The sequence below is a fragment of the Capra hircus genome, chromosome 3 (genome assembly GCF_001704415.2).
Source record: "Capra hircus breed San Clemente chromosome 3, ASM170441v1, whole genome shotgun sequence".
In the NCBI taxonomy this organism is placed as follows: domain Eukaryota; kingdom Metazoa; phylum Chordata; class Mammalia; order Artiodactyla; family Bovidae; genus Capra; species Capra hircus.
This window is the reverse complement of record NC_030810.1, coordinates 52,028,089-52,089,408: the sequence shown is the minus strand read 5'-3', so window position 1 is coordinate 52,089,408 and position 61,320 is coordinate 52,028,089. Positions and strand designations below refer to the sequence as shown.

Here is a 61,320-nt window from a genome sequence, read left to right as displayed (position 1 = left end):
TGCATTTCCTCCTCTGTAATAAACCAGTAAGTGTGTTTTATCTGAGTTCTGTGAGTCATTCTCACAAATTATCAAACCTGAGGGCAGGGACATGAAATACCCAAATTTGTAACCAAAGCGGACAGAAGTGTGGGTAGCCTGGGGATCCAAGATTTATAAGTGGTGTTGAAAGTGAGCTACCACTTCAGGCAGAGTGGGCCAGAGTTCTTAAACCTGTGGAGTCTGATGCTAACTATTCTGCATTATTGTCAGAATAAGATTGAACTGTGGATGCCCAGTTGGTATCAGAATTGGAAAATAAGTGACATAAGAAATATCATCTGGTATAACATATTTTAGCAGTATTCAACATTTAGAATTACAAACAAATAGTAATTTGTAATAGTAACAGTAATTCACATTTGGTCCTTTCATTATTCCATCTTGATATTTTCTGTGGTATCTAATAATGCAATCTAATTAAAATATGGACAGCTAACTTTATGCAGTTCAAAATCAAAACATGAATTCTTTTCCCATCATAGTAAATAAGTCAAGTATACACTATTACATGAAATAATAATACTTTTTGAAAAGAATATAAACACATACACAAATTGAACAGATATATAACACAGAACAAATTTAAGTTTATTTTTCGAATGTATGTGCATGAAATCAGATTGTACACAACACACCAAAGGTTAACCATAGACCAACAGAGTCATATAAAAATAATTTAAGGGAAACTGTATTGATTTTTTAAAAATAAGGCAAGTGAAATGTGGGCTCAGAATAATGTGGGTTCAAAATTAAAAACTTCTATGTAACTTCTGGTCACTGTTTAAAGGGAGAATATGAACATCAAATTTTTGACTATTACTATACAAAAGAGAAACCAAATGCTTTCCAAATTGCAGTAAAATTAATTCCTCTAATATAAGACCATTAAGTCTACAAAGTCACTGACAAGTTATTTAAATCCTAGAATATTTTCTCAATGTAAATTTTGGAACATTCTGAATACTTTATAAACGTTCTTTTCTGTCTTTGGAAAACCACTGAAATTCCAAGAAATTTCTGTTGCTCTAATTTTCAGAGGTTCAAACAACAAACTAAATGTATTTTTCTAGGTTAATGTAATTCAGGTACAATGGAACTAAAGGAAAACACATAACTTTAATAAAATCAAATGCATTATAGAAAGGGCAAGTCATAAAGTTAAACAAAAGTAGAAAACTTGGGTTGGCCCAAAAGTTCATTCAGGTTTTTTCATAACATTACAGAAAAACCCAAACAAACTTTTTGGCCAACTGAATACTATTAGAATCAGTTATACAGGTTTAGTACAAGAGAATTTATGTTAAAATTTTCACTGGAAAAAAAACCTTAAAGCCCTTCCTCTTTCCTGGAGTTTAAATAGTAGATCATATTCTAATTACTCAAGAATTATTAACATGGTGATCTGGTTACTTTTTATACCTGCCAATGTGTTCACGAGCTATAATAAGCCTTTGCATTTGTGCTGTACCTTCATAAATCTGGAAGAAAAAAAAAGTAGGTTAAATATAGTTCATATGTAAGTCCTCAGAATTTTAGACAGTACTCTAAACTCCATTCCAATACTAAACTGAATCAAACCACACATATGGTCTATAATCTACAGTGATTCTGAAATCTGATTTTCTGAAAACCATGAAAATACATAACTCTCTAAAGATTAGTTAAAATTGTTATAAGAACTCTACCAAAATTTTGGAGGACAGTCTTAAAAGGATATTGACTTTCAAAAAGTATTTGGGAAATCTAATGTTTAATGTTGCTGAAATATTTAACCAACTTTTTTGAGCTGTTTTAGCTAGTTGTCACCTTCAGTCATTTTCTATTCTTACTCTCAAACCTGAGTTTTACTTTTTGTTCCTAAGGAACTGAGTTGCTAATGAAAAAAGATCCTGGAAGGATTTGTTTTGTTCAGTTAAGTATTCCTAGAAGACAGCCCTCACTTCCAGTTTAAACTTCTAACTATTTGTTCAGATGCCAGAGAAAAGTAAAAAGGTAATAATTATAGGCTCCAGGGAAGGGAGAGCATTATCAAATAAACTTGGAACTTTAGATAAGGCACAAATTATGGTCCTCAGTTTTTTCAAATCTAAATTGAGGGGCTGTATTGCCCAAATTTCTTTCTTTAACATTCTATGATTCTACCTCTGGATTTTAAATGACTAGATTTGTCAAATAATTTCCTAGGGGTTGAGGGAAGTAATGGAGGAGATATTGAGAAGCATGGCTTATAAATACTTAAGGTACATGTGGCATGAGCATTTATATCTTATTTACTAAATCATCACTATCTCTTCACTACTATCACTAAGTTTTCTTAACCATCAATTTAATTTAGAAGACAGAGTCATATCACATTCTCCTCATGTTTTTTTACCTCCCAAATATGACATCAAGAGTTGTCAGGTAAGATTCAAAATAAAATAATTTAATTAGTTTATGTGATATGTAAACTTTTAGGAGAGCAAAGAGTGTTACAACTAGCTAGGATGTTAAGAATCAAAGAAGGATTATTCAGATAAATCTACATGTCTACACTGTTTGCTTTGTTATCTTGCTCACTCAAGGCATTTACCTCAAAGTAACATTCTTCTTTGTGTTAATTAGTTCTAAAAATTTAGGCTCACAGCCACTTATTATGATAATTTATTACTACCTGTGACATAAAATCTTTAAATAATCAGAGATCTACTGTATGATTTATGAATATTATGTTTCTTAAAAATCAACCATAATCATTTTTAACATTACCTGATAGATCTTGGCATCCCTCATTAATTTTTCTACAGGATATTTGGTATTAAATCCATTGCCTCCAAAAATCCGAACAGCATCAGAAGCTAACTGATTTGCGATATCGCCAGCATATGCCTTTGCAATAGAGGCATAATAGGTATTTCGGTGACCAGAATCAACTTCCCAAGTTGCTCTCTGGTAACTCAATCTAGCTAGTTCAACTTTCATTGCCATTTCAGCCAGCAAAAATGATATTCCTTGGTGCTAGAATTGAACAGAAAAAAGTTTAAGGTATTTTATTGAATAATTTAAAATTATTTCCCTGAAACTTTTTTTAACTTTAAAAACTAATTTTAGGCTTAAAAAGTTACACTCTGCTTCCTCCAGTGGTAACATATTACAAAACCATAGTATAATTAACATTGGTAAAATATTATCAGCTAAACTATATACCCTTATGGCAGAAAATGAAGAGGAACTAAAAAGCCTCTGGATGAAAGTGAAAGAGGAGAGTGAAAAAGTTGGCTTAAAGCTCAACATTCAGAAAACGAAGATCATGGCATCTGGTCCCATCATTTCATGAGAAATAGATGGGGAAACAGTGGAAACAGACGTTATTTCTTTGGGCTCCAAAATCAGTGCAGATGGTGACTGCAGCTGTGAAATTAAAAGACGCTTACTCCTTGGATGAAAAGTTATGACCACCCTAGATAGCATATTCAAAAGCAGAGACATTACTTTGCCGACTAAGGTCCGTCTAGTCAAGGCTATGGTTTTTCGTGTGGTCATGTATGGATGTGAGAGTTGGACTGTGAAGAAGGGTGAGCGCCGAAGAATTGATGCTTTTGAACTGTGGTGTTGGACAAGATTCTTGAGAGTCCCTTGGACTGCAAGGGGATCCAACCAGTCCATTCTGAAGGAGATCAACCCTGGGATTTCTTTGGAAGGAGTGATGCTGAAGCTGAAACTCCAGTACTTTGACCACCTCATGTGAAGAATTGACTCATTGGAAAAGACTCTGATGCTGGGAGGGATTGGGGGCAGGAGGAGAAGGGGACGGCAAAGGATGACATGGCTGGATGGCATCACTGACTCGATGGACATGAGTCTGAGTGAACTCCGGGAGTTGGTGATGAACAGGGAGGCCTGGCGTGCTGCGATTCATGGGGTCACAAAGAGTCGGACATGAGTGAGTGACTGAACTGAACTGAACTGAACTGAAACTAATACTTAATAATAAACATACATTTCACTAATCTGTATACATATAGCTCTGGTGACATAAATGAGCTAATATAAACTCTCTTTTTGTCCATAAATACAAAGAAATGTTTGACTTAAAAACAAAACAAGGGGGCTTCCCTTGTAGCTCAGTGGTAAAGAATCTGCCTGCTAATGCAGGAGACATAGGTTTAATCCCTGGTCCAGGTAGATTCCACATGCCATGGAACAACTAAGCAAGTGTGCCACAAATATTGGGCCTGTGCTCTCGAGCCCAGGAGCTGCAACTACTGAGCCCACGTGCCAACTGTTGAAACCTCTCCATTCCAGAACCTGTGCCACGCAACAAGAGAAGTCACTCCAATGAGAAGCCCGCTCACCACAACTAAGAGAGTTGCTCACTGCAACTAGAGAAATGCTTGCAAGTATAGCAACAAAGACCTAACACAGTCAAAAATAAAGTTATTTAAAAAATAAAAGCAAAATAAAGCAACTCAAAGGAAAGAAATTAATCTCCAAGGGCCTCCAAAAATTTAATCCTGATTGAGAAGCAATGACATGGGGAAGGAAAAATAATCAGATGAGATTTGAGTCTAATGTGATAGAAGTTGGAGTTTTAATGAACACAGAACAGGAGACATGTGAGAACGAAAAAGATGAGGGGCTGAAATTGAGACTCTCTGCCTATAAGAACTTCTCTTTCCTAAGGAAGAACTAAAAGTCTCAGCTCATCAAGGCAAGAAGGCCATAAGGAAGCTTATTTCTTGCCCAAGATTCTGTCTGGGAGATTTAAAAAAGGAATCTCTTTTAAGCATGTAGTCAATGTATGCAGCTGTGGTATAGGATTTCACAAGTGGAGAAATTCATGTGAAAAAAACAGCTCTAACAATGCTGAAACCTCTGGGCTACCTGATAAAAAGTATAAAAAAGTACGAAAACTGGTCTCTTGAATACTTCCACAATGCATTGAAGGAAACTAATGAATGCTGCTGCAGATAAGCTTATAAGCAAAAATCAAGACAGGAAAAAACTGGTCATAACAGAGAGATCAGATGCAGCAGGCCAAAATATTAGCCACCCTAAGAACTTGAAATAACAGAGAAAAAAATCAGAAAGTGACTATAACTGAAGTTTTATATAATTAAAGAGATAAAAAAGGAGAAAGAAAAGCTATGTTTAAAAACCAGGCCACCATAAAAGAAAGGGTAGAAATGAAAAAGAACCAAACATAAATTCTATAAATGAAAAAAGTCATTAAATGGATTGAAGAGGAGATTAGATGTAGGGTTAAAAAAAAACTGAAAAGCAAATCTGAGAAAGTTATCTAGATTATAGCAAAAATAAATTACATAATTGAGGTTGAGATACAGAAGTATACCAATCCGAGTTTCATCTATAGACCACAAATTGTTACTGGACTGGTTCATGATACACAAAGTGAGAGTAAGCATTTGTAACAATTTGATAGTGTTGTGACATTCTTATATTTTATAAAAATAATGGTACACAGTTGACTGGAAATTAAAACCTATCTTCTACCAGATAGTTTGAGAACCACTGACACACAGGGATAGAAATAGGGACTGTCCACTGTGCAATCAATAGTTACAGGAGTTATAGAAGAGAATACAGACAATGGGGAAGCATAAATGTTTGAAAAGGTAAGATTAAAAAGTTCTTGAGAACTGCCTGACAATCCAGTGGTTAGGACTCTTGAGTTTTCATTGCTCCAAGGGCCCAGGTTCAATCCCTGGCTGGGGAATTTAGAGCCCACAATACATGCTGCGTGGCCAAAACACAAACAACAATAACAAATAGTACTAAAATTGTTTGATTATTTGATAAACAAGAAGACATGAGAAGTAACACGGATTAAGAGCATGAAGCAGAACCCTGGATCTATGATTTCTAAATTGTGTGTTCTTGGACAAATTATTTATTCTAAGCTGCAGCTTCCTGGTCTTTAATTGAAATTGTATAAAATATGGTGGCTCAGAGGGTAAAAACGTCTGCCTGCAGTGCGGGAGACCCGGGTTCAATCCGTGGGTCGGGAAGATCCCCTGGAGAAGGAAATGGCAACCCACTTCGGTACTCTTGCCTGGAAAATTCCATGGACGGAGGAGTCTGGTAGGATACAGTCCATGGGGTCGCAAAGAGTCACACATGACTGAATGATTTCACCAATGGAAACTGTAGTACAAACAAAAAAGAGGGTACTGGTGGAATTAGATAATACAGGCACTTAAATATTAGGTGTTCTTTTTCTTCTTAATTAACATAAATCCCAAAGCAGACAACAAATATTAATAGTAGCAGAGTCTACAGAAGATCTACTCTTGGGACTTCCCTGGTGGTCCAGTGGCTAAGACTCCGCGTTCCCAGTGCAAGGGGCTGGAGTTCAATCCCTGGTCAGATAATTAGATCCTACATGCTGCAACTAAGACCTAGTGCAGCCAAATAAATTTTTATACACACACACACACACACACACATATATATATACATATGCAAATCTATTCTTAAAACCCACCCTGACACTTCCACTTCACATTATCTTCTTGTTACCAAAGCAGAAATAAACTATTTTTTATTTAAAAGATAGTTTTCAAATATTAAGTGAAAATGAATGGTTTTACATATGAACAAAACAAGTATAGTATTATAATTACCTCTATAAGCAGCTTTCCAAAAGTTTTTCTGCCCAGGGCATACTTGGTAGCTTCATCCAAAGCTCTCTGTGCTAGTCCCACAGCAGCAGCTGCAACCTAGCATTACATTTTACAAAGCAGAAGTTCATGTTGTCTTTAAAACACACATATAATGGCTACTTACCTAAAATCTAAGTTAAAGTTTGCACAAAGAGAAGCTGACCTATACCTTAAGGCAATAAAGGGTGGGGGAAATGACAAGCATTTTAATTTCTATTTTATGTGAATTAAAGGTTAATGGAAGGTATTTGTAAGGCACAGGATCATAGCCTAGAGATAAATCATTCTTTCTGTTTAACAGGGGAAAGCTTCTCAGGGGAAATATTCCTAAAGAGTGAGGCAAGAGGAATGAGTTCTCATCAGCAGGAATGATTAAATTAAATGTGAAATGCTTCTTTGTAAATCTAACAACTATAGTAATTTTGCTTTTACTAAAATAATTTCTGTAACAGCAAGAATGTGGAAGAATTCTTAGAAAAAAAAATCCCTCCATCTTTAATAAAAGCAGATATTTAAAAAGAAATACAGACCAAGCAACAATGTTAAAACAAAACTATTCAACATAATAAATGAAAACTCCTATAAAGGTTATTAAGTCATCTCACTTACTGGTGGTCTGGTTTTATCAAATGTTTCCATTGCAATTTTGAAACCAGCTCCCTCACCAATTAAAACATTTTCCTTAGGCACTCTCACATCTTCAAAGACAATTCCTCTTGTATCTGAACATTGCTGGCCCATATTTAATTCCTAATAAGGAAAACAATATGTAGCATGAAACATATTTTGAGCTAGCATGAATTCTTGCTTTAAGCACTGTTAAAGACTTTGAGATTTTCTGCAATTGCCTATTTATATGGAGGTGGACAAACTATGGTCTGCAATGCCTATTTTCTAAATATAGCTTTACAGGACTACAGTCACACCTATTCATTTACATATTCTCTGTGGCTACTTTCTTGCTCCAATGGTAGAATGAGTATTTGTGACAGAGACCAATTGGCCCTCAAAATCTAAAATACTTGTGTATACCATATCTTTGAAAAAAAAGTTTGTGAAACTCTCATCTAAAACAATGTTTCACAAACTCTGAAACTGTTGACTACAAATTGTCACTTACCTGTCAATGACAAATGGCACTTGCTGAGAGCATCTGCCAGTGACTGAACAAGGGCAGTCGCCATTTGCCTCTGCAGAGATTGAACCCTGTGGGGCTGCAGCTGCTGACTTTACCTCCCCAGGGAGTTCAGGGTGGAATGAGGCACTCTGTGCTCCAGGGAATCTGGCAGAACGGGTCTTTAGATGTGTGCTGTGTGCTAAGTTACTCAGTCATGTCTGACTCTTTACGACCCCATGGACTGGACTATAGCCCACCAGGCTCCTCTGCCCATGGGGACTCTCCAGGCAAGAATACAGGATTGGGTAGCCTATCCCTTCACCAGGGTATCTTCCTGACCCAGGAATTGAACCCGGGTCTCCTGAACTGCAGGTGGATTCTTTACCAGCTGAGCTACCAGGAAAACTCTCGTAAAGACCTACCAGTTCTTTTGATAGTTGGATATTTTCAGGAACTGAATTCATGATCCCACAGAGTCTCCTGGGAAACTTAACAGTCCTCTTAAGACACTCCTCCTTCCCATTTCCCTCTGGTGGCTCAGACATTGAAGAATCTGCCTACAATACAGGAGACCTGGGTTTAATCCCTGAGTCAAGATCTCATGGAGAAGGGAATGGCTAGAAAAATCACTAAATCCCTTCACGGTGACATTAGCTCCTTGGGACTAGCAGAAAACCTCTATAAAGTAAGCACTTGATTGCACTGAACTCCCCTTTACCAAGATCTTATATATTGACGTTCCCTGACTGCCTCTTTGGAGCTGTCTCTCAGAACTATCTGAAGTCCTGTCTCACAGGCTGCAGTCCTCGTTTTGCCCCAAATAAAACTTAACTCACAGCTCTCAAGTCGTTCATCCTTTTTCGTCAACAAAACCAACAGTAGTCTAAAGTTTACATGTACGTATTAACCACAAAGACAAATTTCATTGTATGTCTGAAGACTATCTTTTTGCCACAAATGTCAGTAAAAGCATTTGACATAATTTGCTTTGGAACATTTAATTTTAGCTTAACTAATAGAGCTAGCAATGCACTGAGTAAAAGTTGAACTTCTATTAATATTTATCTCTACCTCTGAGAATTAGGTGTTCTGAGATAGAATTTACATATAGAAAAATTAACTCTTTTAACATACACATTTCTAATAGTTTTGACAGATGTATATGTACTATCACCACAATGAAGATATTTCAGCATGCCTAAAAGTTCCTTTCTACTCTCTTAGTCAATTCCCTTACTCTACTCCCAATCCCAAGAAATCACCAATCTGATTTCATCCATAAGTTTTTCCTTTTCCAGAATGTCATATAAATGGAATAAGGTGATCCTTCTGTGTCTGACTTTTCACTTAGCAAAGTGCTTTTAAGATTCATCCATGTTGCTGCTGATCAGTATTTCAGAGTAGCATTCCCCTAAATGGATGTACCATATATCCTTTATCTGCTCACCAGCTGATGGGCATCCCCCACTGCCCTGCCACTCCCAAGTTTTCAGTAATTATAAATAAAGCTGCTATAAACATAGGTCCTTGTTTTTATTTCTCTTGGATAAATATCTAGGAGTGCTGGGTATGTGGTAAGTGCATGTTTAACTTGGTAAGAAATTGCCAGGGACATGAAAAGATACTTTTCATTACTAATTATTACAGAAATGGCAATGTAAACTACAATGGGTACCTCACACCGGCCAGAATGGCCATCATTAAAAAGTCTACAAATAAACTGACACAGCTACTATGGAGAACGGTATGGAGATTCCTTAAAAAACTAGGAATAAAACCACTATACGACCCAGCAATCCCACTTCTAGGCATATACTCTGAGAAAACCAGAACTGAAAAAGACACATATATTCCATTGTTCATTGCAGCACTATTCACAATAGCTAGAACATGGAAGCAACCTAGATGTCCATAAACAGATGAATGAATAAAGAAGTTGTGGTACATATATACACAATGGAACATTATTCAGCCATAAAAAGAAACGCATTTGAGTCAGTTCTAATGAGGTGGATGAATCTACAGCCTATCATACAGAGTGAAATAAGTCAGAAAGAGAAACATAAATACTGTATTCTAATGCATATATACAGAATCTAGAAAAATGGTACTGAAGAATTCATTCGCAGGGCAGCAGTGGAGAAACAGACATAGAGAACAGACTTATGGACATGAGGAGAGGGAAGGAGAGGGTGAGATGTATGCAGAGAGTAACATGGAAACTTACATTACCATATGAAAAATAGATAGCCAAGGGGAACTTGCTGTATGTCTCAGGAAACTCAAACAGGGGCTCTGTATCAACCCTAGAGGGGTGGGGGGATGGGGAGGAAGATGGGCAGGAGGTTCAAAAGGGAGGGGATATATGTATACCTATGGTTGATTCATGTTGAGGTTTGACAGAAAACAACAAAATTTGGTAAAGCAATTATCCTTCAATTAAAAATAAATAAATAAAAGTCTACAAATAATGCTGGAGAAGGTGTGGAGAAAAGGAACCCTTTTACACTGTTGGTGGGAATATAAATTGGTGCTACCACTATGGAAAGCAGTATGAAAGCAAAAATGGTAGTCATTCAGTTGTGTCCAACTCTTTGCAACCCATAGCCCACCAGGCTCCTCTGTCCATGGAATTCTCCAGGCAAGAATACTGGAGTGGGTAGCCATTCCCTTCTCCAGAGGATCTTCCAGACCCAGATGTTGAACTTGGGTCTCCTGCATTGCAGGCAGATTCTTTATCATCTAAGCCACCAGGGAAGCCCAGAAAACAGTATGGAGGTTCTTCAAAAAAAACAAAAATAGGGTTACCATACGATCCAGCAATTCCACTCCTGGGCATATACCCAGACAAAACTGTAATCTGAAAAGACACATGTACCCCTATGTTTCTAGTGGCACTATATACAATAGCTGAGACATGAACCCAACCTAAATGTCCATCAACAGATGAATGGATAAAGAAGATGTGGTATATATATACAACTGAATGTTCCTCAGCCATAAAAAGAATGAAATAATGCTGTTTGCAGTAACTTAGATGGTCCTAGAGATTATCCTACTAAGTGAAGTAAGTTAGAAAAAGAAAGGCAAATACAATATGATATCACCCTACATGTGGAATCTTGGAGTAGGAAATAACAACTCACTCCAGTATTCTCGCCTGGAAAATCTTAGGGACAAAGAAGCCTGGCAGGCTATAGTCCATGGGGGTCACAAGAGTTGGACGTGACTGAGCACATATGTGCAATCTAAAATACAAGACAAATGAACATATCTACAAGACAGAAACAGACTCCCAGACACACAGAACAGACTTGTGGTTACCAAGGTGGGTGGTGAGGGAGGAAGGATTGAGAGTTTGGGATTAGCAGATGTAAACTAATATATCCAGAAAGGATAAACAACAAGGTCCTACTATATAGCACAGGGAACTGTATTCAATATCCTGTGATAAACCATAATGGAAAAGAATATGAAAAATATATATATAACTGAATCACCCTTCTGTACAGCAGAAATTAACCCAACATTATAAATCAACTATACTTCAATGATATATATATATGAAAAAAGAAATTGCTAAGAAATTATTTCCCCTCAATGTTTTGTTTTAAAATTTTTCAAACCAACAGAAGAACTGCAAGGAGTAAAATGAATACCTATATACCTTTGCCTAGATTCACCAATTATGGCACATTTGCTTTATTTCTGTGTTTTGTGTGTGTGTATAACTATTAGCTATTAGCATTATTTGTTGAATTATTTGAGAGGAAGTTGTAGATACCATGACCCTTCTTAAGAGAAAAATATAATCTGGTTTTTAATAAGCAGCATGAGAAGCAGGAGCAATGAGAATATAGACAAACTGTAAACATAAAGAATTGTATATGTATACAAATTGTATACAACTTGGCCACTCTTTCAAAAGACTTGAAACGACTATTCTCAACTTAAAAATCTTCAGGAAGGATTATTTTACCTGATAACATCAAATGCAGCTTTATTTTTATTGCAACTTAATACAAACAAAATGTTTTCAATAAAGGAAACTGAAATTAGTAATTTTTAAATTTATAGTTAAAACAATATTGGAGGCCTTGATCACTATAAGTACACACTTACCTTTCTTCCAATCTGTATTCCTGGGGTGTCTGCCTCCACAATAAAGTCAGTAAAGCCTTTACTAGCAGGAGCCTTAGGATCTGGATCAGAACGAGCCAATAAAAAATACCTAATAAACATGATGATAAAGATAATGGTGTCAGATAACAACATACAACATATGATGACTCCCATTTCAGTTAACCCTCCCAACAATCCCAATTATTATTACTCCCATTTTAGAGAAGAAATGAAGCATCAGAAAGATTTAAAAGCTTGCCCAGGTCATAATCTTATGATGTGGCAGAGCTAGTATTTCAACCCACATCTACTTCTTTCCCAGAAAGATTTAAAAATGCAACATGAGGAGAAAAGGCAAAAACATCCAAATATCCATGCAACCCATGTTCTAGATAGCCTGGAATAGGAGAACTTTTTAAAAAATTCCTTAAACAACAAATTTATTTTTTGTGCTTAAAGCTAATGAACTATCACTCATTCTACAGTTTTACTTAATAGTTTAAAAAAATAGTAAAAACTCCTTTTCCAGTTTCACATTTTACCTAATTTGTCTTATTATATGATGAGTTGTACTTAATGAATTCTTACAGTTGTGAAAGGTTCTAGTCCCATTATTGGATTTCTCTCACTTGTTACATTGTAATCATTTCTTCACTTTTTTATTACTTGGTGATATTATGATAACTCAAAAATAACAGTATCTGCTGCTGCTGCTAAGTTGCTTCAGTCGTGTCCGACTCTGTGCGACCCCATAGATGGCAGCCCACCAGGCTCCCCCGTCCCTGGGATTCTCCAGGCAAGAACACTGGAGTGGGTTGCCATTTCCTTCTCCAATGCATGAAAGTGAAAAGTGAAAATTGAAAGTGAGGTCGCTCAGTCGTGTCCGACTCCTAGCGACCCCATGGACTGTAGCCTACCAGGCTCTTCCGTCCATGGGATTTTCCAGGCAAGAGTACTGGACTGGGATGCCATTGCCTTCTCCAATAATATCTAGCACTCCATAATATTGAACACTCATAAAGTGATGGACATATTTAACATAAACAGTAAACTCACTCTCAGGAATAATGCTTTTCTTGCCAAAAAATAATGCTGAAAGAGCACACATGTATATATTGAATCAGAATTTTTGCAGACAAGGAAAGATAGTCCATTTTAGTTCATTATTCCAATCAGCAGAGAGAACTTCCTCTGTAAGTTTCTATTTATATACTTGTAATGATGAGTAAATACATTTTTCCCATGACAACTTACATATTAAACAGAACCACTATCGAAATGCTTGTCCTTATGCTGAGCTATACTCTACATTTGTCTCACTTTCACCCATTTATTCTAAACTGGCTTTCTGAAGCAAATGTATGAACCTAGTCTTCTTTGTATGAGACATTATTTCAAAATTTTTTAATTCTTCCAATACAAATCTAATTCCTTTATTCTTTACAGGACATGTTTTCCGCCCTCAACCTAATCAAGAACATTTACTTGCTTTTGAATTTATTCCATTTTGTCAATGCCTGTCTTAAAAAGTGTTTCCTAGTACTGCTGCCATTTTTTCCTGTTTGTTTCACGCTATACTTCAGCAAGAAACTACATTCACTTCTTAAAGGCAGATACATTGGACGGTTGATTCCTATTGACCCTTTTTTCTTTCTTTTTTTTTTTTTTTCACAAATAGTGCTATCAAATATGTTTCCCTTCAACATTTTATATTTATACAAGTGATTTTATGACATTCTGTTGAACTTCATGTCACTATTTTTGAACTTACATACTTGGGCCTTTTAGATTTTTTTAAGTAAAATTCTGTCCACTCTAAAAGATAATGCTTATTGCTCAGGATTAGAGAAATGTGCTATACCAGTGAGAGTCTTAGGGGAATGGCTCCAAGGAGGTTCTGGTGCAGAGAATGGAGCCAAGTAGATGGAGCTCTAGCTTTCCTAGTTAGATTCAACTAGAGCAGGTGTTTTTGTTTTATTTTATTTTACAAATTAAACTTCTGAGACAATTTGAAGAAATAGCTCAGGACTTAGAACTTTTAAAAATTACTCAATTATTTATAATCTTTTTTGGACCATCCAGTTCCGTGAATAAAACTTATCTTAATTGTGGTGGCTTAATAACAAAGGAAAGGAGAGGGGGGAGATTCTGAATATGCAATAATGAAGAAACAATGTACAGAGATGTTTTAAACAACATACCAATTAGCTTTTCCTCCACTGGTTATCCACATCTTCTGACCATTAATAATATACTCATCTCCTTTCTTTTTTGCTTTGGTTTTTATACCAGCTACATCAGAGCCTGCTACAGGTTCTGTTACACAACAGGCCTTGAATATATGGAAAAAAGGAAATAAATAAATGTTAATTATTAAATTATGAACATTTAGAACCAGAAATGTATCTTATTTTTTGTCAATAATTTTAAATATTTTAAAATATGTAAAAATAAAATGTTCTTACAGAATCAAACTCTTTAAGTGTAAAAACATTTAGTATGTAATTTAAAACAAGATGTAGGATACCAATTATTGTTGTTCAGTTGCTAAGTCATGTCCAACTCTTTGCAACCCCATGAACTGCAGCACACTAGGTTTCCCTGTCCTTCACTATGAAGAATACCAATAATCTATGTCAAAAATTAAAATGTTAGGTATCTTCAACCAAGTTAAATTCAATTTCACATCATTCATTCAAACATGTACTGAGTAGTATCTACTATTTACCAGATTATAAAAGAGGAGATTAAAATATCTTGTCTTCAAAATTTTTACAATATAACAGTAGAGATGAATACTATAGAATACTATACTGTAATGACATATCTAAGTATTATAGTCGTACATAAAGGGCTTAAAAAACTAGGTTTAGTTTTAGGGTGTCCAGAAAGCTTCCAGAGGTGATGCTTAAATTAAGTCTCAAAAAATGAAAAGGAATACTTAAAGGATAATCAGATTCTATAACATGTATACAGATTCTATAGCATATAAAGGAATGGTAGAAAATTAATCTGGGAAGAAAGGAGGGGAACAGATGACAAAAAACACTTTTATTACACTAAGTTAAAATTTTATCTGGTAGAAAGAACAGGAGCTTATTAAGGCTCTTCGACAGAGGTGTGACAAGATGTGAACATTAATGGATAAAGGGATAAGTTCAGTTCAGTTCAGTCACTCAGTTGTGTCTGACTCTTTGCCACCCCATGGACTGCAAAACACCAGGCCTCACCACCCATCACCAACTCCTGGAATCTACTTAAACCCATGTCCATTGAGTCAGTGATGCCATCCAACCATCTCTTCCTCTGTCGTCGCCTTCTCCTACCTTCAATCTTTCCAGCATCAGGGTCTTTCCAAATAAGTCAGCTCTTCGCATGAAATGGCCAAAGTATTGGAGTTTCAGCTTCAGCATCAGTCCTTCCAATGAATATTCAGGACTGATCTCCTCTAGGATGGACTGGTTGGATCTCCTTGCAGTCCAAGGGACTCTCAAGAGTCTTCTCCAACACCACAGTTCAAAAGCATCAATTCTTCGGCACTCAGCTTTCTTTATACTCCAACTCTCACATCCATACACGACTACTGGAAAAACGAGAGCCGTGACTAGATGGACCTTAGTCGGCAAAGTAATGTCTCTGCTTTTGAATATGCTATCTAGGTTGGTCATAACTTTTCTTTCAAGGAGTAAGCGTTTTTTTTAATTTCATGGCTGCAGTCGCCATCTGCAGTGATTTTGGAGCCTCCAAAAATAAAGTCTGACACTGTTTCCACTGTTTCCCCATCTATTTCCCATGAAGCGATGGGACCAGATGCCATGATCTTAGTTTTCTAAATGTTGAGCTTTAAGTCAACTTTTTCACTCTCCTCATTCACTTTCATCAAGAGGTTCTTTAGTTCTTCTTCACTTTCTGCCATAAGAGTGGTGTAATCTGCATATCTGAGGTTATTGATATTTCTCCTGGCAGTCTTGATTCCAGCTTGTGCTTCATCCAGCCCAGTGTTTCTCATGATGTACTCTGCATATCAGTTAAACAAGCAGGGTGACAAGATATAGCCTTGACGTACTCCTTTTCCTATATGGAACCAGTCTGTTGTTCCACGTCCAGTTCTAACTGTTGCTTTCTGACCTGCATACAGATTTCTCAAGATTCAGGGATAGTGGAAGGCATACAGATTTCCCAAGAGGATAAAGGGAAGCTGGAAGGGTGACCAACGGGTTGCTGAAGTTCATTCACGTTTACTGTGTGATGGGAACTGTGAATAAAAGGCCTAAAGACACAAGTTCCTCACCCTTAAGGTACTTAGTCCAAAGAGAGAAATCTTAACAGTTCGTTTTAATTTAAAGTAGTAAAGGACCATAAGGACATCAGAAATGACTACTTAGGTCTAAGGAAGGGTGGGAGGTGAGTGATAAGGAGGGTAATAATACTTTTGGAGAAGATACAATGAATACTCATTGGAGGAGATAAGTCTTGAAGGACAAATAAATGAGGCAAGCAGATCTAGGCACAGAAGAATGAAATAGAATTGCGCAGGGCAAAGTACTAGCAGTTCAGGTGTTGTTCAGGCAGTAAGTCATGTATGACTCTTTGCAACCCCATGGATTGCGCATGCCAGGCTTCCCTGTCCTTCAATATCTCCCGGAGTTTGCTCAAATTCATGTCCATTAAGTTTAGTTCAGTTCAGTCGCTCAGTCGTGTCTGACTCTTTGCGATGCCATGAATCGCAACACACCAGGCCTCTCTGTCCATCACCAACTCCCAGAGTTCACTCAGACTCACATCCATCAAGTCAGTGATGCCGTCCAGCCATCTCATCCTCTGTCGTCCCCTTCTCCTCCTGCCCCCAATCCCTCCCAGCATCAGAGTCTTTTCCAATGAGTCAACTCTTCTCATGAGGTGGCCAAAGTACTGAAATTTCAGCTTTAGCATCATTCCTTCCAAAGAACACCCAGGACTGATCTCCTTCAGAATGGACTGGTTGGATCTCCTTGCAGTCCAAGGGACTCTCAAGAGTCTTGTCCAACACCACAGTTCAAAAGCATCAATTCTTCAGCGCTCAGCCTTCTTCGCACTCCAACTCTCACATCCATACATGACTACTGGAAAAACAAGAGCCTTGACTAGACGGACCTTAGTCAGCAAAGTAATGTCTCTGCTTTTGAATATGCTATCTAGGTTGGTCATAACTTTTCTTTCAAGGAGTAAGCGTCTTTTAATTTCATGGCTGCAGTCACCATCTGCAGTGATTTTGGAGCCCCCCAAAATAAAGTCTGACACTATTTCCACTGTTTCCCCATCTATTTCCCATGAAGTGATGGGACCGGATGTCTATTAAGTAGGTGATGCTATATCTAACCATCTCATCCTCCATCACTCCCTTCTCCTTTCTTTCAATCTTTCCCAGGATCTGGGTCTTTTCCAGTTAGTCAGCTTTTAGAATCAGGAAGCCAAAGCATTGGAACTCCAGCTTAAGCATCAGACTTTCCAATGAATATTCAAGGCTGATTTCCTTTAGTACTGACTGGTTTGATCTCCCTGTAGTCCAAAGGACTCCTAAGAGTCTTCTATAGCAACACAATTCAAAGGCATCAATGGATTTATTTTTTTTTATCAATTATTTAAGTCTAGCCAAAAATAATGTCTAAGAGATAAGTCCATGTAGCAAGGTAAAGGTCAGATCTAAACATAAATCATACAGATCATAGCATTAGCACTGTTGATTTATATAAAACACTCTTGACTTAAATTGCCAAACCAGTCTCCCCACTGGTGTTAAGGTTTGGTATACTCACTGAATAGCCTATTAAGTCTCCAGTTCCAGGCTTTACCTCTCCCCTGACCTTTACCCTCTTACATGGATTTATCTATTAGACATTCTTCTTGGTAATAAATATGTTAAACAAAATGTATCTCAAACAAAATAATTTTCTGTCCACTCTTCAGAACTACTTCTCGTCTATATTATCTAAAAGTGGCACTAGTGGTAAAGAATTCACTGGCCAATGCAAGAGATGCTAAAGATGTGGGTTCAATCCCTGGGTTGGGAAGATCCCCTGGAGTAGGGAATGGCAACTCACTCCAGTATTCTTGCTTGGAAAATCCCATGGACAGAGGAGCCAGGAGGCTATAATCTGCTGCTGCTGCTGCTGCTGCTGCTGCTAAGTTGCTTCAGTTGTGTCCGACTCTGTGTGACCCCATAGATGGCAGCCCACCAGGTTCCCCCGTCCCTGGGATTCTCCAGGCAAGAACACTGGATTGGGTTGCCATTTCCTTCTCCAATGCATGAAAATGAAAAGTGAAAGTGAAGTCGCTCAGTCGTGTCCGACTCTTAGCGACCCCATGGACTGCAGCCCACCAGGTTCCTCCATCCATGGGACTGTCCAGGCAAGAGTACTGGAGTGGAATGCCATTGCCTTCTCCGAGGCTATAATGTATGGGGTCACAAAAAGTCAGACGTGACTGACCATGGTATCTAAAATAAGAGTAATGAAACCATTCTACTCTGTACTTATCATACCATGTTAGAGTACTATATGTAACTCTATGATATTTTGAGTCAACTTTAAAAAGGTGATGGGACTTTATTGGAACAAAGGATGAGAAAACTGGCTCTAATTAGCTTAGAAAAGATAAGATTCACATGACAGCCATAATGAAATAGCTGAAGGGTTATATAAGCAAGGGAAAGAATTTGACTTGATAGGAGAAACCTACTATGAAATTATTCAAACTTACTGAACACCTATTATGGTATCAGGTGGTGAAATGATAAAAAGAAATGACACAATCCTTTTCCTCAGGAGCACATAATCTAGAAAAGCGTTCTAATGGTCAGAGATACTCCCAAATGCAGCTGCTTCAGGAGCCTGTGACTCCCAGACAGGAAAACATGAGCTACATGGTCTTTTCACAGATATGTGATAGAGCAAATTCAGATGACACATAAAGTTAACTAGATTACTCTCCTACCTGGAGATTCAAAGATGTTTTCAGCATCATAACAACAACAAAAAAGTATTACGCAAATGAACTGTTCAGAAAAAATAACACTTTAAAATACAAAAATTTTAAGTATTGATAACTTTGGAAATTTTTTCCTTAAAATGTGCTATTAGACATTTCTCTGGTTTATAATGTATAGTTTTTAAAGAGCTTATGAAGTGTATGGGTTTGTGTTTCTATACAAAATGGATGGTTTTTGTCTTATTTGATTGCCAAGGAGTAATTTTATGTTTTTTTCGGCAGAAGCTACTATTGCTCCCATTGCAACTTGTCTTCATTCAGCTCAGTTGCTCAGTCGTGTCCGACTCTTTGCGAACCCATGAATCGCAGCACGCCAGGCCTCCCTGTCCATCACCAACTCCCAGAATTCACTCAGACTCACGTCCATCGAGTCAGTGATGCCATCCAGCCATCTCATCCTCTGTCATCCCCTTCTCCTCCTGTCCCCAATCCCTCCCAGCATCAGAGTCTTTGCCAATGAGTCAACCCTTCACATGAGGTGGCCAAAGTACTGGAGTTTCAGCTTTAGCATCATTCTTCCAAGGAAATCCCAGGGCTGATCTCGTTCAGAATGGACTGGTTGGATCTCCTTGCAGTCCAAGGGACTCTCAAGAGTCTTGTCCACCACCACAGTTCAAAAGCATCAATTCTCTGGTGCTCAGCTTTCTTCACAGTCCAACTCTCACATCCATACGTGACCACAGGAAAAACCATAGCCTCGACTAGACGGACCTTAGTTAGCAAGTATTACCTCTGTTTTTGAATATGCTATCTAGGGTGGTCATAACTTTCCTTCCAAGGAGTAAGAGTCTTTTAATGTCATGGCTGCAGTCACCATCTGCAGTGATTTTGGAGCCCAAAAAGATAAAGTCTGACACTGTTTCCATTGTTTCCCCATCTATTTTCCATGAAGTGATGGGACCAGATGCCATGATCTTCGTTTTCTGAATGTTGAGCTTTAAGCCAACTTTTTCGCTCTCTTCTTTCACTTTCATCAAGAGGCTTTTTAGCTCCTTTTCACTTTCTGCCATAAGGGTGGTGTCATCTGCATATCTGAGGTGATTGATATTTCTCCCTGCAATCTTGATTCCAGCTTGTGTTTCTTCCAGTCCAGCGTTTCTGATGATGTACTCTGCATAAAAGTTAAATAAGCAGGGTGACAATATACAGCCTTGACGTACTCCTTTTCCTATTTGGAACCAGTCTGTTGTTCCATGTCCAGTTCTATCTGTTGCTTCCTGACTTGCATACAGATTTCTCAAGAGGCAGGTCAGGTGGTCTGGGATTCCCATCTCTTTCAGAATTCTCCACAGTTTATTGTGATCCACACAGCAAAGGCTTTGGCATAGTCAATAAAGCAGAAATAGATGTTTGAACTCTCTTGCTTTTTCCATGATCCAGCGGATGTTGGCAATTTGATCTCTGGTTCCTCTGCCTTTTCTAAAACCAGCTTGAACATCAGGAAGTTCATGGTTCACGTATTGCTGAAGCCTGGCTTGGAGAGTTTTGAGCATTACTTTACCAGCATGTGAGATGAGTGCAATTGTGCAGTAGTTTGAGAATTGCCTTTCTTTGGGATTGGAATGAAAAGTGACCTTTTCCAGTCCTGTGGCCACTGCTGAGTTTTCCCAATTTGCTGGCATATTGAGTGCAGCACTTTCACAGCATCATCTTTCAGGATTTGAAATAGCTCAACTGGAATTCCATCACCTCCACTTGCTTTGTTCCTAGTGATGCTTTCTAAGGCCCACTTGGCTTCACATTCCAAGATGTCTGGTTCTAGATGAGTGATCACACCATCGTGATTATATGGGTTGTGAAGATCTTTTTTGTACAGTTCTTCTGTGTATTCTTGCTACCTGTTCTTAATATCTTCTGCTTCTGTTAGGTCCAGACCATTTCTGTCCTTTATAGAGCCCATCTTAGCATGAAATGTTCCCTTGGTATCTCTAATTTTCTTGAAGAGATCTCTAGTCTTTCCCATTCTGTTGTTTTCCTCTATTTCTTTGCATTGATTGCTGAAGAAGGCTTTCTTAACTCTTCTGGCTATTCTTTGGAACTCTGCATTCAGATGCTTATATCTTTCCTTTTCTCCTTTGTTTTTCACTTCTCTTCTTTTCACAGCTATTTGTAAGGCCTCCCCAGACAGCCATTTTGCTGTTTTGCATTTCTTTTCCATGGGGATGATCTTGATCCCTGTCTCCTGTACAATGTCATGAACCTCCATCCATAGTTCATCAGGCACTCTATCTATCAGATCTAGGCCCTTAAATCTATTTCTCACTGCCACTGTATAATCATAAGGGATTTGATTTATGTCATACCTGAATGGTCTAGCGCTTTTCCCTACTTTCTTCAATTTAAGTCTGAATTTGGTAATAAGGAGTTCAAAATCTGAGCCACAGTCAGCTCCTGGTCTTGTTTTTGTTGACTGTATAGAGCTTCTCCATCTTTGGCTGCAAAGAATATAATCAATCTGATTTCAGTGTTGACCATCTGGTGATGTCCATGTGTAGAGTCTTCTCTTGTGTTGCTGGAAGAGGGTGTTTGGAACCAAAGCAAAAACAATACCTAGTTGTGGATGTGACTGGTGATAGAAGCAAGGTCCGATGCGGTAAAGGGCAATATTGCATAGGAACCTGGAATGTCAGGTCCATGAATCAAGGCAAATTGGAAGTGGTCAAACAAGAGATGGCAAGGGTGAATGTCGACATTCTAGGAATCAGCGAACTAAAATGGACTGGAATGGATGAATTTAACTCAGATGACCATTATATCTACTACTGCAGGCAGGAATCCCTCAGAAGAAACGGAGTAGACATCATGGTCAACAAAAGAGTCCGAAATGCAGAACTTGGATACAGTCTCAAAAACGACAGAATGATCTCTGTTTGTTTCCAAGGCAAACCATTCAATATCACAGTTATCCAAGTCTATGCCCCAACCAGTAACGCTGAAGAAGCTGAATTTGACCGGTTCTATGAAGACCTACAAGACCTTTTAGAACCAACACCCCAAAACGATGTCCTTTTCATTATAGGGGACTGGAATGCAAAAGTAGGAAGTTAAGAAACACCTGGAATAACAGGCAGATTTGGCCTTGAAATGCAGAATGAAGCAGGGCAAAGACTAATAGAGTTTTGCCAAGAAAATGTCTTCATTACCACACTGTAATTCAAGAAAATTAGTATTTATTTTTATATAAATATATTAAAGTAGTATTCTTATTATTATAAATATTAAAAGATTGTCTTAAAAGATATTAATTTAGTATTCTTAAGGATATTAATATTCTTCAATAGTAGGAGAATGTATTACAATAATATTCTTTTATTCATAACTATTTATTTATGAAGAATTTATTTTGCATAATTGTATAAATCCTATGATACAATAATACAAATATAATAAAACAATTTGGGTAAGGATCTGAGGGTCTACCAGTGTTGTGACCAGGAACCCAGTTTTATTCGCTGTTTTATTCTAAGTCCACCTGGTACACAGTATTCACAAATTTAGAAGAATGAGAATAACATTATAAGCTTATTAGTGATGATGCTACCACCTTATTTTTGTAGATTTTACTAAGGAATTTTGCATTGTTCTCTATTAAATTACTAACTTGTTTGATCTTACACTCTAAAGGGACTGGAGGTAGTTTATATATTACATTTTTTTTTTTAAAATCACAGTGAAGTAAAAGTAAACTAGAAGAATAATATACTATAACACATGCTTTGAGGTTCAGATAATTACTAACAGAGGACTATAAAACTGGCTCTATGCTTCCTACTTACCAAAACAAAAAATTCTATCTGTATGTGTAAACTGGCATATAGCAAGGAATTCAGATATTAAGTGAATGGATGGATGAATGAATGGCAGTTAAAGAGAAACAAAGTTTCCCCTGGTATTAGCTATGAAAGAAATTTCTCTATTATATTGCAAAAGGGACACTATGTGAAGATATTCTTATAAAAACATAAGTACTTTATCTTACTGTATGCTTCTAAGCTGTTATATGCCCTATTTTCAGAAGAGATTTTGAAGCTAAGTAACTATATAAGATCCTACTGCTACTACATTGCTTGAAGATAGGTCTTGGAACCTCAACTTTAGCATTGTTTCAGTTACATTTCAGCTATTAATACTTCCCAGTTCCACTGGAAATGCATGGTTTTATGACAAGAGTTTTCTTTACCACTGTTAGGATTTTTCAGACACTTCAAAGTTCTTAGACCATGTTTGGACAAATAAGTTTACTGAAGGTCTTGCCTATGACAAGCTTGTTCTAACAGTCTAATACTTGTTTCTAGCCATCTAATATTGTATATATTTTAGGTATATGCTGTTTAAAAAATTTCACCCAATTTTTAAAAAAGAAATAGGTTTCTTATTATTTTAATATATATATATACATATATATATATACAATAATGCAATTAGTTTTGATTTTTGGAAAAATTTTCTGTACTAAGTGGTATTGAAAAATAATTATACAGCTCCTTGCTCTGTGATAACCTAGAGGGGTGGGATGGAGGGAGTAGGAGGAAGGTCTAAGAGGAGGGGATATATGTGTTGAGTACATATAGCTGATACACTTCATTATACAGCAGAAGCTAACTCAACACTCTAAAGCAATAATACTCCAATAAAAAAAAACAATCACAGTGTTACCCTTATTTATTTCTGTTCTCATATCCTCAAAAAGAGTATAACTGATCACACGATCTGGCAAGAGATTAAGTCTTACAAATATGTATTAACCCTGTAAAGTTAAGCCCAAAGACTTATCTTTTTCTGTATAAATTTTTACCATGACATTATTTTTAAAAGCAACAATCTAAGGAATTTAAATATTCAATAATATGGACTAGTGAAATAATTTATAGTATATCAATGAGATAGCATATTATGTAGTAAAAAATATCACAGTATTTAAAAAGTAGAGCATAAAAGTGCTTATTATATTAAAAAGGATATAAAACTGCACATATGACCATAACCGTGAAAAATACATCTGTATGTATTAAAAAATCAAATAGAATATACAGTAATACAGTAAGACAGTTATACCAGTTAACTTCATATCTGAGGGATTACAGACATTTTTGTTCTTCTTCATATCTTTCTAAATCTTCTATATCATTTTCATAATCAGAAAAAATTTTAAATATTAATTTCTAGAAAGTTTTAAAAAACAATAATACTATAATTTTATAAATATTATTGGGCATTAACTGAAACAGTATAAATTAAGCAATACTTTGAATTAATATACCTATTGATTATCTTCATGTTCACCCTTGGCTTCATATTTGAGTATATCAATTGCACTAGATACATATTTGAGTATATATTATGAGCTAGAAGGGGGAAAATGTACAGCAAACCATTATTAATTCAGAGATCACAATATTTTAGTGACTAGAATGAATATATTTTTATGTATATTAAAGATATGAATAACAAAACTGTCAAAGAAATGTTTAAAATATTTAAACTACTTTTAAAAGACTTTAATATTTTAGAAATACCTATTTATAACTAATAAGATAATTACAAATACTCTTATCAGTACATTAAGTTCTTCTAACCATCTCTCTATGCTACAATTTTTTAGCTTGTTTCTAACATTTTATACATTACAAGAAAAGAACATGGATGTTTCACACAATTCTTAGATAATATTGAAATTTAGCCTTCTAAGAAACTTTCATTTGTTGAAACAAATTGACAATTAAGTAGGAAATACATATAAATGTCTTTTATTAGTTTGCCTGAAATGTAGGCCCTGAAACAAACTTAAAATATTTTCAAATGTTACTTCCTATTCTTTCAGACTGATTCTCACAAGTAGCTCAAAACTAATAACCATTTACTAGGTTTCAGTATCACAATCAGACCCTAGACTGAAATCTGTTTCACTAATACCTAAAAGAAAGAAAAAATCCTTATGTAAAGTCACTTTCAAAATAAAAACTCAGTATGCATGTGTGTAAAATGTATGAAAATATCTTTTTAAAAAAAATCCAATTTAAAAATTAGTTGAGTAACTCTCAGAAAATTAAATAAAATCTATAACTCTTCTCCTGAAGTCACTCAGTCATTCAACAGTTACCTTGTCAGTCATATTAATTTCTTATTAGTTCAATAAACTATTAGTTCAAACACCTAGAATTATATATTCGATCTGAACTTCCTGACACACAACTACTCAGTTCGAGAGCTCCAGAGTGCTCCATTAAGTAGATATTTCTTGCCTGGAAATAAGTTAGAGGATTCTTATGATACTTTTCTGGCATCCTAGAAACATCATAAGTAGGTTTCTTTTTTCTGGAAACAGGCAAGAGAATAATTTTATGAAACTTTTTGGCATCCCAGAAACACTACTGTACTTAAATATGTTGCTTTTGTCTTAACATGTTACATAGCCCAATGTATATATACAGACTGAAAAGGAAAAAGAGCACGCTTATTCCTTTCTTCTTCTATTTTTATTCCTTTCTTAAATGTGAAATAAAGTAGCTGCTGCATATACTCATACACATTAATGGCTCCTCAGTCATTCTCCCCCAATATTTCTTTTGTTGTTGATCATTTCCAGCAATAATAACAGGCATTTGCTGTCAACCAAAGGGAAGTGACATTAAAAAAGCAAGATATTTTAAAATTAGGTATGTCAATTCTTTCTTTATTTCTGGCCTCGCTGCACAGCTTGTGGGGTTTTAGTTTCCCAACCAGGGACTGAACCCAGGCCCTCGGAGCAGTGAAAACTCAGAGTTGAAACCACTGGACTTCCAGGGAATTCCTAGTAAATTCAAATATAACACTATAATTCAAAACAAGACAACTATTTTTCCCCAAGTGTAAGCCCAAAGAAATGGCCTTTATTCTGCCTCTAAGTCAGAGAGCTAACACCACAAGGGTTATAAATAAAGGATATAAATCTGTTAATCCAAGTATGCACATACAACTAAGTTATATAGGACTTGTTCGTAATGTAATATGTAAACCTCTACTGTAGTAAAATGCACAGATAAATAATTAAATTTATAATAAATGACATGGTACATATGATCAGGTCTCCTAAGACTTAGTCACTAAACTTCAGCATTGCTGGCAGTGGCAGCAAGTCATCCCAATCCTTCTCCTGAATGACCTTATCTAAGAATTGCCACTGAAGCCACAGCCAAGTGTACAGTTTACCCACAAGGACAGGCAGGACTCCAAGTACAAACCACAAAAAGGTCAGAACAATCAACTCATGGAGTAAAAATCCAGGCTTCACTGCAGAACCTTGTGGGTTTGTTTGTTTGTTTGTTTGTTTGTTTTTTAGAAGAAAACTGTGTTCTGCCAACTAACCTAACCTAGCAGGATTTTTTCATTAACCACAGCTCAGTTAGCCAATTAATTTTCTAAATAACTTACCCCTAGAGAATTTGCTTCAATAGCAGTCTGAACCCCTGTACATCCATAAGCCAATTCTTCAATAATTAAACAGTTATCAAAACTTCCAAGTCCAAGACCTCCTACGATATCAAAATGTTTTAAGAGCCCATTGTAATACATAGCACATCTCAACAGAAATAAAGGCAAATTATTTAAATGACTTGCAATATAACAATTAGGTTAACTTAATCTTAAAAGCAAATTTACAAATACAATATCTATAACACAAGAAATTAAAAGATTTTGGGCCAGTACAGTAACAAAGTATACTTCGTTATATAAAGCTAAAATTAGTTTTAAAATTTCAAAAAGCTCTCTTACTATTTGTAATGTGGACCTGTCTTCCTGCTTCACCTTGATTTTGTAAAAATTTGATTCAACTTTGCTAAAAGTTTGACCCTTTGAGGAAAGGAGTGAAAGGAAGTCTCAATTAAATGTAAAATTGAAAGTAGAATTAAAGATTTTAAAATTTAAAAAATTAAAAAAAAAAAAGAAAGTAGAATTTAAAAGCAACAACTCAACCAACCTAGACAAAGGATTAACAAGGATTAAGCTAACATTGTGATTTAATCACTAGGTCGACTGGGATTTTTAGCCTGCCAGGTTCCTCTGCCCATGGCATTCTCCAGGCAAGAATAATTGAGTGGGTTGCATTTCGTTCTCCAGGGATGTTCCTGACCCAGGGATTGAACTTGAGTCTCCAGCATTGCAGGCAGATTCTTTACCATCTGAGCTACCAGGGAAACCCCACTTTGGAACCAGTTATAAAGAAGGAAGAATGCCTCTGATTGTTGAGTACAAGGCTTCTAAAAGCTGGCAAACATTGAAGTCTATACAGGGGCTGCTGCTGCTAAGTCGCTTCAATGGTGTCCGACTCTGTGCGACCCCACAGACGCAGCACACCAGGCTCCGCCGTCCCTGGGATTCTCCAGGCAAGAACACTGGAGTGGGTTGCCATTTCCTTCTCCAATGCATGAAAGTGAAAAGTGAAAGTGAAGTTGCTCAGTCGTGTCCGACTCTTCGCAACCCCACGGACTGCATCCTATCTGGCTCCTCTGTCCTCTGGATTTTCCAGGCAAGAGTACTGGAGTAGGTTGTCATTGCCTTCTCCACTATACAGGGGCACATAGGTACAAAACCATTTAATGGTGACAAATATTTGAAAGAATGACTGAATAGAGTTTTAGAGTTTTCTTGTTCATATGCATGCTAGGATTAAAAATGTAAAGAAAGCTTACCACAACTTTCTGGAATGCGTGTATTCATTAAACCAAGCTCCCAGGCTCTTTTAATTAATGGGACAGGGTACTGAAAGAAATATAATAATAATAGAGGAAAAAAGTTATATTTAAAATCTACTTATATTTAAAATCTTGTAAAATTTGTCAGACTTTCACTCCTTAAAGTGCATATACCTACCTCGCCCATTTTATCATATTCTGCAGCAACTGGAATTATTTCCTCCCTGGCAAATTAACGAGCAGTAGCTTGAAATTCTTTCTGTTGTTCAGTGAATTCTAAGGGAAAGTTATTTTTAAAATATTTAAATAGGACAATGAGTTGAGAAAATGAAGTCAGTATGTGCTGCTGCTGCTAAGTCGCTTCAGTCGTGTCCGACTCTGTGCGACCCCACAGATGGCAGCCCACCAGGCTCCGCCGTCCCTGGGATTCTCCAAGCAAGAACACTGGAGTGGGTTGCCATTTCCTTCTCCAATGCATGAAAGTGCAAAGTGAAAGTGAAGTTGCTCAGTCCTGTCCGACCCTTAGCGCCCCCATGGACTGCAGCCTACCAGGCTCCTCCATCCATGGGATTTTCCAGGCAAGAGTACTGGAGTGGGGTGCCATTGCCTTCTCTGAGTCAGTATGTAGATATTTATAATTATAATGGAGACTTTCACCTTTGATAGCCAAAAAGTTACAGTGCAATGTGCTTTCAGACTACTCAAGATTTCACTGTACCATATAATTAAATCTATGTCAATATTAATGCCAAAAAGGTAGGTAAGATTTCTCGCTTTTACAAATGAGTAACAGATACAAACAAGTTTTTCTCTTCCCAGTATTAAAGTAAAAACAATTTTTCTTATTCTTAACTCTGAAGCAGAATCATCATATTTTTACTAATACTGAAATGAAACTAATATGTAAGACATATCCTGACCTCAAGAATCAATCTATTAGGGAGGTAAGACATGACAAGTGACCATACACCAATTAAACTTGTACAAAATATCATAAGAATACCATAACTTCAATTTTACTCCTCCTTTAAACTCAGATAACTTAAGTTTACAAAGGAGCCCAAAGCAACTGACAAAAGTGGTGGGAAGGCTTCTTAAATTAATGAAAGAAATAGGGTGGCTGGACCAAGCACAGAAGCCAATTACTACTGATTTTTTTCAATTCTGCACTAACATGCAGTTTTATTATAGTTGCATCCAACATTAAAGGATAGGTAAAATTTAAGAGCAATATATGACGTTTTGGGCAAGAAGAATGAAAGAAAAGACAGAAAGGTAAGAAAGAAAAATAAGAATGTTTAGGATTATAGCAATAATTTGTATAGGGATGTGTGAAATAAAATATAAAAGACATTAGAAATTTGGTATTCAATAGCCTAAAATAAAATCTCTCATTTTACAGATAAAATCCAGAGTTCCAGAGAATATCAAGAAGAGAAAAGAAAGCCTTCTTAAATGAACAATGAAAAGTAGAGAAAAACAATAAAATAGGAAAGACTAGAGATCTCTTCAAGAAAACTGGATATATCAAGGGAACATTTCATGCAAGGATGAGCATGATAAAGGACACAAATGGTAAAGACCTAACAGAAGCAGAAGAGGTGGTAAGAATACGCAGAAGAACTATACCAAAAAGGTCTTAATGACCCATATAACCACAATGGGGTAGTCACTCACCTAGAGTCAGATATCCTGGAGTGTGAAGTCAAGCAGGCCTTAGGAAGCATTACCACCAACAAAGCTAGTTGAGGTGATGGAATTCCAGTTGAGCTATTTCAAATTCTAAAAAATGATGCTGTTAAAGCGCTGCACTCAATATGTCAACAACATTTGGAAAATTCAGCAGTGGCCACAGGACTGGAAAAGGTCAGTTTTCATTCCAATCCCAAAAAAGGGCAATGTTCAAACTACTGTACAATTGCATTCATCCTGCATCCTAGTAAGGTTATGCTCAAAATCCTTCAAGCTAGGCTTCAGCAGTACATGAACTGAGAACTTCCAGATATTCAGGCTGGATTTAGAAAAAGCAGAGGAACCAGAGATCAAAGTGCCAACATTTGTTGGATCATAGAGAAAGCAAGGGAATGCCAAAAAATATCTACTTCTGCTTCATTGACTACACAAACATCTTTGACTGTGTAGATCACAACACACTGTGGGAAATTCTTAAAGAGACAGGAATACCAAACTACCTTACCTGTCTCCTGAGAAACCTATATGCAGGTCAAGAAGCAATAGCTAAAACCTAACATGGAAGAATGAGCTGGTTCCAAATTGAGAAAGGAGTATATCAAGGCTATATATTGTCACTGCGTTTATTTCACTTATATGCAGGGTACATCATGTGGAATACTGGACTGAAATACTGGCTGGATGAATCCTAAATTGTAATCAAGATCACCGGGAGAAATATCAACAACCACAGATATGCAAATGATACCACTCTAATGGTAGAAAGTGAAGAGGAACTAAACAGTCTCTTGATGAGGGTGAAAGAAGACAGTGAAAAAGCTAGTTTAAAATTCAGAATTCAAAAAATGAAGATCATGGCATCCAGTCCCATCACTTAGTGGCAAATAGAAGGACGAAAAGTAGAAGCAGTAAGAGATTTTTTTTTCCCCCCTTGGATTCCACTGCTGATGGTGACTATAGCCATGAAATTAAAAGATGCTTGCTCCTTGGAGCAAGGCTTCCCTGGTGGCTCAAATGGTAAAGCATCTGCCTACAATGTGGGAGACCCAGGTTTGATCCCTGGGTCAGGAAGATCCTCTGGAGAAGGAAATGGCAACCCACTCCAGTACTCTTGCCTGGAAAATCCCATGGGTGGAGGAGTCTGGCAGGCTACAGTCTATGGGGTCGCAAAGACACGACTGCGCGACTTAACTTTCTTTCTTTCTGCTCCTTGGAAGGAAAGCTATGACAAACCTAGGCAGCATATTAAAAAGCAAAGACACTACTTTGCCCAACAAAGGTCCATCTAGTCAAAGCTATGGTTTTTCCAGTAGTCATGTATGGATGTGAGAGTTGGACCATACAGAAGGCTGAGTGCTGGAGAATTGGTGCTTTTGAATCATCCTGGAGAAAATTCTTGAAGAGTCCCTTGGAGAGCAAGGAGATCAAGCCAGTCAATCCTAAAGGAAATCAGCCCTGAATGATCACGAACGGACTGATGCTGAAGATTCAGTACTTTGGCCACTTGATACAAAGAGCTGATTCACTGGGAAAGACCTGGATGCTGGGAGAGATTGAAGGCAAAAGAAGAGTACAGCAGAGGATGAAATGGTTAGATAGCATTACCAACTCAATGCACAGGAATTCGAGCAAACTCTGGGAGACAGTGAAGGACAGGGAAGCCTGGCGTCCTGCAGTCCATAGGGTCAAAAACAGTCAGACACAACTTAGCGACTGCACAACAACAACATATCAAGACTGTGAGTGGCAAAGGGGTAGGGAAGGCTAGGATCTATTATGTATTGTTTGAGAACGTACTTTGATCCCATCACTATATGCTAGAATTTCACCTATGTCATATAATTTAATCTTCAAATAAACCCTGTCTTACAGATAGGTGCAACTGGTCACAGGTGTTATCACTATTCCTTTACTTGATCTCCACAATCTCCCTCTGAAACACTTATATCTATCTCCTCCACTGTCACCCACCAAATCGCCACAGATTTCTACTGCTAGTCTCTTACTACTGGGTATGAATCTGTATGTGACAAACTGAAACTAAATAGCAATGATACCAAACCTATGTTAATATCTCAATAAGAAAATAAGAAGATACAGTGTCCCAAACTGCTATCCTCACACTGATGTGAAATTTTCACCTAAATCTGTTGAAAAAACTTCATATGGATGCTGACAATCTTAAAAAATAAAAACTGAAAATGTTAACCCTAGGGAGTTTTGAGTTTGTTATTTCTTTCAGGGTATGATTTCATTATCTCAGCTGCCTTTTAACTTTTTTCTGAAACCAAGTGAATTGAGAAAATGGGTTTTTAAACTAGAGAAACGGTAATACTTCTGAAGCAAGAAGCACTCTAGGGGGCAAAGGATACTGAAGAAAAGTGTTATTATTTCATATTCTTTGCCTGGTCTTCATTTTCAAAAGAAAAGGGGAAGGCAAATGTTATTCTGTTTTCCCCCAACACCACATGGCTCCCCAATCCCAAGACTAAGAACCACATTTAGCAACAAACTGCTGTTCCATATATGATGGCCAAACTAGACTCTGGCTTATTAGTAGAAACCTAGCAATGTGTATCTAATAATGTTTAAGAAGTATTTGTTGCATTCTTTTCTAAGTTGAAGACTATTCACATGAAACAGTCGATTTGTTATTTATGAAGATATTAAGAAGAGGTGGCAAGAATACACTGAAGAACTGTACAAAAAAGATCTTCACGATCCAGATAATCATGATGATGTGATCACTCATCTAGAGCCAGACATCTTGGAATGTGAAGTCAAGTGGGCCTTAGAAAGCATCACTATGAACAAAGCTAGTGGAGGTGATGGAATTCCAGTGGAGCTGTTTCAAATCCTGAAAGACGATGCTGTGAAAGTGCTGCACTCAATATGCCAGCAAATTTGCAAAACTCAGCAGTGGCCACAGGACTGGAAAAGGTCAGTTTTCATTCCAACCCCAAAGAAAGGCAATGCCAAAGAATGCTCAAACTACTGCACAATTGCACTCATCTCACACACTAGTAAAGTAACGCTCAAAATTCTCCAAGCCAGGCTTCAGCAGTACATGAACCATGAACTTCCGGATGTTCAAGATGGTTTTAGAAAAGGCAGAGGAACCAGAGATCAAATTACCAACATCAGCTGGATCATGGAAAATGCAAGAGAGTTCCAGAAAAGCATCTATTTCTGCTTTATTGACTATGCCAAAGCCTTTGACTCCGTGGATCACAATAAACTGGAAAATTCTGAAAGAGATAGGAATACCAGACCCTCTACCTGCCTCTTGAGAAACCTATATACAGGTCAGGAAGCAACAGTTAGAACTGGACATGGAACAACAGACTGGTTCCAAATAGGAAAAGGAGTACGTCAAGGGTGTATATTGTCACCCTGCTTATTTAACTTCTATGCAGAGTACATCATGAGAAACGCTGGGCAAACGCTGGGTTGGAAGAAGCACAAACTGGAATGAAGACTGCTGAGAGAAATATCAATAACCTCAAATATGCAGATGACACCACCCTTATGGCAGAATGTAAAGAGGAACTAAAAAGCCTCTTAATGAAAGTGAAAGAGATGGAAAAAGTTGGCTTAAAGCTCAACATTCAGAAAACTAAAATCATGGCATCTGGCCCCATCACTTCATGGCAGACAGAAGGGGAAACAGTGTCAGACTTAATTTGGGTGCCTCCAAAATTACTGCAGATGGTGATTGCAGCCATGAAATTAAAAGACGCTTACTCCTTGGAAGGAAGGTTATAACCAACCTAGATAGCATATTGAAAAGCAGAGATATTACTTTGCCAATAAAGGTATGTCTAGTCAAGGCTATGGTTTTTCCAGTGATCATGTATGGATGTGAGAGTTGGACTGTGAAGAAAGCTGAGCACCGAAGAATTGATGCTTTTGAACTGTGGTGCTGGAGAAGACTCTTGAGAGTCCCTCTCACTGCAAGGAGATCCAACCAGTCTATCCTAAAGGAGATCAGTCCTGGATGTTCATTGGAAGGACTGATGCTGAAGCTGAAACTCTGATACTTTGGCCACCTCATGTGAAGAGTTGACTCACTGGAAAAGACCCCAATCCTGGGAGGGATTAGGGGCAGGAGGATGCTGGGAGCCAGCGTGAGGAATTCCACCCGTGACAAGGTCATGCGGCAGAGCTCTGATGGCAAGGCTAATCAGACCTCAGGTTTTCCCCCTGGAATTTCCTGAGCATCTACTCCACCCATAATAAGAATCTGCCTGCTTTTCCACTCTTCCAATATTCTCTGCAAAAAATCTAATCAGGGCTTTAGTCTTCTGCATTTGAAAGGGATGTTTCAGGTTAAACCCCCTCTGATAACTCTCTAGCTTGCCTAACAGGTTCCCCCGGATCTCTTACAGCTTGTGAATTGCTTACAGCCCCCCAACCAAGAGAGGCACAAAGCTTAAAGCATCTTAAAGATACAGAGCCTTTTCTAAAGAGCTAAAAATTATATTGGTAATGGGTTTTCACTGTTGACTCAATGATTGCCGCCAGGCCTCCATAGTCTTTATCTTTTAGGCACCTGGGAGGATGTTAATCCATGTGATCGGGATGTAGAAAAAGATATATAGTAGTTTTGATGTTAGCAACACCAGACTTTTGAGTTAATTACTTTTCTTTTGTTATAAATCACTGTACTCCTTTTACTTGTTACAAATTGCTGTATCTTTGCTATGTAAGGATGTAACTTTATTTAGTGCTTTCTGAGAGTGGCACCAGACTTTGGGAAGATCAACACAAATAAGTCTTCTAGTTAACAAACCCTTATCAGAAAAAAGGCTGTAAAATGTTAATTGGCCCTTTTTGGCCAGAAGATGATGTAAATCACCTAAGACTTGTGTCTACAATTAGGTATGCAGAGAGAAAAGCCTGGTTTTGATAAGAGTCTGGACTGCTAACGCTGCATAACTTTGTGTTACCCATTGATCTCCATGTATTATCAAAAGTATAAAGAGCCTTCTGAACAATAAAGGATGGACCAGTTTCTCAGACTAGTCTCTCGGCCTAGTTTCTTGGGAATCTGGCTCCCCTCATGTCTCTCTTTCTCCCTCTCCCTCCCTCTCCTCTTTACTCTAATTTCAGGCTGAATTCCCATCTGGAGCGGGGTGGCTCACCAAGTCTACTTACTTGTCCTGGCTTTTAAGACCCGCGCGAAAGGGAGCCTAAGGTGGGGCACCCTTCTATATTCAAGTGGGCGCCAGTGGCCCAATGTAGATGGTGCAAGCTCCTTGTCTGGAACTTTATTGGCCTTCCCTGTATTCAGCCTTGTTTCTCCACTTAATTTTCCTACTACACTATTTCTTCCTAATCTAATCTTACATTAGTAAATAAATTAGTTTTCCTCGCCAACGCCGTCCCTGCTTCGAATTCCCTGGATCCACCGGGGCTGGGCCCTGGCAAGTGGTGCCTGAACAGGCTATTCGAAGGTAGGTTCTTCTGAGCAAAAGCTCCCCCTAGAGCACTCTCTGTTGCTCCCCCCAGAGTGATTTAATCACTCCCCCCGGAGTACTTTCGGTTACTCCCCAGTGTTGAGTGTTCGGGATGGCTAGGACCCCACTCAAGGTGCTGCAGACCCCCCTGTAGGATAGACAGGGTGAGTAGGAGTGGGAAGTGTTGAAGGGTTTAAGAGAAACCTGGTTTTCTAGAGGTTGAAAGAAACCTCCTTTCTTCGGGTTAAAAACCCCCCTTGGCTAAGGTAAAACCTTTTTGTCAAGGCAGACTTTTCTATAAGACTTAATTTTCTGACATGGGTAACAGTGAATCAAAAGAAAGACAGCTTTTTATAGGCGTAATCTTGCAGTTGCTAAATAAACGAGGAATTAAAGTTAAGAAATCCAAAATTCATTCATTCTTTTCATTTGTACAAGAACAATGTCCTTGGTTTCCAGAAGAGGGCACTGTTAACTTAGATACTTGGGAGAGTGTAGGGAAACAATTAAAAATTTACCATGCTGAACATGGCTCAGAAAATGTGCCTACTGACGCCTTTTCCTTATGGAATATAATTAGGGACGCTCTAGACCCTGCCCCTGAATCTGAAAAAGTACATCTTAAAGAGGAAAGTGCAGAGAAAAAGGTATCTATCGAAGAGGAGAGTGAGGAAAAGGAGGCTATACCTAGCTATCGGCAGTTGAATGAAATGTTAGTTGCAATGACTGCCCAGGAAAAGGTAAAAGATAGAGATGAGAAAAAAGACCAGTTTTCAGATGAGGAAGATTTGGAAGAGGTAGTAACTCAAGATCATTCTGATGAGGATTGGCCTTTATTAAATAAAGATGCTCCAAGGAGTTTAAGAGAAACTTCTCTAATTAGATCACCTGCTCCAAGGAGTTTAAGAGAAACTTCTCCAATTAGATCATCTGCTCCAAGGAGTTTAAGAGAAACTTCCCCAACCAGACCACCTGCTCCCAGGAATTCAAGAGAAATTTCCTCAATTAAGCCTTCTGCTTCCAGAGGCTCAGAAGAAATGTCCCCTATCAGGTCATATGCATCTAGGAGCTTAAGGCAGACATCACCAGATAAAACATCCATAAGATCTAAACACCAAACAGATAAAAAATCCCCAAAGTATGAAGAAAGTGACATAGGACACCCCTTGCCCCCCTCCTCCCTGTAAGGGTGAGGGGTCTCCACTAGAAGTTCCCCGAAGAAGGGTTTCCTCTAGCCCCGATGATGAATTTGACCCCCACCTTGAGGCTTGTCTCCCCATAATATTTGATAGAAGTGGTGGGGGAGGAGCCCCCCACTGGGAACCCATTCCAATGAAAATGATTAAAGAACTCAAACAGGCTTGTGCTTTGTATGGGCCTAAAGCCCCGTACACTGTATCATTGGTAGAGGCTTTAGCGGGGGAAATGGATGACACCCCATGACTGGAAGACAGTCGCTAAAGCTTGTCTTTCTGGAGGGCAATATGTACTTTGGAGAGCTGAATATGAAGATCTTGCCCCAAAACAGGCTGATGCTAACCAAAGATACGGCCCAAGATACATTGTAAAAAGTATGTTGGCAGGGACTAATGATTTTGGAACACTTAGAGATCAGATGGGATTAGACAGAAACACTCTAAACCAAGTAACCGCCTGCACCCTCGGGGCTTGGCGCTTGTTACCTGAAGGGAAAAAGAATCAACCTCTTCCTCCTCAAATGTTAAACAAAAACCAGAAGAGCCATATGATGACTTTACATCAAGACTTGCAGAGGCAGTCCACAGAGTAATTTCCAATACTGAGGCAGCTGGAATACTGATAAAAAACACTGGCATTTGAAAATGCTAATTCTACCTGCCAGGCCATTCTATGTCCTATAATAAAAGGCTGGGCAAATAATAGATTATATCAGGCAATGTGCAGATGTAGGACCAGCAATGATGCAGGGCATTGCCATAGCTGCAGCCATAAAAGGAAATTCTTATTAGCAGGCAGTACAGTCCTTTTTTACAAACAGGAATAACCCGTCAAAGAGTCATTCCAGTAGTCCAGGCCAGAATATTGGTTTATCCAAGGCCTGCTTCTCTTGCGGACGGGAAAGGCACTTTATGCATGCTTGTCCCCAAAAAGCAGCCGTTCTTCTCTGCCGAATTCTGCCTCCCCGGCTGTGTCTGCTAATCTCCCTAGGTCTCTCTGCCCTCGTTGTCAAAAAGGATATCATTGGGCAAAAGAATGTAGGTCACAATTCCATAGAAATGGAGCTTTTCTGGGCCCTAACCAGCAGTCGGGAAACGGATTGAGGGGCCAGCCCCAGGCCCCGACAACAATTGGGGCAGCTTCACTGAACCCATTCATTCCCTTCGTCCCGTCGCAGAACTCATCAGAGCAACCCCAGGCAGCGCAGGACTGGGCCTCAGTTCCACCACCTCAACAATATTAACACTAGATAGCCCCACTATAAAAATCCCTACAGGAGTTAAAGGCCCATTACCAACAGGTTTAGTGGGAATTATATTAGGCAGAAGTTCCTTAGCTATGCAAGGTCTCACAATTATCCCTGGAGTAGTTGACTCAGATTATACAGGAGAAATCCAGATAATGATTTCACCCCCAACTAAAACTTTCCAAATTCATCAGGGACAAATAGCACAGCTTTTGCTTTTGCCTTACTGCGCTGCCATAGGGCACACAGCTACTCAGAGTGAAAGGCAGGAGAAAGGATTTGGGTCTAGCGATATGGTTTTTTTGATAACAGAAACTACTCAGAAACGTCCTATGAAAACTATCCTGATTAATGGCAAGTCTATTGCGGGGTTATTAGACACAGGAGCAGATGTTTCTTGCATTTCAGGAAAAGACTGGCCCAGCTCCTGGCCCACACATACTACTGAAAATAACTTGGTGGGGATAAGAAGAGCCCCCACAGTAGCCAAAAGTGCAAAAATTTTAGATTGGCAATTTGAGGATACCTGTGGAACTTTCCAATCTTATGTCGTTCCTTCCCTCCCCTTTATCCTGTGGGGAAGGGACGTGCTATCTCAAATGGGAGTGTTACTTTTTAATCCTGATGATAAAGTAACCTCTCAGATGCTGCAAATGGGCTATGATCCATCAAAAGGATTAGATAAACAGCAGACAGCCCTCCAATAGCCCCTGGAACACTCCTATTTTTGTCATTCAGAAAAAATCTGGTAAATGCCGACTTTTACAGGATTTGAGAGCAATTAATGCCACCATGGAGGACATGGGGGCTTTACAACCTGGGCTCCCTTCCCCAGTAGCTGTTCCAGAAGGGTACAATATAACTGTGATTGATTTACAAGATTGTGTTTTTACCATTCCTTTAAATGCTGAGGATCTTAAAGATACAGAGCCTTTTCTAAAGAGCTAAAAATCATATTGGTGACAGGTTTTCACTGTTGACTCAATGATTGCCGCCAGGCCTCCATAGTCTTTATCTTTTAGGCACCTGGGAGGATGTTAATCAATGTAATCGGGATGTAGAAAAAGATATATAGTAGTTTTGATGTTAGCAACACCAGACTTTTGAGTTAATTACTTTTCTTCTGTTATAAATCACTGTACTCCTTTTACTTGTTACAAATTGCTGTATCTTTGCTATGTAAGAATGTAACTTTATTTAGTGCTTTCTGAGAGTGGCACCAGACTTTGGGAAGATCAACACAAGTAAGTCTTCTAGTTAACAAACCCTTATCAGAAAAAAGGCTGTAAAATGTTAATTGGCCCTTTTTGGCCAGAAGATGATGTAAATCACCTAAGACTTGTGTCTACAATTAGGTATGCAGAGAGAAAAGCCTGGTTTTGATAAGAGTCTGGACTGCTAACGCTGCATAACTTTGTGTTACCCATTGATCTCCATGTATTATCAAAAGTATAAAGAGCCTTCTGAACAATAAAGGATGGACCAGTTTCTCAGACTAGTCTCTCGGCCTAGTTTCTTGGGAATCTGGCTCCCCCCGTGTCTCTCTCTCTTTTTCTCCCTCTCCCTCCCTCTCCTCTTTACTCTAATTTCAGGCTGAATTCCCATCTGGAGCGGGGTGGCTCACCAAGTCTACTTACTTGTCCTGGCTTTTAAGACCCACACGAAAGGGAGCCTAAGGTGGGGCACCCTTCTTTATTCAAGTGGGCGCTGGTGGCCCAACGTAGATGGTGCAAGCTCCTTGTCTGGGACTTTATTGGCCTTCCCTGTAAGCCAAGTTATTCAGCCTTGTTTCTCCACTTAATTTTCCTACTACACTATTTCTTCCTAATCAAATCTTATATTGATAAATAAATGTTTTCCTCGCCAATGCCATCCCCACTTTGAATTCCCTGGATCCACGGGAGCGGGACCCCAGCAGGAGGAGAAGAGGATGGCAGAGGAAGAGATGGCTGGATGGCATCACCGACTCAATGGAAATGAGTCTGAGTGAACTCCAGGAGTTGGTGATGGACAGGGAGGCTTGGCGTGCTGTGATTCATGGGGTCGCAAAGAGTCGGACATGACTGAGCAACTGAACGGAACTGATCTACTTAAAAATGGCAGGAATATATATACACGCTGCTAATACAGATGTATGTATAGGGTACTATAGCTGAAGAAGAAAACAAGATCAGAAAGGATGGGTGTGACTAACAGTGAACAATCTACAAGTGGTGACAGACATTACTAAGTTTGTTTACAAACATATTCCAGATAATTACATATAAAAAGTCGCATATATGGACTTCTCTGTTGATCCAATAGTTAAGACTCCAGCTTCCACTGCAGGGAATACAGGTGTAATCCCTGGTCAGGGAACTAAGGTCCCATATGCCATGCGGCAGCCAATAATAAATAAATAATGAAATAGAAAGTCTTTTTTAAAAAGTTTCATATATATATAACAAATACAAGTTTAAAGTCAAAACACAAAACAAATATATACCAAAACTAAATCCTGATCCTGGCTCACATTGTACGACAGTGTTTGTATGTTGTGATCTCCAGCCAAAACGAGAAAGACTTCTCAGTACCTGTAAAGAGTAATTTTATTACAACAAATTTGGGAATTTAAACATCAGTCAAGTAGAATACTGATAAGTATTTACAAGTAAACAGAGCAACTTGTTTGACCATATTCAGGAAAACAGTTTAAGTCATTACTTATATGCCTTCAACCATAATTTGATTTTTGTATTGTCAATTATCAGATGTTTTAACACCTATCATAAAGGAATTTTTTTAAAAAAATGCAATGCAAATAAAACTAATCAGTAGCTTTGTAGTACTAAAATGGAATATTTCCAAGACAAGTAAGAGTCAGGGATGGTAGTAGACTTAGAACCACTGTTCCAGAAATCTCACCTTCCAGCACCAGAACACCTTGTAACTGGGGAACTGCAATGGGGGGAAAAATGAATAGTATCACTCTACATTCAAGAGTTGCCTCATTTATCAACTTTGGTTCCCTGTCCCTGGTAGACTCCCAAGAATGTCTCTGGGAATCTTCCCCTTGAAGAACTCCATTTTGTAAGATTTCTCACTTGAACAAAACAAATTAGCCTGAAAGCATGTTATATATTTTCTGCTGTTGTCTGTAACTATTCTTAGAATGTTCTGAGCCAAGAGTCAGCACACTATGGTACCCCCCAGTTTTGTAAATAAAATTCTGTTGGAACACAGTCAGATCACATTGTCTATTGCTGCTATCACAGCAGAGCTGGGAAACCACATGGTCCACAAAGCCAAAAATATTTACTGTCTCTTTACAAAAAAGTTTCCTAACCCTATTTTAAACCATTACTCAACTATTTGTCTTAATTTCTGAAATCTACTCATATTTCTTCAAAAAGATATATAAAAATATAATCAGATATTATTTGCAACCTATTTTTATACTCATAGAAAGAAAGGATATAATCAGATATTGTTCCTTTGCAATCTATTTTTATACTCATAACAGTTCAGTATACACAAAAAGTAACCACTTGCATTTATTAAAGTTATCAAACTGGAAACCATACTGGAACTCTTGAGTAAATGTTTAAGGAGAGCCAAAATTACACAATTTACAGTTTAAGGAATTTGACAGAACTAAATTTTACTAAGCTAGACACTGAAAGAAAAGAGAAATTCAACAATCTACTAAAAGATGAAGGACTGAACTTGCTTATGTTTTTCAAAATCTGTGAAAAGAAACTGTCCACTTTGTAGATAACAACTTCTACTTGTAAACAGAATTACCTGCATGTAAAGTGACAACATAGACTATCAAATGTATTAATTTAAATAACCCTTTCAATAATATATTTTATACTACAATTTTTTTAAATTACAGAATATAGAAATTCACATTTTCTTTGTAATTTTCATTAATTTTGTTTCGGAGTTAAAACTTGGTTTCTCAGGTACTCATTCTCCACCAAACCTATTCTTGTTTAGTCACATTCCATGTATTAATGCACCTGAATCTGAGTCAATCCTAAGACTAAGGAATTATTTTTATTCCTATTTTGTATATGAAGAAACTGGGGCTCAGAAAGGTCAAGTAAAATTGGCCAAGGTCACTCTATTAGGAACCAGGATTATTACCTTAACATTTATGATGAAGAATTCGTGCTATCAATCACCTTGCTATACTGCTCTTTCAATTCAAGTATCCTAATTTGCTATTAGATTCTATAAAGAAAAAACATTGCACGAAAATCAAAATAAAAACCTCTTCTAAATGTGTGTTTAGACAGCATGGTATAAAATCAGACCTCTCAATATAGGTAAATGGTTTGTTGAGATTTTAAATAGGGAATTATCAGTGTATTTAAAATAATTTACAAAGAGTTTGCATATGACCCTACAGGAAAATCTGTTACATAAAACAAAGTATAAAGGTAGTTACAGCCAGGGAACAATGTCCACAAACTTGTTTATTAACTTCTTTCCAAACCTGGAAAATGAGGTTAACCTTACTGGGTAACTGTCGAGATGATCAAAGTAAGTTAATGTCCTGGAAGCAAAACCGTCTATAAATGTTATTAACTCTGGGTTCTCCACCAGAAATATGGAATTCAAAACCTCCAAGGGTAGCAACATTAATCAAGCATTAACTTTTCAATAACAGCACAGCTATAATTGAAAACTTTTGCATATTTCTTAGGAATTAAAAGTCTGAGTTATATGGGAGTGTCAAAGTGGCATAAATTTTCTGGATCAGGTTTTTCTGTATCTATTTCGTCCCTGCAACAACCCCCCACCCCCCACCCCAGCCCCAAGACTGAGAAATCCAGGTTTTTTTTCCTGGTATCAGCATTTAAAATCATTTTTTAAATCCCTCAACTTCTGCCTTCAGCACCCATTAACTTGTATAGCAATGACAAATACTGGGCAAGAATCCATTAGAATTACTCTAAACCTGACACTATTTTGGTACAAGACATAATTTTCTCAATTATAAATAACATATAAATGGCAATAATATTTAAGATAGCCAACTGTATCTAGTAGCTGAGACAATTTAAAATCTGTGAGACACTAGAATAAACAGACAAGCTTCACAGAAAATTCTGCTCTGGGATTTTCTTTTCTCCTTTATTTACATACACAACCTGGAGGCACCTCCCTCCATACTGTAAAACCAACTGGGTATTAAAATATATTAACTATCCTAAGGAGCACCTGCTCCATTTTCCTTTTCCTCGTTACTTGGCAGGCACCCAAGGGAAAGACTATCTGAATTCTGCACTTTGTAGTATATTCATCACAGAAGACTTCCTTCTTAGTGTAGGGACTGAGAGCCAAGAGAGTGTCCTCCAAGAGAAAATAAACTAGTTCAGCAAAGACACGGTTGTAATTTTTAGGCCCTGGACAATTAAAAGACGGGTTTACTTCAGGATATGACAAGACTCCTCTGGGAAATCTTTGGAAGGTTCTCAGGCCAGAGAAAGAAAAGAGATATTCTGAAAAGGGCACGCAATCTATATACGGGGCAATTGCCAAGGAGATACAGGAAACTGAAAACCCAGACAGCGTTCCGTCCCACAGTGCGAGGAATGGGTGGGCGCGAAAGCCAGGCGAGGGTCCGGAATCCTGGTTCCTACCAGGAGCGGGGTAAGCGGGTGCCAAGGCGCCTAATAATTGGGCTCCTTCCTCACAGCAACTCCCCACCCCGCCCGGCCTCCTCCCGAACACCACAGCCTCCACTTCCCACCCGCGCCGAGCCCTGCTCTTCCTCTCACCCCGCAGCTTCGCCTAAACAGCGTGATCATGGTGTCTGCGGGTCTGGTTATGCAGTCTCTAACCCAGTTGTGACAACTCCACGGACGCGCCTGGCTAGGCACTCATCTGTCCCTGCCTATATTATGTCCCCGCCCACCCTCAAAAGTTGTGGGCGGGGCCTCAGTTGGAAGGGACAGAAAGGAAAACGAAAGACTGAGGAGGCGGCAGCCTGCGGGGCTTAGTTGACCGCATGCTCAATAGGCAATGGTCCTCTCTGCGGCCGCCGCCATCTTGGAGGGAGGTCTAATGTGCTCTAGGTGCCTGACAGGACGCAATGAGTTTCCCTGAAAAAGCATATCTTCCCGTCGGTCCTTTGAATTCAGTCGACGAGCCCTGTTGGGTGAAGACCGGGGCTGACAGCCGTGCGGAGACAACCTGGAGGGCGAATGGTGGCAGAGGCGGGGACTGGGCAGACTGCAGGCAAGGGTCACGTAGCAGGCTGAGCATCTGGGTGAGAGGGCTTGGTGAGGAGTTTGGCAGAAAGGCGTCTGTTGGTTTTCCAGCTTGACTTTTATCCGGAGACACCTATCAGACTCAAATCGTTTCTGCTTCGAGGGGTCAAAGGGTACTTTTCTCTGAAACACTGGACCCAAAGCAGAAGGATGTTTGTGATTTAAATCAAAGAGGAACGTAATCACCTGAGAGATCACAACATTTCTGAATCTTCCCAAGGCTATTTATTACTATGACTTCCCTGGTGGCTCAGACGGTTAAGCGTCTGTCTACACTGCGGTAGCCCTGGGTTCGATCCCTGGGTTGGGAAGATCCCCTGGAGGAGGAAATGGCAATCCATTCCAGTATTATTGCCTGGAAAATCCCATGGACAGAGGAGCCTTAGGCTACAGTCATCAGCTGCTGCTGCTGCTAAGTCACTTCAGTCGTGTCTGACTCAGTCTATGGGGTCGCAAAGAGTCAGATACAACTGAGCGACTTCACTTTCACTGAGATAACCATGGTGTTACAATGCCCGGCAATTTGTAAAGCTGTGTATTTGTGAAAGCTAATAAAAGCCCAGTGCGGGTCGAGGGTATGAATGCTTCCCAGGGTTCCTAGTACTTTTCATTTTTGTTGGCCCCATCCTAATTGAGGGGGCTTCCCTGATGGCTTAGATGGTAAAGAGTCTGCCTGCAGTGGAAGAGCCCTAGGGTTGGATCCCTGGATTGGAAAGATCCTCTGGAGAAGGGAATGGCTCCCGACTCTGGTAGTCTTGCCTGGAGAATTCTGTGGACAGAGGAGCCTGACAGGGCTACAGTCAATGGGGTCTCCAGAAGTAGGACATGGCTGAAGGATTAACATTTTCAACACTTTCAACTTTCATCCTAATTTAGGCCCTCATCACTCACCCCTAAATTTTGAAGACCCAATACCCAATAATACCCCTAAATAAATAAATATGTTTTTTAAAATAAAATCTCTCAAAAAACTAGGTACAAAGAGAATTATCTAGGCATCATAAAGGCTTTGTTTATCTTTCTAAAATGACAATCTGAAGGTTGCTAATTTCATCATCTTCCCTGTCTTGTTATTTGTAGGATAGAGTTGAAACCTAATTGTCTAACAGGAAAGAACTTTTAATTTCTAGCCCATCTGATTGCTCCGCCTCCTATTTCTTGTACTTCTTTAGCATGTTTTTGCATGAACTAATCCCTCTGTACGTAATACCCTGCCTCTTGGATCTCCATCTGATTTTTATTTGTTCTAAGGAAAGGCAGCTCAAATGTCACCTTTGGTGAAATTCCCAGAGCTATCTGTCAAATAAAATAATTTCTCCTGTATGCTCTTTGTACAAGCCTTTTTTTTTTTTAACTTTAAACTTTGTGTTGGAGTATAATTGGTTAACAATGTTGTGATAGTTTCAAGTGAATAGCAAAGGGATTCAGCCATACATATACATGTATCCATTCTACCCCAAACCCCACTCCCATGCAGGCTGCCATATAACATTGAGCAAAGGTCTAAGTGCTATATAATAGGTCTGTGTTTGTTATCCATTTTAAATATGCCAGCCTTGTACAAACCTCTTTTATAATGTTAATAAAGGGTTAGGCCCCACATAGCCCAGTCTCTATAGAGTTATGTACGCATAGTATAAAAATGAAAGCATTAAATAAGAGAAATTGTAATCTTTTACTTACATCTCTCCAAGGAAATTGTAGACATTCTTTATAATCCATGGTTATGATCTGTTAAATCTCTTTCTCTTCTATTGATTTATTATCTTCCATTCTGAAACCACATCTAAATGTCTCTCTATCCCTTCCTTTATACTTTATTCCTTATTGTGGAGAAAACTCCCAATAGCAGCTCTTTATTTTCTCAGTGTTTTTATTTTCTTTCCTCTCCTCTTATCTATAGTACCTTCCTCTCTTCCATCCCCTCTCTCTTGTTTTTCTTTATAACTTCAGTTCAGTTCAGTCGTTCAATCATGTCTGACTCTTTGCCACCCCATGAATCGCAGCACGCCAGGCCTCCCTGTCCATCACCAGCTCCTGGAGTTCACTCAGACTCACGTCCATCGAGTCAGTGATGCCATCCAGCCATCTCATCCTCGGTTGTCCCCTTCTCCTCCTGCCCCCAATCTCTCCCAGCATCAGAGTCTTTTCCAATGAGTCAACTCTTCGCATGAGGTGGCCAAAGTACTGGAGTTTCAGCTTTAGCATCACTCCTCCCAAAGAAATCCCAGGGCTGATTCCCTTCAGAATGGACTGGTTGGATCTCCTTGCAGTCCAAGGGACTCTCAAGAGTCACTGAGATATAATTCACAGACTGTAAAATTCACACTTAAAAAATGCACTAAAGACCACGTAATGTAATGGTATTTAGTCCACTCACAGGATTATATGACCATCACAACTATCTAATGTTAGAGCATTTCATCATCCCTAAAAGAAACTCCATACCTGTTAGCAGTCATTCTACATTCCCACCTTCTCCCTCCCTTCTCCCTACTTTCTGTTTCCCTAGATTTTCCAAATCTGTACATTTCATATACATGGAATCATAAAATATGTGGTCTTTTGTGACTGGTTTCTTTTCACTTAACAACATGTTTTCAAGGTTATCCATGTTAATGTGTCTACTGATACATTCATTCCTCTTTATGGCTGAATAATATTCTATTGCATCTATGCATACCACATTTTACTTATGCATTCATCAGTTGATAGACATTTGTGTGCTTTTCACTTTTTGGCTATTAAGAATAATGCTGCTTCATATGTGTACATGTATGTACACATATGGATGTATGTGTATATACCTAGGAGTAGAATTGTTGGTGGCTCAGACGGTAAAAAGCATCTGCCTACAATGTGGGAGACCTGGGTTCGATCCCTGGATGGGGAAGATCCCTGGAGAAGGAAATGGCAACCCACTCCAGTATTGTTGCCTGGAAAATCCCATGGACGAAGGAGCCTGACAGGCTACAGCCCATGGGGTCTCAAAGAGTTGGACACAACTGAGCGACTTCACTTCACCTCACTTCACTTCATGATAACTCAAGGTCATATGATAACGTCCAAGGTAAGGAGCAGCGGCTGCACTTTGCTGGAGCAGCTGTGAAGAGATACCCCACATCCAAGGTAAGAGAAACCCAAGTGAGACGGTACTGAGAGTGAGCATCTGAGGGCGGACAGATTGAAACCACAATCACAGACAACTAGCCAATCTGATCACATGGACCACAGACTTGTCTAACTCAGTGAACTAGGCCATGCCATGGGGGGCCACCCAAGATGGACAGGTAATGCTGGAGAGGTCTAACAGAATGTGGTCCACTGGAGAAGGGAATGGCAAACCATTCAATATTCTTGCCTTGAGAACCCCATGAACCGTATGAAAAGGCAAAAAGATAGGATACTGAAAGAGGATCTCCCCAGGTCGGTAAGTGCCCAATATGCTACTGAAGATAGTGGAGAAATAACTTCAGAAAGAATAAAGGGATGGAGACAAAGCAAACATGACACCCAGTTGTGGATGTGACTGGTGATAGAAGCAAGGTCCGATGCTGTAAAGAGCAATATTGCATAGGGACCTGGAATGTCAGGTCCATGAGTCAAGGCAAGATGGAAGTGGTCAAACAGGAGATGGCAAGAGTGACCGTTGACATTCTAGGAATCAGCGAACTAAAATGGACTGGAATGGGTGAATTTAACTCAGATGACCATTATGTCTACTACTGCGGGTAGGAATCCCTTAGAAGAAATGGAGTAGCCATCATAGTCAACAAAAAGAGTCCAAAATGCAGTACCTGGATGTAATCTCAAAAACAACAGAATGATCTCTGTTCGTTTCCAAGGCAAACCATTCAATATCACGGTAATCCAAGTCTATGCCCCAACCAGTAACGCTGAAGAAGCTGAATTTGAACGGTTCTATGAAACCTACAAGATCTTGTAGAACTAACAACCAAAAAAGATGTCCTTTTTATTATAGGGGACTGGAATGCAAAAGTAGAAAGTCAAGAAACATCTGGAGTAACAGGCAAATTTGGCCTTGAAGTACAGAATGAAGCAAGGCAAAGGCTAATAGAGTTTTGCCAAGAGAATGCACTGGTCATAGCAAACACCCTCTTCCAACTACACAAGAGAAGACTCTACACATGGACATCACCAGATGGTCAACACCAAAATCAGATTGATTATATTCTTTGCAGCCAAAGATGGAGAAGCTCTCTACAGTCAGCAAAAACAAGACCAGGCGCAGACTGTGGCTCCGATCATGAACACCTTATTGCCAAATTCAGACTTAAATTGAAGAAAGCAGGGAAAACTATTAAATCATTCAGATATAACCTAAGTCAAATCCCTTATGATTATACAATGGAAGTGAGAAATAGATTTAAGGGTCTAGATCAGATAGACAGAGCGCCTGATGAACTATGGACAGAGATTCATGACATTGTACCAGAGACAGGGATCAAGACCATCCGCATGGAAAAGAAATGCAAAAAACAAAATGGCTGTCTGAGGAGGCCTTACAAATAGCTGTGAAAAGAAGAGAAGTGAAAACCAAAAGAGAAAAGGAAAGATATACCATTTGAATGTAGAGGTCCAAAGAATAGCAAGGAGAGATAAGAAAGACTTCCTCAGCGATGAATGCAAAGAAATAGAGGAAAACAACAGAATGGGAAGACTAGAGATCTCTTCAAGAAAATTAGAGATACCAAGGGAACATTTCATGCAAAGATGTGCTCGATAAAGGACAGAAATGGTCTGGACCTAACAGAAGCAGAATATATTGAGAAGAGGTGGCAAGAATACACAGAAGAACCATACAGAAAAGATCTTCATGACCCAGTTAATCACAATGGTGTGATCACTCACCTAAAGCCACCTTAATCCTTGGATTAAGTCTCCCCACTTTTTCATGCCCTCTGGCCATTTTACCATGAACCAGAAGTATGGGTTTAAGATTAATCATCACCACTTGTTTTTCCCTCAACCATATGGAACAGAATTTAATTACTGCCCTTCCCTGGATCCATCAGTGCCAATAATCCATCAGACCAAAGACACATTCCAGGAATTAAGGACAATGGAGTGGGATGTTTACTCAAAACAAGACTGAGGTCTCAGAGTTCTACACTGACAGCCTAGTAATTTCTACCTCATCCTCACCTTCAACAACACCCTCAGTTCAAGACAAAAGAGGATGCTGAGTGAGAGGAGTGTTAGTTATAGGAGATTACCAGGAAAAGCACAGTAAACGTGGATGACTGTGATAAGGGGTTACATCCTTGCCTTCTCCATTGATAAAAATTTCTACAGATTTGGTCATCCTCCTCTCTCAGGTGTTGAGAGGAAGTTATTGTTATTGTTTTTTAGTTGCTAAGTCATGTCCGGATCTTTTGCCACCCCACGGACTGCAGCCTGCCAGGTTCTTCTGTTTGTGGGATTTCCCAGGCAAGCATACTGGAGTGGGTCGTCATTTCCTTCTCTATGGAATCTTCCCAACTCAGGGATGGAATCCGTGCCTCCTGTATTGGCAAGTGGATTCTTTACCACTGTGTCACCAGGGAAGCCACTGAAAGGGAGTGAAAAGTAAAAGTGAAAGTCACTCAGTCGTGTCCAACTCTTTGCAATCCCATGGACTATACAGTCCATGGAATTCTCCAGGCCAGAATACTGGAGTGGGTAGCCTTTCCCTTCCCCAGGGGATCTTCCCAACCCAGGGATCGAACACAGGTCTCCTGCATTGCAGGCAGATTCTTTACCAGCTGAGCCACAAGGGAAGCCCAAGAATACTGGAGTGGGTAGTCTATCCCTTCTCCAGTGGATCTTCCCGACCCAGGAATTGAACTAGGGTCTCCTGCATTGCAGGTGGATTCTGAGAGGGAGACACCTTACAGAATCTCCTTACAAAAGGAGATTTTCCTTACAAATATTCCTTGCAAAAGGCAACTCCTGCTTGGTTTTCAGGTCCCTTCCCCTGTCTGCTGTTATTCAGAAAATAACCAGCTTTGAATCCATTAATATGCCAAGGACACGTATTTCAGGGTGGCAAATTCTGCTCCCCTATGGTTTCTTTCAGGAACTATTGCTGCAGCCCACGTTGATCTTTCCTACTCATAAATCATCAAAGCATCTGTTATTAAACCAAACTTTGGTCTGCTCCCCTGCCAACCAACAATGCCAACTTACTGACACAGGATTGTAGTGAAGGAAAGTACAGTGTTTATTGAAGGTCCCAGCAAGTACAGACAACTCATGCTCAAAACACCTGAGCTCCCAGAGGGTTGGTTAGTGGTGAGATAACAGTGATGTTCCAGGAATCTTGTTCTCAGTCTGAAGTTATGAAATTCCACCTGGATAGGGGCCTTAGTTCCTATGTTGTGGTTTGAGTTGCTAAGTCGTGTCCAATTCTTTTGTGAGCCCATAAACTGTAGCCCACCAGGCTCCTCTGCCCGTGGGGTTTCCCAGGCAAGAATACGGGAGTGGGTTGCATTTCCTTCTCCAGGGGATCTTCCTGACCCAGGGATCAAACACAAATCTTCCACATTGGCAGGCAGATTCTTCACTGTTCATCCACCAGGGAAGCCCCTCAATTCCTATAGAAGAACTCAAAGATACACTGTCATGTATTTCACTTCAGGAGTAGCAAGGACTCCACTTTACTGCTGTACTATTTTTTCTTGGGGCTTCCCAGGTGGCTCAGTGGTAAAAATTCACCTACCAAATAGGAGACAGGTTTGATCCCTGGATCAGAAAGATTCCCTGAGAAGGTAATGGCAACCCACTTCAGTATGCTTGCTTGGGAAATCCTACGGACAGAGGAGCCTGATGGGGTAGAGTCCATGCGATGACAAAGAATTGTACCCAAAGTAGTGACTGAAGAACAATTATTTCTTGACTGCTTTTTCTTTGCTTCTGCATTCCCTTTCTTTCCTGACTAGTAACTGTCTGAATCTGCCTTCTAGAACTCAGGAAAGGTCTAGGAGTTTGCAGTCTTTTTCTACAAATAAGAAACAGAGGACAAGGAAAACCTTTTGTACCCAGGAGGGCCTGTCAGTTTCACATTTGTTAACTTTAATTTCTACAGCATTTACTATACAACAAATGGGTTCAAGACTCTATTTCTAATGAGTCAGAATTCAGACTCAGTTCTGTCTTACACATCTGCTTACTTAATGAACAAAACTGTTGACTAAAAAACACACACAATCTAAATTTTGAGAATTAATGTTTTCTTCAGGGCATTACTGAAGGTTATAGCCCCCAAACAGCCTCTCAGCTCTGAGGAACTGTTTCAAAGAAGTAAAGAAGGAGGCAGGATAGATAGAAGTTTTTGCAGAAAAACAAAAAACAACAGGTAGTTGAACATCAAAAGATTACTGCTAGTTATAACCCAGTTATAACCCAGATGTCTCAAGTTAATGAATTTTGTGCTTTTCTACAGTATGGGCTCATTGAAATTATTCCTTTGATATGCACCTTAACTGTCTAGGACCAATATCCTGTTTTTTCCCCACCCTGAATCCCCTCAGCGTGCACCAGGTGACTCCAGAGGCTGATGGCTTTTCGACTGCAACATTCTTTGTTTACCGAAATGTCAGGTGACATTCTTTGTGCACATTACTTTGGGAAATCTTTACAAATAGTATCATTGAACATTTATGAATAATTAACAGTGCATCAGATTTTAATGTGTTTTCCATGAATACAATAACTTAATTCTTTCAACAGTCTCATGAAGAAGGAGCTGTAATCATTTTCATTTTATGTATGTGATAATACTATAGAAAGTTAAGTTTCAACTGGCAGAACTAGAATTTGAACTCAAGCAGTCTGAGTTCTTGCCTGGAGAATCCCAGGGACGGGGGAGCCTGGTGGGCTGCCGTCTATTGGGTCGCACAGAGTTGGACACGACTGAAGCGGCTTAGCAGCAGCAGCAGCAGCAGTCTGAGTCCAAAGACTGTATTCTTAATAATCACTTATTCATACATTCCATTTAACAAAACTTTGCTGAGCAATTACTATGTCCCAAGCACAGTGCACAGTGCTGGGAATCTAAAGATAGAGAAGTGTATCCTAAAAGGTATCCTTAAAAAACAACTTTTTTTAGGAGCTTGGTATTCTAGAACAAACAAATAAAAAACTTTTGTCTTTGGCATGAAAGTTATTGAACGTAACTACCACCACCACCACCAAACAATAAGAATACTGAGAACTTGCTTTTTCCCAGGTACTATCCCAAGTGTTATGCCAGCATTAATTCACTGAGCCTCCAAACAATCTTAGGAAGTCATTATTCTTCTTCTTCTCATTTTGTCTGATCAGGAAACCGGGACCAGAGATGTTAGGATGTTAAACCCAAGCCATGAAATGGAAGATCTGGCTTATGGACACAGCAAATCTGGCTCCAGAACCCAAATGCCTAAATGAATATTACCTATGAATGGTAGAATTTCAATTTTTCTGGAGCATAAACAAACGGTATTATATTTTGTAGAATAAAAAAATTGACTTTAGACAATTCAGGAACTTGGAGAAATAGTTATTCTGAAATGAGATGCAAGAAGGTGCAGTTACTAGAATGGCCAGCAGAGGGTGAAGGGAGGCAGGCTTTGTAATGTAATGCTACATGAAAATGGGGTGAACTGTGCAGAACTGATAATCGCTGAAGTCCGCTCTTGCTCTAACATCCTCTGATGGTGATACTTGTCTGAATTTCATTAGCTCAGGGCAATATAAAACACAAGCCAAAAAAGGAGTGGTCTTTTCTCAAATATATGTAGATGAGATACGTATCTGATTTAACACGGTGTTTATTTGAGGGTTTATTAAACGTTAGTGAAGGCCTTCTCTAAAGAAATAAGTGTAAGATGACTCCTATCCTTGAGGAACTTAAGGTCTCCCTGAAGAATTAAGATAAATAAAAATTTGGAGGATGATACAAAACATCATATTAACAGTTTTAGAGTTCAGAGACAAGGAGAAACTAATGGGGTTGAAATGAAGCTGAAACACTTCATGGAAAAGGTAGTCTTATTCCAGTACTGAAAGGTGGGTAGTATGTTCACAGGTAAAAGGAGAAAGGGGAAAAAAATGATCCTTTCTTAAAATTAAATTCAGTTTCTCAAGCATTTATAAACTGTTTTCAGTGAGCAAGGTGCCATCCTAGGCATTGTGGAGAAGATAAGAATGGGTAATACAGTCTCTGCCTGACAGAAATCACAAATACCCCATCAGTAATAACAGAAGTCAGGATAATGTCGACAAATAACACGGTATGGTAGAAAAACAACAAGATGCTCTATTGGAGGCCTCTAAAGCTGACAACAAAATGATATATGCTTCTAATTTTAAGACAGGTACCAGACCATTCATGCAGAACATTCTAAGTATATGGTCCTAAACTAGTTCTGTCAGCTTTTTAAAAGACAAATATTTATATTGCAATCAGCTCAGACTACTGTCCATTACTTTTTTTTTTTTTTAAGTAGCTCAGCTGGTAGGGAAGCACCAGTAAAGCCCATGCAGCAATAAAGACCCAGTGCGGCTAATAAAAAAATAAATACAATTTTAAAAAAGAAAGAAAGAGACTTTCTCGTTGAGACTGGACTGTCCTTCCTCCCATAGCGGGATAAAGGTGTATGTTTTTGAGGTTTGGTAAGGACTCTGTGGAAATGATACTAACCATGTGTGCTACCTGAGGAGCAGGAACGGAGAATAGGTTCCAGAAATCCAGGAGCCAGAGAGAAAGAAGGGCAGACCAGGCAACCATGGAATTGATAAAGAACTGACAAAAGTACCCCATAGTAAGCAATTGACTACTGCCACCTAGAGGGTCCTGTCGGTAGATTACAACCACACCTCCACAAAAACTGTGCCCCATGACCCCAGCGGGGCTTCCCTAGTAACTCAGACAGGAAAGAATCTGTTTCCAATGAAGGAGACCCTGGTTTGATCTTTGGGTCGGGAAGATCCCCTGGAGAATGAAACGGCTACCGACTCCAGTATTCTTGCCTGGAGAACTCCATGGACAGAGCAGCCTGGCGGGCTACAGTCCACGGGGTCCCAGTGTTGGACACCACTGAGCAACTAACACACACACACACACACACACACACACACACACACACACACACCCATTACTTACCCTCCCACCCACCAGATATTAGAAACAGCGACTAGAAAATTGATGAGATGGAGCCAGAAGACAAGCTAATTTTGACCTGCTATTCCACATGGGTTAGAGGATGTTGTTGTTTAGTCGCTGAGTGTCTGACTCTTGCACCTCCATAGACTGTAGCCTGCCAGGCTCCTCTGTCCAGGAGATTTCCCAGGGAAGAATACTGGAGTGTGTTGCCATTTCCTTCTTCAAGGAATCTTCCTGACCCAGGGATTGAACCTGCATCTCCTGCTTGGTGGGTGGATTTTTCTCTGTGGCTTAGTGGCTAGAAGAAATTTAAATTAGAATGGGTTTGGAGTTTGAAATTACACTCAATAGATCTCTGTGATTTCTAGCTTTTGTAGTGCTAATACAGTATTACATGGTTCTCAGTTTTTCTGAGATTTGCATTCTCCCTTTTAATCTTTAATACTGCTTTACCCCTTACATTTAAAAATTAATTTTATGTTCTCATTAATGTCTGTATGAGGAAGAATATTTTCTTTTTGGGGCTCTGCTAACTTCCAGAATGCTTTCTTCATCTGTGTTCTCCTTTCCCATATTTATTTATTTTTACCAATACGTGTTTGCAAAGTTATTGCGCCCTTTCTTTTCATCTTTTTTATATGGCATATGAACAGCTTCTATTTGCTTTGCTATAGTGTGGATGAATTCCACTTGTTTAGCTATTACCTTCGGAGAAGGCAATGGCAACCCACTCCAGTACACTTGCCTGGCAAATCCCATGGACGGAGGGGCCTGGAAGGCTGCAGTCCATGGGGTCGCTGAGGGTTGGACACGACTGAGCGACTTCGCTTTCCCTTTGCACTTTCATGCTTTGGAGAAGGAAATGGCAACCCACTCCAGTGTTCTTGCCTGGAGAATCCCAGGGACAGGGGAGCCTGGTGGGCTGCCGTCTATGGGGTCGCACAGAGTCGGACACGACTGAAGCGACTTAGCAGCAGCAGTACCTATTACCTTAGGTTCAGAGAGGAGGGAAGAGCTCAGCTGTGGCTGTGTACAGCCTTTGTTGGGATACCTGCACTCTGCCCTCCTGGGATTTTGTAAAATATTTCCTATGCTAAACTCTGTCCGGCCGCTGGGGTTTATTTCTATCACTCTAAGAATATCAATGGGCTTTGGATTATTCCTTCTGGTCATCTTGGAGCCCTGACTTCTTTGTTTCCTTTAGTAAAGGTAATCTAAAATTTTGCTTTGTTTAGTTTAGTTTTTTTTTTTTTTTTTTTTTACTGGAGTCTACTTCAATGCTATCAATTTTTCCTTTCCACAAACACCCATTTCTTCCAATCAGCAATTTCTCTTCCTCCCAACCCCCACTCTGTCTTCCTCCGAGGAAAACATGAGTCGAAAAGGAGAGTTTTGTCTTGTATCAATAACACCTGTGTAGGTTACTTCCCTTCAGGCATTAAGAATGCCTCTTCTCTACTTTGCCTCCCTCAGAGACTCTTGTCCTAATTATTCCCCCCTTTTTTTTTCTTCCTTTCTGCTAAATCCCCATTTATTGTTGGAAATAATCAACTCTGGCTGTTTATGATTGTTCTGCTATCCTCTCCATTTTTCCCCAGCTGAAAGAGAGTCAAAAGGTTCCCTTTTCTGGCAGGACAAAAAGGTAGTTAGGGTAAAACTTTGGCACCTTTGCAAAGTTCTTTGTCTTCATATCTCATCTGAATCTCTCTTTCCCAGGTTTCAGGGCAGGTTGGGAGGGTGGTTTAAAGTTTTCAGGATCTTGTTCATTTATCTTCCCTACATAGTTTGGAGGTTGATGTTAAAAGGCTTGCCATACTGCTCTGAGCTTTGTTCTGTACATTTTTGGAAACTTGTGTATTTTTCTTTGATAGTCCCCAATTTTTGAAGGTTATGACATGACCTTTCCCCTTGTTTGGTGGCTGTTGATATGTTTTTGCTGCTTTAAAAAGTTGCTCTTTTCCATTAACTATTCAAGTAATTAAGCTATGTGGAAGGGAGATTTTTAAATTTAACTGAACTCTAGAATCTAAATCTTAAATTCTCATCCACATTCATCAGTTGTATAAATCAAAGACCATAGTGTTTAAGTGAGTTACTTGAAACACAGCTTGCAATATCAAAGAAAATGACAGGGAAGAGCCATGATTTGAATCTAGACCTGTCTCTTATCCTTTAATCATTATTCTATTCTGGAAGCCAATGAAGGATCGTCAGGAGTTTTAAATTAAGTGACTGATGAAATGAGACATTCATTTTAGGTTAGGGAGGTGGCACGTGATCTTAGAGATCTATGAGATGAATTTATAGAGAGGAAACTATGAAAGCAAGGAAACAAGCTAGGAAAGAAGGTTTTTTATAAAATCAGATATAAAGCAATGAGGGCCTGAATTGAAGGGGAACCTCTTTTTTTTTTTTTTTATCTCACAGCCTGTGGGGCCTCAGATCCCTAACCAGGGATTGAATCCACACCATTGGCAGTGAAAGCTCAGAATCCCAGTGACTGGACTGCAAAAGAATTCCTTCACATTTTAGAGTTTTGACTTTGGTCATCAGGGTATTGCTCCTCATAGGTTCCAGAATGCCATCAATTTTGTCTCACACACTCAAATGTATAAAAATTTTGTATTAAACTTGGGAAACTTTGGATTAGGTAGCAATGGAAGGAACCTCTCGTAGGCTATTTTTTTTTTAAACTGCTTACCTGGGATTTCCTGGTGACTTAGACAGTAAAGAATTGCTTGCAATGCGGGAAACCTGAATTTGATCCCTGGGTCAGGAAGATTCCCTGGATAAGGAAATGGCAATCCATTCCAGTGTTCTTGCCTGTAGAATCCCACGGACAGAGGAGTCTTAATGGGTTACAGTCCACCGAGTGGAAAAGAACTGGACATGGCTGAGTTTTCATTACAATCCCAAAGAAAGGCAATGCCAAAGAATGCTCAAACTACCGCACAATTGCACACATCTCACACGCTAGTAAAGTAATGCTCAAAATTCTGCAAGCCAGGCTTCAACAGTACATGAACTGTCAACTTCCAGATGTTCAAGCTGGTTTTAGAAAAGGCAGAGGAAGCAGAGATCAGATTGCCAACATCCGCTGGATCATGGAAAAAGCAAGAGAGTTCCAGAAAAACATCTATTTCTACTTTATTGACTATGCCAAAGCCTTTGACTGTGTGGATCACAATAAACTGTGGAAAATTCTTCAAGAGATGGGAATACCAGACCACCTGACCTGCCTCTTGAGAAACCTATATGCAGGTCAGGAAGTTAGACCAGAAGTTAGAACTGGATATGGAACAACAGACTGGTTCCAAATAGGAAAAGGAGTACATCAAGGGTGTATATTGTCACCCTGCTTATTTAACTTATATGCAGAGTACATCATGAGAAACGCTGGGCTGGAAGAAGCATAAGCTGGAATCAAGATTGCCGGGAGAAATATCAATCACCTCAGATATGCAGATGACACCACCCTTATGGCAGAAAGTGAAGAGGAACTATAAAGCTTCTTGATGAAAGTGAAAGAGGAGAGTGAAAAAGTTGGCTTAAAGCTTGATATTCTGAAAACTAAGATCATGGCATCTGGTCCCATCACTTCATGGCAAATACATGGGGAAATAGTGGAAACAATGTCAGACTTTATTTTTGGGGGGCTCCAAAATCATTGCAGATGGTGACTGCAGCCATGAAATTAAAAGATGCTTACTCCTTGGAAGAAAAGTTATGACAAACCTAGATAGCATATTCAAAAGCAGAGACATTACTTTGCCATCAAAGGTCCATCTAGTCAAGGCTATGATTTTTCCAGTGGCCATGTATGGATGTGAGAGTTGGACTGTGAAGAAAGCTGAGCACCGAAGAATTGATGCTTTTGAACTGTGGTGTTGGAGAAGACTGTTGAGAGTCCCTTGGAGTGCAAGGAGATCCAACCAGTCCATTCTAAAGGCGATCAGTCCTGGGTGTTCTTTGGAAGGACTGATGCTGAAGCTGAAACTCCAGTACTTTGGCCACCTCATGCGAAGTGTTGACTCATTGGAAAAGACTCTGATGCTGGGAGGGATTGGGGGCAGGAGGAGAAGGGGACGACAGAGGATGAGATGGCTGGATAGCATCACTGACTTGATGAACGTGAGTCTGAGTGAACTCCGGGAGTTGGTGATGGACAGGGAGGCCTGGCGTGCCGCGATTCATGGGGTCGAAAAAAGTCGGACACGACTCAGCGACTGAACTGAACTGAACTGAGCAATTCACTTTCACCTGCATATACACCAAACTGTTTCACGTTACTATGTTTCAGTTTCCTTATTTTTAAACTGGAGAAGTTTAATTAAATGGACTATAATTTCCATTCCAATTCATAGTAGACAGAAGCAAGAGAATGATGTCAGCATCATAAGACAATCCATTTTTGTCCCCTTTCTTTTAAACAATTTAATTAGGCATCTATCTATGAACAAAAGTACCTCTGTGGGATTCAACACAATACTTCAAGGGGCTGAGGAGGAGTCTGTGCATTGCATAATAGGCAGACATACCTTGGTGCCAGCAGTGGAACAGGAGCTTTTAATTTCTGCAGTGATTTTTTTTTTTTTTACCTCTGCAGTGATTTTTGAGCCCCCCTCCACATAAAGTCTGCCACTGTTTCCATTATTTCCCCATCTCTTTGCCATGAAGTGATGGGACCAGAAGCCATGATCTTAGTTTTCTGAATGTTGAGTTTGAAGCCAGCTTTTCCACTCTCCTCTTTCAGTTTCATCAAGAGGATCTTTAGTTCCTCTTCACCTTCTGCCATAAGGGTGGTATCATCTGCATATCTGAGGTTATTGATATTTCTTCCTGCAATTTTGATTCCAGCTGTGCTTCATCCAGCCCTGCATTTCACATGATGTACTCTGAATATAAGTTAAACAAGCAAGGTGACACTATACAGCCCTGATGTACCCCTTTTCCAATTTGAAACCAGTCCATTTTCCCATGTCTGGTTCTAACTGTTGTTTCTTGACCTGCATACAGATTTCTCAGGAGGCAGGTAGATATCAATAATTACCCTAAAAGTAAATGGATTGAACTCAATAATCAAAAAGCACAGAGCAGCTGGATGCCAAAAAAACTCAAGACCCAAATATATGCTGCCTACAAGAGACTTCAGGGACTCCCTAACCTAATCCCAAGGTGCCCTATGCCTCAGGGCACCCTTACTGCTCTGCAGAAGGGAATAGCTACCCACTCCAGTACTTTTGCCTGGAGAATTTCATGGACAGAGAAGGCTGGTGGGCTACAGTCCCTAGGGTCGAAAAGAGTTGGACACAGCTGAGTGACTAACACTTTCACTTTTCGCTTTACCACTCTAGCCAAGGAGTTGTTCATCAATAAACAATGAACTAAACTCTCATTACAGTCGTTAAGAACAAAGTCTTCACCCTAATGGACCATCTAGTTTAGTAGGGATATAGACATCCACACAGTTTACCAAGATATGAAATTAAATATTAAAATATTTAATAAATATTAAAATAAATAATAAAATAAACATTAGTGATAAGGCACAAAAGTCATGCTATGTAATGCACAAAAAGGAGCAATTATTTGTCAGCAGGAGATTGGAGTGAATACCATATAGGCTAGGCCTTAAGGGATAAATACGACTCTATCCCTTAAGGTGAAGATGGAAAGTAGAGTATTCAATGCAGAAAAAACAATGTGAACAACAAATATGAACATATATGATGTATTTAAGGAATTGTGAAAAGTGCAGTTTGATTAGAACATTAAGTGCTGAGGGCAGAGTAGAGAGAGAGGGAGCTGGAAAGGTAAACTGAGGCCAGAGAGTAGACAACTTTACGTGACATGGAGAGCTTGTACTTTGTTAAATAAGCTTTCAGAATAGAAGAATAATATGCTTTGCTTTGTGTAACAGTAACATAACCAAGGCATTTGTGAATGTGAAGATGAATTAAGGAGATAAGAGAATGGAGGCAGAGAGACCGATTAAGCTTCAAGGAGAAGAAAAGATGAAAAAATTAACACTGGGTGTTGCTAATATCAGAGAAAAGGGGCCAGGCTACTGGAAAATGACCTTGCAGAAGCCAAAAAGATTTGACTATAAAGCCAGCCTGGGGGGATGTACATGGGAAAGGAATGGAATAAAGTTTATCAAAAACTATATACTTAGCTTCCTTTCTTCTGGCCCACTTTGTACATGGCTTCAGTGAAGAGCACAAAAGGAAGAGTGACACCAGAGGAGGCTAAAAACAGTCATGGGTCAGATCATTCCCATGTTGGCATGTTGAGGATTTGGATGTTCTTCTATAAGAAGTGGAAGCCCATCGCAAGGATTTTTAGTAGTAGAATGAGCTGATCGGTTTCCTCCCTTCATCCTATCCATCCTTATTCTGGCTGGAATCCAGAATACATTATTTTCTCTTCAACGTCTTATCTTCACAAATCCTTCCTACAAAGCATACACTAAAGATCAATTTAATTGCCTGCCTTCTCTGGTCTTATGCATTGACTGAGTAAAATAAAGTAATTCCCAGCTTGATTCTCCTATACATACATTGTCTTCAACACTGTCTTGCCATAACAATGCTCAGAATTCTTTCAGCATCTCTTGTTATCTCTTTCCCTTAGTCTCCACAATAGGTAGGCCAAATTGTTCTATTTTTTTCAGATGTTCTTCCCCACAATTTACTCCCTCAAACTAAGCTTTATCTTATCTCCTGTAGACACTGTTAGAAAGTTTCTCAACATCCTGCCACCAATATCTGCAAACTTATCTGCACTTACATCCACTTGTATCAGTTTAAAAAGTGACTGCACCTGGAGAAGGAAATGGCAACTCACTCCAGTATTCTTGCCTGGGAAAGTCCATGGACAGAGGAGCCTGGTGATCTGCAGTCCATGGGGCTCTATGACTGAGTACGCACATGCATGAAGGTGGAGAGAGATGGGTTGGTAGCAATAAACTTGTAGAACTAAAAAAAAAAAAGAAAGAAAGAAAAAAAGTTGACTGCAAATATCAAAAAGCACAATAGCAGTTTAAATTATAAGAGATTATGTTTTCTTTCTTTTTAAATTTCTTTTTTTAAAGAAAAGTTTCTTGCATGAGACAGGGTGCTCAGGGCTGATGCACTGGGATGACCCAGAGAGATGGGATGGGGAGGGAGGTGGGTGAGGGGTTCAGGATGGGGAACACATGTACACCCATGGCTGATTCATGTCAATGTATGGGGAAAACCACTATAATATTGTATAGTAATTAGCCTCCAATTAAATAAATTTTAAAAAAGTAAAGTTTCTCTAAAAGTTTTTAAAGAAAAATGTTAAAGTTGGTTTAAAATGCTGTGTTGCTCTCTACTGTACAGGAAAGTGAATCAGTTATACATATACATATATCCACTCTTTTAAAAATTCTTTTCCCATTTAGGTTATTATAGAGCACTGGAAAGGGTTCCCGGTGCTGTACAGCAGGTCCTTATTCGTTATCTACTCAATACTAATTTATCCCTCCTCTCCATTCCCACCAGTAATCATAAGCTGTTTTCTACATATGTGACTATTTCTATTTTGTAAATAAATACAATTTATTCCATTTTTAAAGATTCCACATGTAAGCAATATATGATATTTGTTTTTCTCTTTCTGACTACTTAACTCAGTCTCTAGCTCCATC

General features: G+C 39.0%; 1 protein-coding gene across 1 annotated transcript; it reads right to left on the bottom strand.

The window, feature by feature from the left end:
• Positions 597-43,069, bottom strand: LOC102190925 (medium-chain specific acyl-CoA dehydrogenase, mitochondrial). Its single transcript, XM_018045557.1, has 11 exons — positions 43,007-43,069; positions 39,721-39,808; positions 27,639-27,708; positions 26,380-26,480; positions 25,494-25,574; positions 14,145-14,275; positions 11,944-12,052; positions 7,314-7,454; positions 6,666-6,761; positions 2,791-3,039; positions 597-1,520 (listed from the first exon to the last, which is right to left on the bottom strand). Exons 3-11 carry the CDS (start codon positions 27,664-27,666, stop codon positions 1,449-1,451), a joined length of 1,008 nt encoding a protein of 335 aa, XP_017901046.1. The 5' UTR covers positions 27,667-27,708; positions 39,721-39,808; positions 43,007-43,069; the 3' UTR covers positions 597-1,448.

Coding starts and splice junctions, on each gene's coding strand:
- LOC102190925 (XM_018045557.1), bottom strand. CDS start 27,666: ATGAATACACGCATTCCAGAAAGTTGTG. Junction 26,481..27,638: donor ACGCATTCCAGAAAGTTGTG/GTAAGCTTTCTT, acceptor TTGATATCGTAG/GAGGTCTTGGACTTGGAAGT. Junction 14,276..25,493: donor CTGAGGAGCCATTAATGTGT/ATGAGTATATGC, acceptor CATATATTCAAG/GCCTGTTGTGTAACAGAACC.